This window comes from Peromyscus eremicus, chromosome 1, assembly GCF_949786415.1.
Source record: "Peromyscus eremicus chromosome 1, PerEre_H2_v1, whole genome shotgun sequence".
NCBI classification, from domain to species: domain Eukaryota; kingdom Metazoa; phylum Chordata; class Mammalia; order Rodentia; family Cricetidae; genus Peromyscus; species Peromyscus eremicus.
The window spans coordinates 189,690,044-189,750,991 of record NC_081416.1 but is presented as its reverse complement, the minus strand read 5'-3'; the positions used below and the strand labels follow the sequence as shown (position 1 = coordinate 189,750,991).

The 60,948-nt window shown below is 37.3% G+C and overlaps 1 pseudogene; it reads left to right on the top strand.

The window, feature by feature from the left end:
- The first annotated feature begins 694 nt into the window (after nt 1-694).
- LOC131903725 (vomeronasal type-2 receptor 116-like) lies at nt 695-39,944 on the top strand (annotated as a pseudogene).
- The last annotated feature ends 21,004 nt before the right edge of the window (nt 39,945-60,948 follow it).

The window sequence follows — 60,948 nt, the reverse complement described above, 5'->3', positions numbered from 1 at the left end:
GCTTGTCTATCTTGTTGATTTTCTCAAAGAACCAACTCTTTGTTTCATTAATTCTTTGCATTGTTCTCTTTGTTTCTATTTTATTGATTTCAGCTCTCAATTTGATTATTTCCTGGAGTCTATTCCTCCTGGGTGACTTTGCTTCTTCTTGTTCTTCTGTCAAGCCTCTGTTAAACCAGGTTGGTTACGTGAATTTGATCCTCAGAACTCATTAAAATGTGAAAGTAGGGAAAGTTCTCCATAAAGATGTCCTTACTCTTCCACATGTGTGCAGTGATAAGCATTTCATTGACACAAATATTTTTATGTGCATACATACATATTATGCACACACTAAAATCAATAAATAACCTTGAATTTCATCTTCTACATCCTGCTCTGTTCACCTTTCCCTGTAGAACACTAAAGCAGAGAAACTAAAAACTTTATTTGTGTCTTGTTAGCCTGGGCATCCTCAATGTCTTGTCCTTTGTATCCCATGGGCTCTCCAACTGCCTGAGTATCCAGAGTAATAAGTTGAAAACTAACAACTTCTCATATTAAATCCTTTTGACCAAGGAGTCCTTAGAGCCACAGATGTAACTTCTGGTGGACAAATTTATTAAAGTACAAGGCAGAAAACATCAGGACAAGCAGCTGATGACCATGAAACTGCCAGTAGAATAAAGGGAATGTCAGATATTTTAAGTTAGGAATGGATGTTAAAGAACTATTGAGGAGATTCAGAATTTCAGAACATGAACTGTTGGATTTTGGACAGTACCCTAAAGCCAATCTGTAAGAAATGAATACTGGTACTTAGTGTCATGGTGACATCTAGGCCATAGCTCCAGTTGAGGGCCATGTCTGTATCTATAGCCCTATTGCAACCAGGGTTTGTGTTGATGTCTGTGACTCCTGTTTCCATCAGAGGCCATGTAGTTTCTTGGTGTCTGGATCACCACTTGGGGCAATGTCAGTTTCCAATGGTCATATTGATGCTGGGGCAAAGCCAATCTGAATAATCTGCACTGCCACCTGAGGCCATGATGACTTCTAAGTCCAGGATGCTGCTGAGGAACATGTCTGTGTCCATGGTCCTACCACAACTAGGATCTGTGTTGATGTCTGTGGCATACGCTGCCACCAAAGCCCAAATGGAAGTCTGGAGTCCACAGGCTTAGGTCTGTGTTAAAGTCCAAGGCACATGTTGTAACAAGGGTAACACAGAAATCCAGGGTCTGGGTGAACACATGTGAAATTGTTAGTGGCCAAGAGCATGTCACCTTCAGAGTCATTTTGATCTGAGTGGTCTGTACTGTCACCCAGATCAATGATGTCTTCTGGTCCTGATCTGTGGCTGAGGGTCATGTGTAGCATGAATCATTATAGTTCTTATTAATAAAATCAAACCTGAGGCCAGTTATTGGGGTGAATGCTGGTAGATCAGATGCAGAACAAGCCACAGCCACCTCACCTCACCAATTCTTCAGCTAGTCCTGTTTCCTCAGACTGGAGGTCTCTGAGTCCTCATCCAGATGGATCTCAGCTGAACTGCTGCTCAAAAGCCTGAATGCTTAACCAGCTCAAAGCTTCTAGTTCCTGGTCTTCGTGCCTTATATACCTTTCTGCTTTCTACCACCACTCCCTGGGATTAAAGGCTCACTTTCTGGGATTAAAGGCATGAGTTACTGTGCTTGGCTGTATCCTTGAACAGATGGATTTCTGCCTCTGGAATGCTAGGATTACAGGCGTGTGCTACCACTGCCTATCCTAACTATCTAGTGGCATTTCTGTTCTCTGACCCCAGGTAAGTTTATTAGGCTACACAATATTTTGGGGAACACAATACCACTACAGTCATGTCTGGGTCTGTGGTACTGCTACACCTGAGTTCTTTTGATTTCTATGGCCCAGGTAACCAGAGGGGGCCATAGTAACCATGCATGATGACATCAGAGAGCCATGATGAGCTGGTCCTGCCATTTGCTGGAATTAGGAAAGCTGTTCTGGCACCTCACTGTGCACTTAGGAAGAGATATTGCCCCAACCATTATGGGAGAGCTGGCCACCGCATTTTCGAGAGGTGGTCCAACCATTCACCATGGGTGAGGGAGAGCTGGCCTGATGGATGGGAATAAGAGAGGTAGCTATGCCTCTCACTTGAGGGGGAAAGCCTCAGTGACTCTGACTAATTAATCAACTCAGCTTCCACTCAGGCCCACAGCCATTCCCTGGGTTGGCCCACTCTAACATCCACCCCATCTAAGTCCTGCTAAAGCTCATGAAGGGACTGGTCCTGTAGAAGAGATTCTCAAGATCTCTGTGACTCTCATTGGCTTTGGCATATCTGAGCAGTTTTAGTGATGATCCAGTGATGATGGAGTGCCAAAAGAGGTGTTAGAGATGTGGTAATAATTGAGGAACAAAAATGGGTTCTTTTGTTCTTCTCTTGTTTTATTGGTTTTTTTTTTATTTTATTTTTGCTTGTTTTGTTTTGGTTTGAATTTTTCATTGATTATTTTTTTATTTTTTTTAAAAAGCGGGTCAGATAATGCAGGAAGAGAGGCAGATACTGAGAGACTGGAAGGTGGGTGTAATGGGGGTGCATGATGTGGAATTCACAAAGATTCAACAAATAAATTATGTTAATGCAAAATAACTCAAAAAGAATTATCTTGGTTGTCGGAAGATTGAAGATCTGAGTTCAGAGCTCCCATGTTTCCAGATGATGCTTTTTTTCATGATACAAATAAATATACTAGAAATAAGAGGAGGAAAACAAAATGAAGAGCTTTAAGAAAGGATAAACACCCTTGAGTGTGGAAGTGATCTCAGGATCTAAGTGATAAAATCCAGAGTGTCGTGTCATATGTAGCACATTCCTTGCAGGTTATTTATACAGTGTCCACCTTTCTTGTATGATTATCTCAGTTTCTCTTGCTTTCTCTATCCTTGATTAGAAGCACAAGTCATGGAGGGCTTTCCTAATTTCACTGACAACTGGATTATTTCAGATGTATCAGTCTTCCTTCTACTGCACATGAGTCAGAAAGAAGTGATAATGCTTATCAATCCTCAGAGAAGGATCTATGAGTTATCATTCAACCCACTCTTTCATCCTTTCCTAATGGATTTTATTTATGGGTTGGAGCATGCATTCATTGATACAATACAAGACAAAATACTTTTATTGCCTAAACTTGTCCTGTGAAATGGGAAATAGAGCCCTGCTCAGCACAGCTTCATTCCTTGTATTAGGTGAAAGATACATTTAGAAACATTATTATGCTTTATACAGAAAAAGGATTTCCCATAACCCTAGTGTTCCCAAAACAGTGTAAATCCACTAGGTGTGGATTAGAACAATACATCTACTCAATGGTTTACTGAGGATTAACTAGGACAGCACAAGTGCAGTAGCTCAAGAATCTAAACTGGAAACTTCATTTCTCAATTAGATGGCACATTTAGACCTGAATAGTTTCACAGGGCCATTAATTTTTTTAAAGAGAGAAATAAATGGATTGCATTGAGTGTGGACATTATAATGATATGCACATGTGGATGTATCATAGAATGAAGGAAACTTTAAGATACAGATACTAACCAGGTAGAATCCACTGGTTTCCTTTGGTTTGGGAAATCATGATGTCTCAATCATTTTGTGGGATTTGTCTAGCATGGGATTTTGGGCTTTTCTCTTTCCCACCACATTTAGAATGCCATACTCTAACATGAATTGTTTACACAAACCTCGATTGTTTTTACATGAAAAGTATCTTGCTTCATTCTTGTGGCCAAGTTTGCCAAAGGGGACTTCATCTCTGAGCTCTTACTGTCTGTTGTTTTAGCTGAAATCATGGTGCCTAAGGGTACAGAAGAAAATCTACAAACATATTTTCCAGTTTGTTTTTCACCTGAATACAGGGCCTCAGATGCATAGCCCAAGGATAGAAAGAGTTCCAGAATTCTCAGTGGCAGTGGAGGAGGTATAAGAAAGTACTCTGAGTGATCATGGTGACAGGCTCAATCATCAACAAAGTTAGACACACATGTGGTCGCAGACACTTGAGCTAAGTATAAACCTCCGGATATTGTGAGATCTGAATCCATCAGACTTATGTCTGAACAGACATCTATGTTAATGGGATGTTTTCTTTTAGTCATTATTATTATCAGGATCTTGTCTAATCACAGTCATGTATATGCCTATGCCTATAGCTCCTCTGAGTGTTATTTCAGAATCAAAGAAGATTTTCATCATGAAGGAGATGTGGTCATTGGTGTATTTTTCCCAGTTCATTCTTTCTACACAAGGAGCAAAGTTCCACATCCTTATCTGCCGTACTTTTTCACTGACATTCACATGCAGTAAGTGTTGTTACTCATTTATCCTGTTTCAGATTTCATATTATATATGATGCAGGTGTTATATGTATTCAAACTTCTATACTTCTTATTTTATCATGAAAATCCCTCCTCCAATCCAAAATTCCTTATTTAATTGTATGCTACTCTTCATTTATTTTCTTTTCTCAAAGATGATAAAATAAGTTTGCTTGTTTGGTTATTGGTTATTGTTTCCAAATATGATCATTACAAACTTGTGATCTTAATTGCCATGCCTTTACTGCAATGTGTTTCTCATGTTAGGTCTTCAGACAAAGGATGGTTTTATCAAAGTTTGACCTGGCTCTTCAGGGCAGTCTAGAAATCTATATGTACTGCTGAGAAAAGAGGTGATGTTCCTGAAAGCTGTTACTATGGAGGGATATCATGGTAGAGTTAGAAGTGTTACATGCCACTGATTTAGGAGTACAAGTATCAGAGTTAGAAGTTGGAAATACTTCTTTATGGTTAAAATATTTGTGCCTATCTTCAAGGTTTTTTTAATTAAATTATTTTACTTTCAGACACATTTTCCCTTTTACATGATTGTTCCATGCATTTCTAGTAAGTTTTTATCTCATTTTCATGGGTGTGTTCATAAGACACATTGACATGATTTTGACCACATAGGGCTGTTTCATATTAAGTCAGAAATAAAATCAAACTGAGTTTGTGCTAGGGAAATATTTTTGTTACTACAAAAGATTAATATGTGTCTTTGCCTCTTTTCTTTCCTCCCTTAAAATCTACCATTGTGCAGCACCTGTCCTAAATTTTTTTCACACAACTTCAGCTATAAGAAGTGTATATATCTCAAGGCTAAAAGCATTTTGTAGGGCTTCTGATTACACCTTTTTTTTTTAACAGTGTAAAAGCGTTTTCAAAGAGGGAATGTGTCAACTCTCTAAGGCTCTTCCTCTTTGTCTTTCTTCAATTGTTTCTGCATTTTTACATGCCTAGAAATAATCATATTAATTATCAAGATGACAAAATTTATAAGTGGGACACAGAAATTTTGCTCCATTACATTTGTTTTTTGTGTTCTAAATTACTAACTGGATTTTACTTTAAGGCTATCATAACTGTTCAGATAATATTGTATATGAACATTAAAAAACATATCAATTTCCAGATTAATGTAAGTTAGCTTTTAGGGTCAACATGACTTGGTCTATTGGAATACACATGGTACAGACTTTCCAAAGCATTTTTACCACAATTTTTGTGTATGTCCATGCACACTCATACCTCAGGTCTCACGTGCAGGTGAGATATCATCTGTGGAAGGACAACTTCACCTCTCCCACTATGTGTGTGTTGAGATCAAACTCAGACCATACTCAGTGCTAGGATTTTGCCCTGGGTGAACCATATTTTCTCCCATATGGCAAATCCTGTTATATATGATGACTGTTGTCCTTTCAAATTTAAATTGATATTATCTCTAGAAATGTATGAGATGAAGAACATGTCCCTCCAATTTACTTAAAAATGTGGTTGACTTAATACGTCAAAGTTGATTTCCCTAAATCTACAAATATTTCTTATGTTTATGATGATATAAATTCATGTATCTTATGAATTTTATTTTGCACAATTTGGATGTTAAGAGTTTTTTCTCTTCTAATATAAATAAATGCCTTTTGTGTAAAGTTTCACACATCATAATCTGAAAGTATTTTCTTGAAGCTTATTCTAAAATATTTTGCAGTGGGATGCTTACTTAAAATTTTTTACCACTTCATTTATTTTTGAAATTGTAATATAATTGGAGCATTTCTCTTTTCCTTCATTACCTCCAAATCTTCCCACATAACTCTGCTTCCTCCCTTTCAAATTCATGGGCTATTTAAAAATGTTGTTACACAGGCATATGTTTGTACACACACACACACACACACACACACACACACACACACATATATATATATATATCACTAAATACAAGCAGGTCAGAATATATAAAGCTACCCTATTTTATATTTTTTAGGGTGATCATTTGATATTTGGTATTCAATTGTTTTGCTTTTTCCTGTAGAATACTCTTTCTCTGATTCTTCACATTCCTTAGCTGCCTATAATTCTTTCTTTAGGATTAAGACCTTATTGTTTTACTCCCAGCCACTTTGGTATGTATAATACTCTCCTCCTCATTCATATCATGCTTAGGCAGTTGTGTTCACAAAACTTTCAGGATGAGACATTAATTAAAACATGTTAAAATTTTTGAGCAAATTTTCTAACTTGGGCTGATAAAGATTTAACAACATTGCTTTTTAATAATAGAAATAAGTGGATTTATTATCTTTTGGGACAAATAATTAAGAACAACACTACATACATATAAATATATGAACATTTTATTTTTCCAGAATTGAAAAACAAGCAATAAAGAGATATAACTATCAATTTTCTGAAACATAACTCCTATAGATAAAGTCACATTGCATGTTTTCCCCATTCCTCCTCCTGTGTATTATCAATTTATGACAATGTCTCTAGCCCTAACTCTGTCATAATTCTGAGCTCTTCCCTCCATTGTCAACTGTGGCCTCATAATCATTCTTCCTCTTTCCATGAATTGAAGCTTTGTGGCCTTTTCTTTTCATATCAGCGGGGTGACCATTGAATGCTCTCTACATCCTTTTATGAAGGTCTATGAGGACTGCATTTGTTTATTTTAAAAGCCCTTTTTTGGTGTTTGTTCTGGTGTGGCCACTGTGCTTTGTTCATCCTTAGTATGCACTTTCCATTAGCACTGAGATCTTACTTGCTAGCCTCCTTTCTCTTAGGGTGTTTCACAAAGAATGTGTATTCTGTCCTGATATATTAAAACACAGCCAGAAACACACATACAGGCAGCTAATCAGATACACACAAACACACCTAGTGTAAGGATTTTTTTCATGCTATCATAGTATTGAGTGCTGATGGCTGTCAAATTTAGCACTGTGGTGATTCTTTTAATATTTATCTCAATGTATCACTTCCAGAAATACATGTGTCTAACTAACACTGCAACATTCAGTAATAATTCAGATGATTTTAGATTGATTTTGTCGATAAGATTAAAAAATATTAAGTTATCCAATGTCACTCTTGTAATTATTGTAATTGAATAAATAAATAATGACATCTCTGATGTCCAATTGAAGTTACATGATTCAGGGACAGTAATTCCTATACCACATTCTAAGATTTCTAAGACGTCCAGCATGTCTGTCCATCATCTATTATTGGTGAAATTATTAAGGCCACTCCACATAGTTAAAAGGAGATTTATTTAATGGCGTAACTTACAAATTAAGGGATAGGTAGGTCGCGGGGTCTGGGGAAGGTGTATCACAGTCCAGTGGTGTTCTCTGGAGCTCTGCTTTGTCCACCTCCACCATCCAGGGTCCTCGAACCGAGAGAGTGTCCGCTGATCCCAATCTCGAGTCCTCAGGCAACTCCCTTGGCCCCGCCTTGTAGGTGTGACAGTTGCCGAAGTCTCAATGGGGGTTGGTACTTCCAGAACAAAGCTGGAATGGCTACCCACTACATCTCCCCTTTTTGTCTAAATAAGAAAGTTCTAACCTAATACAAGACTATATACAAAGGAATGGTTATCAAATATTGTCCAGGAATAATGAGGGATAATGACCTAGATAAGATGGAATTACAACCAATGCAAACAATATCAAGCAAGAAACACATATTAAAATCCAGAGAAGTATATAGCATAGGTAAATGGCATGTTACAAAGATCATTCCAAAAGTGTCCTATCCTTAAGAACCTGAATCTAATACTTAATATGTTCTATCTACTAAGTTGTAACTATAACTGCTAGTCTTCAATCCCATCAAAGACCTGAGAAGGAATATAATGGTACCTGAGGAATGGTAGATGGATGCAAGCAACTTTTGGGAATCTTGCGAGAGTAGACCGAGACAGCTGGCAGCCTGGACAGTCACCTAATGTTTTTCAGCATTGTTGATGCATTCAAATTGGCTACAGGCCTAAAGTATCTGACAGACCATTTTCAGAAGCAGGAATTCTGAAAGACCATCTTACCCTGTCTTGGCAGAGTACAGTGGTCGCTTTCCTTGTGTCCCGCTTGTCCAGAAAGGATAGCATTGCATTTGTACTGTCAGCCGTCGAGGCAAGGGCAGTTCTTTGCCCAGTAGGCCATTTTGTGCCAAGAAGACAAACTTCCAAATGGAAATGTCTAGAAGCCCAACATTCTCTCGGGATCAAATTGGTGCAGCCAGGAGCAATTGTGTCTCACATCGACAGAATTCTAAGTTATTTAAATGCCATATTCTCTAGGTCTATGAAGTGTTTGAAGATTACCTGTCCATCTGACCTATGTATCTGTAAATCTGTATAACCTGACTAACGTAACTATAGAGATGACAAGCATAGGTGACTATAAATCTACAAGTCTTCTCTACCGAAATAACCTAAGGACTAAGGCTTCACGTAAACAAGGTAGACAGTCTATAAGCAAGTGTATGGTAAAGAACGATGACTTCAAAATTGTGACAATACACAAGATGTTATAACAGAGGTAGGAGTGTATAGTGTGATATACAATATGACAGTAATCTTAAATATATATCAACATTTATAACAGAGGTAGGAGTATGTAGTGTGATATACAATATGACAATAATCTTAAATATATATCAATATTTATAACAGAGGTAGGAGTATGTAGTGTGATATGCAATATGACAATAATTTTAAATATATATCAATATACCAAATATCCTAAACAGAAGTAGAACATACATAAAGTATGACAAATATAAATTTACATTTGTATCAATATACAAATATTTCAAATAAGAGTAGAAATATATGTACATTATAACAAGTATAATTCTGTATTTGTATCAATATACAAATTATCTTAAACAGGAATATAAAAATAGTTTACATTTGTATCAACATATAAGTATCCATAACAGTGCAAATTACAGTGCAAATTATTTAAGGCTGCTATTTTACTAAATTTGTTTACTAGTATACACAATAATCTACCATAATGTCTTATACCTACCCATTCCATTTCTTCTTTTCCTTTTTTTTTTTAGAATACTGAGTTTAATATTTTTTTCCACCCCAACCCTATAACCATCATCCATAACACTGAGAATTATGAAACCTAAGGGAGAAGGGGCATCTTTTTCTTAGAATTGCTTCCTGCTGTTTAGGGGGTGATGTTATCTCTGTTGGGTACTGTGAGAAAGCACAGAGAGTTAAATTTCAGTTAGACTAACTGTAGGTTCTGCAACAAGTCTTAGAGTAATGGGTAAGATTGTCTGAAATTCTGGTAAGAAGTGTAGTATGATGATGATTACCATGGCATCATTCTGGATTGGGTAGAGTTGTTGTTGGGACCCCATCTTCCTTCTGGAGACTTCTGAGATTGCTATTAGAAAAACTGATTTGTTATCAAAATGGAAGATTTGGATTTAAAGAGGACATAGCATGTAAGAAAGGATTCTGAGAAATCAAGAGTAAGCATGGAGAGAATTAGAATCTAGAAGACAATGGTCCCTTTTAAATGGTTTCCTTCTGTCCCACACCAGAGGGCTCTTCTGATATGGGACTAAAGAATCTCTCAAACTTTTCTTTTAGTAATATGCTTGGGTTTAGAGAAGGAGTGAGCCAATTCCATCTCCAAAGCCAGCTTGGCTTATAATTGAATTGGAACCACAACTTTTCTAGATTGATAGAGAGATAGATGTTAGTCAGTGAGATTTTACCGTGTGTAGATTGGTACCAATAGATTCTTTCTTTCTGCTGTAAATATCCGGATATCCAAGGCCTTATGATTTTTGGAAGATGGGTATTTCCATTATCCTGGAAAGACAAAAACAGAACCCTACCCCAACTTTGATTGTTAAATTTTTCTTACAACTTGTAGAGATGTCACATTGGTGGATGATCTTTTACTTCACCTCATCAAGGGTTTTTTCCTGTTCAAATCGAATTTTTATTAATTTTGTTGGTATCCATAGCTTTTCTTCTCCTGCAGAAACAAAGGCAAAACCCCTTCCCCAACGTAGAACATATCCAGGTTTCCATTCTGAGGTCAGCACATCCTTGAAATAAATCGGTTGGTTTAGCTCGGGAGTTTTGTCTGTCGTCCAATGTCTCTCTGCAGCTGTTGTTCCTTTCTCATCAGCATTGAGAAAATTCAAGGTTAATAAAGCACTATGCAATCTATTTCTAGGAGTCATTGTTACCTGTTGCTGTTTATTTAGCATATCCTTTAAAGTTCGATTGGATCTTTCTATGACTGCTTGGCCTGTGTGATTGTGTGGTATACCTGTAACATGCTTTATATTGTAATAAGCAAAGAATTGTCTCATTTTATTGGAGACATATGCTGGGGCATTGTCTCTCTTAATTTGTACAGGTATCCCCATGATGGCCATAACTTCTAATAAGTGTGTAATCACAGAATCAGCCTTTTCAGAACTCATAGGAGTTGCCCATTGAAAACCTGAATAGGTGTCAGTGGTATGATGTACATATTTAATCTTCCAAATTCTGCAAAATGAAACACATCCATCTGCCAAATTTCATTTCTTTGTATACCTTTTGGATTGCTCCTTGCAGGTAATGGAAGTTGGTTATACATGGAACAAGTAGGACATTTTTTCAAAATATCCTTAGCCTGTTGCCAAGTGATGGAGAAATCCTTCTTCAAACCTTTGCTATTTACATGGTATTTCTTATGAAATTCTGAAGCTATTAGTAACTGATCAATCTCATCATTACCTTGTGCTAGAGGTCCTGGCAGATCTGTATGGGATCTGATATTTGTTATATATATAGGATGTTCCCTTTTTCTGATGATTTCCTGCAATTGTATGAATAATGAAGTTAATTCTGTATTATCAGGAATAAATTCAGCAGTTTCAATATGGAAAACAACTCTCTCTGCATATTGAGAGTCAGTGACTATATTGAGGGGTTCTGTGAAGTCCATCAGTACCATAAGAATGGCATACAGTTCTGCGTTTTGTACAGAGCTGTATGGACTTTGTACCACTTTACTTAAGTCTCCTGATTTATATCCTGCTTTCCCTGATTTATTTGCATCAGTATAGAATGTGATGAATCCAGAAATTGGCTTTTGTCATACAATGTGAGGAAGGACCCATTCAGTCTTCTTTATGAATTCTATTCTCTTGCTTTTGGGATAGTGGTTGTTAATCTCTCCCAAAAAGTTACTGCAGGCTCTCTGCCAGTATTCATTATCTTTCCATAGTGATGAAATTTCTTCATTAGTTAAAGGTACGACAATTTCTGCTGGGTCCTTTCCTGTCAACTGGCGAAGTCTTAGTTTAACTTTTGGAATCAAATCAGAGATCTTTTCTATATAAGTCTTTAATTTCTTATTTGTTTTACATGGTAGCAATATCCATTCCAATATAATATCTTCCCTCTGCATCAAAATACCTGTTGGTGAATGTCTGGAGGGGAATATGACAAGAGTGCTTCTCAAATTGTCTTTTCTACTAGAGCCAATTCCTTCTCAGCTTCGGCTGATAATTCTCTTGGACTATTTAATTCTTTGTCCCCTTCTAGAGTATTAGCCAAATTTTGTAGTCCATCTTTGGGTATTCCCATGATACCCAGTAAGTTGGAAATGCTTCCTAATAACTTTTGAAAATCATTAAGAGTCTTCAATCGATCTCTCCTTAGCTGTACCTTTTGGGGTCTAATTTTTTGTAGCTCTATCTTATATCCTAAATAGTTAATAGAATCTCCTCTTTGTATTTTTTCAGGAGCAATTTGCAGTCCCCAGTGAGGCAAAACTTTTTTTACTTCTTCAAACATGCTTTCTAATGTATCTAACTTCGGATCAGCTAATAGGATATCATCCATATAGTGATAAATTATGGATTGTGGAAACTTTACACGAATTATCTCCAATGGTTTCTGCACAAAGTATTGGCACAAAGTAGGGCTGTTTAACATTCCCTGTGGGAGGACCTTCCATTGATATCTCTTGACTGGCTGAGAATTGTTATAATTAGGTACTGTGAAGGCAAATTTTTCTCTATCATTTTCTTGTAAGGGTATGGTAAAGAAACAGTCTTTTAAGTCAATAACTATTATAGGCCATTCTTTAGGTAGCAGAGAGGGCAAGGGCATCCCAGTCTGTAGGGAGCCCATTGGCTGAATTACTTTATTACTAGCTCTCAGATCTGTCAGCATTCTCCAATTACCAGACTTTTTTTTAATAACGAATACAGGAGAATTCCAAGGGCTGGTAGATTCTTCAATGTGTTGAGCATTTAACTGCTCTTGAACCAGCTGTTCTAAAGCTTGTAGCTTCTCTTTTGTCAAAGGCCATTGTCCAACCCAGACAGGTTTATTAGTTAGCCATTTCAAAGGCAAGGCAGTTGGTACTTCTGAGAGTTCAACAGCAGTTGTGCTCTGTTTGTGAACAGCCTGAATGGTTGGTGTCTGATTTTTATAACATGCGATGATATTATTCCTAGAAACATGCATTGGTCTGTATTCTTTTTCTGAAAGTGTAGGAATTTTAATCTGGGTATTCCACTGTTGTAACAGATCTCGGCCCCAAAGATTTACTGCTACATTTGCTACATCTGGCTTCAGTCTTCCTCTCTGTCCTTCTGGCCCTATGCATTCAACCCATCTAGAACTCTGTTTTATCTGAGATAGGGTGCCAATCCCTAAAAGTTGGACATCTACCTCTTGAAGAGGCCAATTCGGATGCCATGATTTTGGTGTAATTATAGTCACATCTGCACCTGTGTCTACCAGGCCCTCCAGAACCAGGCCATTAATTCGAATTCTAAGCTTTGGTCTTTGATCATTTATGGAAGTCTGCCAAAATATTTGTTTTATAGTGTTCTTTGTAAACTGTGATCCATCCATCAGAGCTGTTTTATCATCCATTGCAGTATCGGTTTTTACATTAGGCAGTGGTTTATTCAGTTGTCCTGGAGAGGAATTTCTTCCACAGTGGCTGGGAATGTTTGTACTACATTTGATTTGGGGGCCTGCAAGAGGCCCCCTGAGGCATTTCCCGCCAGTAAAGGGTTGCCTCGTATATCTATTTTTGATCTGCACTCACTGGTCCAATGTCAGCCTTTGCCACACCTTCTACATAATCAGGGAGGTGGTTGGGGTCTCCTGTTTAGGCTATTCCTAAAAGGAGTATTACTCCTAGGAGTACCCCACATACAGTTTTTACTTATATGACCTGGTGTACCACATTTAAAACATTTGGTAACACGGGGCCTTCTTTCACCTCTGGGATTTGTCTCTCCTATCCAAGCCTCATTACTGTAGTTACGAGACTCAACACCATTAGTATACTGAATCCATCCTTCCAAAGAAGCTGATCTGATCTTTAATGGTGTAAGTATTCTTCTGCATTCTGCATTAGCATTGTCGAACGCCAAGGACTCAGTTAATACTTTTCTTAATTCTTTATCTGATACAGCTCTTGTTATAGCTGTGTTCAGTCTTTGTAAAAAACCAGTGAAGGGTTCATGCGGTCCCTGAAATATCTTTGTGTATACCTCAGTTGGTTTTCCAGGTTCTGGACTTTTTTCCCAAGCATTTAGAGCTGCTGTACGGCATAGGGATATTGTATGTTCATCATAAATGGCTTGTACATTCCTGTCAGCAAAACATCCCTCACCAAGTATTTGATCTTGGGAGATCACAAAACCTCTGAGTTTACCTTGTTGTTCTAAATTTTTTGCCTCTTCTCTCAACCAGCTTTTCCACTGTAGCTGCTGACTATATTGTAGAACAGCTGAAATTAACTGATGTCAGTCATCTGGGATGATTCTATGTGAGGTAGACCACGAATTTAACAATTGTTTTACGTATGTGGAGTGTATCCCATACGTAACTACTGCTTCCTTTATATTTTTAAAGTCCCTTGTTGAAATTGGTTGTAATGTATATGTATTATATGGCTCAGAGTGTGTGTCATCCGCTGGCTTCTCATGGATGATAACAGGATAAGCCATTGTATGAGAGCCATTTGGAGATGTTACAACCTCTATGGTCTTGCCCTTCTGCTTATTAGGTCCCTTGTCATGTTTACTGAGAGTTTCTTCTAAGGCCTGCAAACGAGCACCTAGGGTCTGTTCTAGGGAGTGAACCTCCTCTCTGGCAAGGGACTCCAGATTTCTCATGGAATCATAGAAGTTTTTATGTTCCTCAGAAACACATGATTCCATGAACCTTATCTTATCAATTAATGATAATCTTTCTTCCTTATATAGTGTCTGGAGAGTTAGTGTTCTGTCCATTAAATATTCACATTTATTATCAATAAGATCAATTTTTGGTACAAGCCTGTTTTGTAAATCCTGATCAGCAGATTCCAGAGAAAGAATCTTTTTCTCTAAGGTCTCATTGCTATCCATTAAAGCAGATTCCAGAGATAGAATCTTTTTCTGTAAGCCTTCATTTTTAGTTTTGAAAGCCTGTAAATCCTGGTTAGCAGATTCCAGAGAAAGAATTTTTTTCTCTAAGGTCTCATTGCTATCCATTAAAGCAGATTCCAGAGAAAGAATCTTTTTCTGTAAGCCTTCATTGTTAGTTTTGAAAGCCTGTAAATCCTGGTTAGCAGATTCCAGAGAAAGAATCTTTTTCTGTAAGCCTTCATTGTTAGTTTTGAAAGCCTGTAAATCCGGTTAGCAGATTCCAGAGAGAGAATCTTTTTCTCTAAGGTCTCATTGCTATCCATTAAAGCAGATTCCAGAGATAGAATCTTTTTCTGTAAGCCTTCATTGTTAGTTTTGAAAGCCTGTAAATCCTGGTTAGCAGATTCCAGAGAAAGAATCTTTTTCTCTAAGGTCTCATTGCTATCCATTAAAGCAGATTCCAGAGATAGAATCTTTTTCTGTAAGCTTTCATTGTTAGTTTTGAAAGCCTGTAAATCCTGGTTAGCAGATTCCAGAGAGAGAATCTTTTTCTCTAAGGTCTCATTGCTATCCATTAAAGCAGATTCCAGAGATAGAATCTTTTTCTGTAAGCCTTCATTGTTAGTTTTGAAAGCCTGTAAATCCTGGTTAGCAGATTCCAGAGAAAGAATCTTTTTCTGTAAGCCTTCATTGTTAGTTTTGAAAGCCTGTAAATCCTGGTTAGCAGATTCCAGAGAAAGAATCTTTTTCTGTAAGCCTTCATTGTTATTTTTGAAAGCCTGTAAATCCTGGTTAGCAGATTCCAGAGAAAGAATCTTTTTCTCTAAGGTCTCATTGCTATCCATTAAAGCAGATTCCAGAGATAGAATCTTTTTCTGTAAGCCTTCATTTTTAGTTTTGAAAGCCTGTAAATCCTGGTTAGCAGATTCCAGAGAAAGAATCTTGTTCTGTAAGCCTTCATTGCTCTCGCTTAAAGCCTGTATCAGTCCCAATAATGACTCATCTTTGTTCTTGTTTTTAAACCAGTGTTTGAACACTGTGTGGATTATTACAATGAATGCCAAAATGGTACAGGCCAGATATGCCTTAGGAAGGTCTATATTTCCAGGAAGATGTCATTCATCATACAGGCAAAAAGGTTTTCAAATTCTTGTGAGGTAATGTTGTCAGCCATATTACAAGAATTACTCAAAATTTGTTAGTCAATTTTAAGGTGTAAAATTATCAGGTACTTTTACTTACCTTTCATGGTTTTGGGGGGTGTAGTAGTACTTTTCAGCCATCAGGTGGCGATGGTACAGCTCCAAAGCAGGGCCTGCTGGTGATCTTGGCTGACTGCAGCTCTCTGGAGTCAAGATGGCAGAGCCGAGCCGCAGCTGGCAAGTGCACTCAGGAAGCTGGGGAGTGCCTCTTTCGCTGGTCTCGGGGCTAAGCTAGGGAACTGAGACCGGACTAGCTGCTCCCTTTTTCGGGAATGGAACCGAGTAGGTGTTCCCTGGTTATATGGAACTTTGCAGGCAGGTTTAGGTACTCGCTAGCCGGGGAGGAGGCTGAGGGCAGGAGCCACCCAGGCCTTTGGAATTTGCCCCACGTGAGCGCCAGATATTGGTGAAATTATTAAGGCCACTCCACATAGTTAAAAGGAGATTTATTTAATGGCGTAACTTACAAATTAAGGGATAGGTAGGTCGCGGGGTCTGGGGAAGGTGTATCACAGTCCAGCGGTGTTCTCTGGAGCTCTGCTTTGTCCACCTCCACCATCCAGGAACCGAGAGAGTGTCCGCTGATCCCGATCTCAGGTCCTCAGGCGCCTCCCTTGGCCCCGCCTTGTAGGCGTGACAGTTGCCGAAGTCTCAATGGGGGTTGGTACTTCCAGAACAAAGCTGGAATGGCTACCCACTACAATCTATAGTTATCACCCATTGACAATACTGTATATCATGATTTACTAAAATATATTTCTGTAGAGTCAGAATCTTGTATTCTTATTTCTCACCATTTTTACCAATTTCTTAGGGATTACATATCAGTGAAAAGTCTTAAAATAAATATGCTTGAAATATATTCAAATCCAAAATCATTTTTTTGAAGATTTGAACAATTTTATTTAGTTGTTTTAATCAAAGGAGTATTTAACCATGCAACTTACTACTATGCTATGGCAAAACAGCTCACAGCAAAAAAAAAAAAAAAGACCAGAAGGTCCCTTAAATCAAACCCCAATTGTCTTAGTCAGGGCTACTCTTGCTCTGATGAAACACCATGATCAAAGCAACTTGAAAAGGAAAATGCTTATTTGCTTGACATGTCCACAACACTGTTCATCACTGAAAGAAGTCAGGACAGGAACTCAAGCAGGGCAGGATGCTGGAAGCAGGACTTGACGCAGAGGGGTGCTCTAAACTGGCTTGCTCAACCTGCTTTGTTACAGAACCCAATTCCAGTCCAGGGATGGCTCCATCACAATGGGTTGAGACCTTCCCCATCAGTCACTGATTAAGAAAATGCTCTACAAGCTGGCCTACAGCCAATCTTATAAGCCATTTTCTCAATTGAGGTTCCTCCTCTCTGAAGACTAACTTGTGTCAAGTTAGTATAAAACTAGGCGGTACAGCCATCATTCCATATTCTATATCAAGTGTTGTATTTGCCAGATTTTCCAAGTATTAGCTGGGTAAAATATAGCAAAACAGACCTAGAGCTCATTTCAGCTACTCCCTAACACACAGAGCCTTGGGTGGTGGACCAAAGAAGTCAATCCTTGCACTTTCTTTTTGTTCCTAGTTTCTTAAACAGATTTCATTTCTTCCAGATTTCTTTCTCTGAACTGTTTTTTTTTTCATTTCAGTTCCCCATATGTCTTTGCTAGATTGCCTCAGTTGTCAAGAATATCCCACCAGCCCAAATACAATTCTCTTAAATTTGAGTAATAACAAGGCCTAAGTTTTTGCACATCTACATATTAAATCAAGCACATGACCAAAAAAAAAAAAATAAGGGGAGACCAAACTTGAAGCCTCCCCACCTGAAATATGAATATCATATTTCACTTGCCTGAAATATGAATATCTTCTTTGAGGACAGATGCAGAGATTCCCTGAAAAAAGTAGCCAATACTCTCAATCTATTAAGACTATTTCAGAATTTTCAAGTTGACTTAAAACTATGTGTAGAAATCTGAGCCTTTTTAAATCTTTTTATAAATTCAAAAGTTCAATACTGAAGATAACAGAAGAAAATCTTTTTGTAGTAAGACACAAAGTTTTTGTTGTTGTTGTTTTATTTTGTTTTTGTTTGTTTGTTTGTTTTCGAGATAGGGTTTCTCTGTGTAGCTTTTTGGGGCCGGTCCTGGCTCACTCTGTAGACCAGGCTGGCCTCAAACTCACAGAGATCCGCCTGCCTCTGCCTCCCCAGTGTTGGGATTAAAGGCATGTGCCACCACCGCCTGGCCCAAGGATACTTTTAAATCTTAAGCTTTTCTGAAGATATATTTTTTTTGGATTCTTCAAACCCATGGAAGTATAAAAACAAACTGAGTTTTCAAAACCTGAGCAGAGGTAGAGTGGGTAAATTGTGACCTAGTTGTTTTACCTTATGAACATACAGTAACCATTTTGTAGACTGCTCTTTCTTTATACCTAATTATACTCTACTGACAATATACATAAAAGGAAAATCTGCTTTGTGGCGATTAAATTGTCATAGTTCTTAAGAACTGTGGGCTGAAACTAAACAGTTGACAAAATCAATTTTTATATACTATATAGGAGATAGGATTAAACTTTCTTGTATATAAAGAATGTGAAATATTCAGATCACAACGTTTATGTAATTGACTGTGTCATACGTTTTCTTGATCTTGAACACAACTCAGCAATGATTCAGAAAATCCTAATTTGTTTTTTTTCCTTCCTGTTTCTTTCTTTTGGATTGTGGCCTGACCCTAATTACCTTTCTGTGATATATTGGTCTCCCTTCCTCTTTCTCTGAAGGCATCTTCCCTACCGTGTGGCTTGTTCTCCATCTATGTCTGACCTCCATGTTTGCTTAACTCAAGAAGTTAAGCAAAGAAGAGCTTAAGTGTTGCTTTCTTACTTCTCTCCCCATTGTCTTCTTCCAAGCAACTGGTATGGTTTAATCCATGTCTATCTTGGTGGGGTTTTTTCACTTTGTACACTTTAACAATAAAGCATTCATGTTGCAAAAAACATTTTAAATATCATATAGGAATTGCACAGAATTTTAATATACTATATATTGTGAAAAACAGATACAACATATGTTCTTCACATTTGCTGATTAATGTTTCCATCCCCTTATCATTGCTTAGTGTTGAGATGTTTGGAGCACCTCTGCTCTTTTTCCATGGAAAGTGTAACAGGGATTATGACTATAATGTGCAAATGAGAAAATACACATATATGAAATTCTCAGAAAGTATGCATTATATGTGTGTATGTACATATAATTATGTACATATATACTTATACACATTTAAATGTGCATTCTCGTAGGAGAGAAAACTTGGTTTCTACTCTTAAGAAATTTTGTAGCCAATTCCTTTCCAGTATATGCAATTCTTTTATTTATTGTTTTGGGATGTCTGGCTGCTTTCTTCTTGGTTTTTAAATGCATTTATGAATTAATTGAGAAATTAAGTACAGTGTGTTTTGATTATATTCACTCCTCCCCTAACTCCATACATATGTGCTTTCCCACACTAACCCTTCTATTCACCCAACCTTGAAATTTCTTCTTTTTCCCCAAACAGTCCTATTTTATTAGATATTAGAATAACTACACACCAGCATGCTTCTTAAGTCCATTTGATTGGACAATCTTTTCCTAGCCTTTTACTCTGAGGTAAATTCTGTCTTTAAATTTGAGGTGTGTTTCTTGTATGCAGTAGGAGGATGGATCCTGTTTTTATATTCATTCTGTAAGCCTGTGTCTTCTTATAGGTGAATTGAGACCATTGATATTAATGGATATTAATGACCATTGATTGTTAATTCCTGTTATTGTTTGTTGGTAGTGTTGTGTGTTTCTCTTCTTTGGTATTTGTTGGTATGGGATTATCCATTGCCTATATTTTATGGTGTATCTAACTTCCTTAGGTTGTATTTTCCCTTCTAGTGCTTTCTGTAGGGCTGGATTTGAGGATAGGTATTGTTTAAATCTGGTTTCATGGGATATTTTGTCTACTCCACCCATGGCAATTGAGAGTTTGCTAGCTACAATAGTCTGGGTTGGCATCCATGGTCTCTTAGTGTATGTATAACATCTGTCCAGGACCTTCTGGCTTTCAGAGTCTACATTGAGATGTCAGATGTTATTCTGTTGGGTCTGCCTTTATATGTAACTTGGCCTTTTTCCTTTGCAGTTTGCTGTGGGATGGTCAAGTGTGTTGCTGATTGGTCAATAAATAAATCAGTGATTGGCCAGTGGCCAGGCAGGAAGTATAGGCGGGACAAGGAGGAGAATAAACCTGGGAAGTGGAAGGCTGAGAGAGAGACACTGCCAGCCACCATGATGACAAACTGCATGTGAAGATGCCAGTAAGCCACGAGCCACATGGCAAGGTATAGATTAATAGAAATGAATTAATTTAAGCTGTAAGAACAGTTAGCAAGAAGCCTGCCACAGCCATACAGTGTGTAACCAATGTAAGTCTCTGTGTTTACTTGGTTGGGTCTGAGTGGCTGTGGGACTGGCAGGAGAGAGAGATTTGTCCTGACTGTGGGCCAGGCAGGAAAACTCTAGCTACAAATGGTGTCCAAGGTGTTGGCAAGAGTTTCCACCTAAAACCTGAGAAATGATTCTAAAACAGAGCTAAAAACAGCTTCCTAATTGTCTCTCTGAAGTGAGCAGCAGCTGCCAATTTGAGCTAATGGCGGGTTCCTGGTGTGTGTGCTCGACCTGCCGTATGGCGGGAATGAGGCCTCTGCAAGTGGCACATTAAGGTGCATGGTGGATTTAGCCTTTGCTAGTACAAAACAAAAAAATAGGTTTCAGGGCTACACGCTGCTTGGATGAAAGCATAGACCCACAATAGCTCCCAGAGCTGGCGGTAAATGTACCAGTACCACCACCATGTTGGGAAGCTGAGGTGGGCAGAGCCAGTAGACACAGCTGCTGCAGTTTAAAGCAATAGATTCACAATAAGACAGATTCAGATATAATAGTTCACAATGTGTGTAAAATATACATAGGCTTGAAAGAGACAAAAAAGGTGACTTATACTGTTATATAAACAAATACATAGTTTAAAAAAAAAGTCTTTAAAGAGACAGTAAAATTAATATAAAAAATAAGCCATGCAAAGATGATATTACACAGAATCTGGATTGTGTTGTCTTTGGGATTTTTAACTGCAGAAAAACATTTGATTGAAAAAGCTGTTGAGTAATGCCAAAATGTATATTTTAAAGTTACCTTGACTTCAAAATTTGGATATAAAGATATGTTGCTTTGGGAAGGAGACTCTGCTTTTGTTCCCACAGAAAGCTAGAGGCTATGGATTTGTTCTGGATTAAGATACATCAGGTTTGACCAGCCAAGACCCCCTGAAAGGTCTCTGATGACACCATGGCCCAGATGATCCAACATCCAGAATGGTTTGAAGGCAACTGGCTCAGACAATACAGCCTCATGGACTCTTCCATAATTCTAAAATTTTCTTTGTGTCCCCATAAGATACAGCGCCCCCCTCCATCAGGAAGTAGTAAGAGAAGCTACGCCCAAATTCCCAAATTATATGTAATTTTACTTTGTTAAGGTTAAAACCTTCCTTTTTGAAAAAAAAAAAAAAAAAGAAAAGGGAAAGTGTTGTGGGATGGTCTATACGTCGACTGTGTTGCTGATTTGTCAAAAAAATAAATCACTGATTGGTCAGTTGCCAGGCAGGAAGTATAGGTGGGACAAGGAGAAGAATAAAGATGGGAAGTGGAAGGCTGAGAGAGAGACACTGCCAGCCGCCACAATGACAAACAGCATGTGAAGATGCCGGTAAGCCACGAGCCATGTGGCAAGGTATAGATTAATAGATATGGATTAATTTAAGCTGTAAGAACAGTTAGCAAGAAGCCTGCCACAGCCATACAGTTTGTAACCAATGTAAGTCTCTGTGTTTACTTGGTTGGGTCTGAGTGGCTGTGGGACTGGCAGGAGAGAGAGATTTGTCCTGACTGTGGGCCAGGCAGGAAAATTCTAGCTACAGCAGTTTTTAATTTTTTTCATTATTCTGTATGTTTATTGTTTTGATTATTATGTAGTGAGGGGTCTTTTTTTGGATCCAGTCTGTTTGGTGTTCTGTAAGCTTCTTGTCCCTTCATAAGCATTTCCTCTTTGTGTTCCAAGTAACCATGCTATCAATGAGTTTCTTCTCATGGAACATGCCCTAGATTAAAACAGAAAATTACTTGAATACTCATGTTGTATTTGTTTTGCTCTTGCACCAGAAGCATGTCTTATTAGGTCAGTTGTTTTTGCATCTTGCAGGGCTCATAGGTTGGTGATATTAAATTTATTTCTGGTTTTATATGCAGTATTTAATGTTCTAGAGTATTCACCAGAGACGAATGCTGGAATATGGTTTAAGTCATTAGGAAAATTTTCTTAACCAGCCTGCAACTATACTGGGTGATCAGGATCCCAGGGTAGCATGGAACTTTCTCAAGATGAGCTTTTAAATATAAGTAACATGTTCTTGGTCAACATATATCAGTTAACAGTTAGCTAGAAGTGGAACTATAGAAGCCAAAAACAAGTTTATTTCATTTAGTGTCTTTCTGAAATCTATGTGTTCTTTTTTTTCCATTTTTTGTCAGGTGTACTGTCTATTTGCTGAGCTTTACAAACTGAAAGGCATAGCTACCATGCAGTCAGTTGTGCTAAGGTGTGGAGGTCTACTAAGGACTGGGGAACTTAACATTCACCACTGATCTTAGTGAATGAGCTAAACGGGACTATTTTAGTTTATGATGCAGGCCCCATTCTTAATCCAAGCAGAGTAAGAGTTAGATGCCCAGCCAGTGCTGATAGCTGAGTAGACAGCCAGGCAGACCCACCATTTTCCCAACCATGCCAAGAGCTTTTCTAATTACTCCTTATCAATTAGCAAAGAGAACCTATGTTTCTCCCAAATCCATACATATTTTCCTTTGTTACATGAGATCTCTAAGCCTCCCAGTTTTGTAGGTTCATTTCTGCAAAGGAATCTAACTGTATTTTTACTCAGAAATGAGAACTTTTAGTGCCTCTAAGTCCTGATCAACCTATCTACTTAGTTTGGATAGCATTAGAAGAGCCATTTAGTCAAACCATTAGCACAAGTCTACCAAGTAGTCTCAGAGGACCTGTAATATTGCTTTTATGCATATAAATTATGTATAAAATTTTGCTAAATATTAGCTATCAGAATAAGGGAAAGTATGTAGGATAAAAGTTAAGGATGTTAGATTTATTTATCCTTATAACTCCCTTAATGTTAATTAAGGCTACCCAAAGTCACTGTAAGTATTGTCAGCAAGTGGGCTGACTGTCTGTTTAAAGTATATCCCTATGTAGTATGGGGGCCAGGTGTCTAAGGATAACAAGCAATCCTGGCTGATTTTTGGCTGTGAATGATTAACTCTATCCCTAGAGTCCCTTTCTGCAGGATAAAGTCTGATTCCTTAGGTTATTTCTATTTCCGAAAGACCAGAATCTTTTTAAATCAATCTTTTTAGGAATCTCCAGTTTTACAATGGAAACTCACTTGCTTCTGGCAACTAGGGGACCAGAACACAAGACATGCATGGAATTGTAAACTCTGTATTCTATCTAAAAAATAAACTCCCAAATCCTTCATTTTTCAAATAAAACCAAACACTTAAAGTAGGCATCAGCAAGTAAAGGTCAAGATGGGATAAAGTCTGCTGGTCTGCAGCAACACTAGCTAATACCTTCCATGTATCTGTCTTCCTCAATTTCAAGTCTGGCCTTGAGTGGAGTGGAGTTTGGACCATAAGCCTGTGTTCATATCTGTAGTGAAAACACAAGATTCAGTAAGAAGTATAAGGGCAGGGAATGGAAGAGCCTGGGGACCTGTGAAACCTTACTATTAATGGGGCAATAGTCCTGACACAGTCCATTTGATAGCAGTATCTGTGGCTTCCAGTTTCTTTATCTGTTTGTGGTGGCTCTATGGTGTAAGATAACCTACCCTCACCACTAGAAGCATGTAGAGAATCACCTTGTAGAGTCACTGCAAATTAGTTCCAGTGTCCCTTTGCCTGCTCACTTGAGACAGAGGATATTACTCTAATGAAGCAAGATGAAATTGGTAGTAGACTCAGAGGTTGGCCTGTTCTGTCAGATAATTCAATGAATAGCCTGTATGGAGAACTGGAGGACCATTAGTGACTTGATAAGGGAATGATTATAGAGTTTAGTCAACTGCTTGTCTCAGAGCCATGGAAGCAGGTGAGGAATTCTTCCAAATATAATCTCAAAGGTTGTTAGTCCCTCCCAATATGGGGTTCAGTAAACTGAGGCAAAGTAAAGGAAGAGGCCTTTTCATCTTTCCCTAGCCTCTAATGAAAATTTTGTTAGAGTTTTCTTCAATGTCCTGTTCATTCTTTCTACCAGCTCAGAACTCTGAGGTCTAGATGTGAAGTTTTCACTCTATGTTGATATTCATAGCTATAAACTAAGAGGGTTTGGGGTATGAATATCAGACAATTGTTGGACCCTATTGCTAGACGGAAGCCAAATCAAAGCACCTCTTCATGGTTTTGTTTTTTAGCTACAGTTGGAGCAGTTTCAGCCTAGGTGGGGAACACTTCTAACCACTCAATAACGGTATCTTTAAGAAAGTTGCAGGTATTTTTATCCTCACCCAGCAAGCCATATCTTGTATAAGTCAATTTTTCCAAAGTTTGACATGATGCTGTTCTCTTATTTGGACCCCTTACTGGGTAAGTGCTCTCTGTTTTCATTTTATTTCAGCACAAACATGGTAGATGGCTGAGATATCCCATGTTAGTGTGTCCAGTAGAGTTACAACATACCTTGGTCTGAACAAGACAGAAAGTTTTGTGGTGCCCAGATGAGTAGCCTGGTGAAGGTTAGTTACCAGTGTCCAGACAATTATTTCTTAAAGAATGACTTTTACCTGTGGTATCCTCAATGAACATATAATTTTGTACTGACCACTATTTTTTTAGCATGCAATATCAGGTAGTACTGTGTTTTGGTATGTGTCATCAGACCATCAATAAGCCCCACATATTTTAGTGTCATCAGTCAGATAGTGAGTTTGACTGTGTGCCCATGAAGGACAGCAATTACTAGGGGATGTCACATACCCCCCCAGGAGGGCCAAAATTTTTTAATGTCATTTTTTTCCAGCACTGAGAAGCCATCTTTTTCTATAAATCTCTATACAGTTGACATTCCCAGTTGTAAAAGCTGAAGAATACATCATTCAGGACCAAGAGATTGTACACCTTTTTCTCTGGAGAAATCAGACTCATGAGAATCAGAGGTCCCAGGTTTCTTTACAGGCAGGAGAGGTATATTCCAGGATGATTGGCAGGCACCAGAGTACCTGTCTCTTCTCGTGAGGCAATGTGGGCTTTGACTTTCCCTTTTAATTCCACAGTCATTGGGTATTGTTTAGTCTTGACAGAGATATGTGAACATGCTAGTTGGTCAATTATAGGAACTTGGTGCTGGGCCAGTCCTGTGGTGTAGGTTTCTTCTGACAGAGGGCAAGACACCAAAATTCTTCTGTATCTAAACATGACAGAAAATGATGGTGGCTTTCAGTTATGGAAAATGGCTTATCCCCACTCAGTTACTTGTTGTTAATCATATTTTAAGATACTGCCAGCAGCTAATACCTAAATTATACAACTTAGATTCTTTGAAGTTCATTAACGTTTTGTAATATCTGTTTCCAGCTGGGTGATGACGGGAATCATTTAGGAGCTGTATTTAATCAGTAAAAGTTACATGAAGTTCTTTGGTCAGTGTTGAACAGAAAGGAAAATCTCTTCTGACCGAGGTGTGTTATCTGGCAGAAATACCCCTGGCAAGATCCGCAGGGAATTTTCTACTCTTATTTCATTTCTTAAAGAGAGAATTGTGGGTTTTGAGTTTTCAAATAATATGGTTCACTGAATAATAAGAAGACTTAAATCATGAAAGATAAATGAGTAGGAATTTCTCTTTTCCTTCATGCTCAGCTGAGGAGAAATTCCCCCTTCTGCAGGGATGCTTAGAGCAAGCTGAAAGTGTAGAAAATGCTCTCCTGGGGGAACTATTTGAACATTCCTGCTTGTATTCTCCTTAGATGTAGGAGGCCTTGGATGAGAGGCCTGAAACATCAGCATCTCCACATAGGGACAAGCGTGGACTCTGAGCAGAGTCGATCAACAAAGCAAGAAAGAGAAAGTGCTTCTGCTCCTAGTGTGGGACAGGTGGAACTGTTTCTTTGTTTGTTTGTTTCCCTGGGGGACCTAGGAGAGCCAAAAGGGCTTTTGTCTACAACAGGAGATGGTACAGGTATTAAGACAAGTTGCAGGAGGGTGTCATACCAGAGAAAGACACAGGTGAATACAGGGGAAAAAGCTGCCAGAAACACATAGGACACACACACACACACACACACACACACACACACACACACACACACACCACACCTACCGTACATGCACACAAGAACAATGCAAACAACATAGATTGGCCAACACACGTTTATACACCTGACCAGACAGAAGGAATCCAGTGTCATCTCACATGATTCCTGGACACTTGGCCAGCAGTCATCTCTGACCTCTTCCCTTTGTGTCCAAACAGAAGACACCTTAATCAGAATTACTTGCAGAAGTGAAAGACCAAGACACTTTTTAATTTGTTTCATTTTGGGATGAAGGTGTCAGATTCCTCAGATTCCTAAGGCAGAAATTGATCAAAGAACATCTTAGGTACATGGACCTCTGGCTGAAAACCCCCTATGAGTTTGTAGACCCCTGCACTCTTCCTTGCTCTGAGGAGCTTTGAGACACTTTATGTCTCAAGGTCTTGCTCTGATATCTTGATGTACCCTCTAGAATCTTGTTGGTATTGACCATAGAACATTGTTTGGATATGAGTTCAAGGCAAGAGAAAGTTGTTAGCTAACTTACAACTATGCTATGTGCTCACGATCTCAGTTGAACACTGAAATGTTATGAGGATGAGCTATTAAGTACAAAAGTCATCTTCTGGGTTGATATATTTCAGTTAACAAGACCAGTTAGACAGAGGCAGGACTACCCAAGCCAAAAGTAAATTAGTATATTTAGAGACATTCTCAGAACTATGAACTTTGATAAATTACATCCTTGTTTTCATTTGGGGGAGGTGGTGCTTTCTACATGCTGAGTTTTACAGGCCTAATGTCACCTCCATCAACTGAATAGCCATGCTAAGGACTAAGGGCCTACTAAGGTGTGGGCTTTTGTTACAGTAGTTGAACTGTGAAAGTTATCCAGTGGAAATGAAGATTGTAGTAAAGTAGCAGCCTAATAATTCCCTTTTCTGTGATTCAGCTAATGTCTTCATTATAAATACCACCTTTCCATCAGGTGTTGGAAGAACAAATACCATATTTTAAATAAAAATATTTTATTAATACTTGGACATTTTCAAATAATATATCTCAGCTATATTAATCCCTGACTCTTCCAACCAAATCCTTCAAATTCACTTTCTCAACCCATCTTCATTTTCTCTCTCTTAATTTGAAACTAATATTTTGCAACATTTGTCCTGGCCTCTGTCTCATAACAGTTTTTGACCTATTTTCTACGAAGTTTCCTGGTCTTTAAGTTTAGGCATTGCATTTTGAATGTAGTAAATGGGGGTAGATACCCTGCAGTTGGTTAAACAGTATATTATTACAAGTTATTGCATCCTGTAATGATCTGTGTCTACCATATAAGGAAGCATCTTTATACGTGAGGGAGAGCTATACTTATTTGTGGATATAAGGATAAGTTTAGATCATAGTATGGATTAGACTAGTTAAGAAAACTGACAGTAGTGAGTTCTTCTCTACAGTCCATGCCTTCTGGTATAGGTGGTTGTCTATATGTACAAGTACAGTTACAGGCATAGCTTCCTTCCTATCCCATCATGCCTTAAGTCCAATTTGGTAACTGTGAGTTATCTAAGAATGTAAATGTCATGATTACACCTATCAGAATATCTGACTCTGCTTACTATAATTATCATTCACTGTCCTTACAGATGGATAGGATTACTGGTAGCTTTTATTCATTGTGAGTTTGTTTGACTCCTTCTGTGATATTGGGAGCCAGTCCTGAGGAGGTAGGCTGGTAAATACAGATTAATCATTTCACCTACTGTCTGAAGTATGTGATGTGTTCAGCAATAAGATCTTATCTTCTTTTTCTAAAAGGCATGAAGGGCATGGGCAGCAGCCTATAGTTTTGGAGGAAGTCTGTTGGACTCGCCTAAAAACAACAATTCAAAAAGAGGTTTCCATTGTCTGGCAATGGGGTTATTTAAATCTTATTCTGTGGTATTCTAATGATTTTTAGGCAATGACAAAAAATAAGGAAAACCTCATGTAGCTAGAGGTTTCCTACCTTGCCCACAGTCAGGACAAATCTTCGTTACCTGCCAGTCCCACAGCCGCTCAGACCCAAACAAGTAAGCACAGAGACTTATATTGGGTACAAACTGTATGGCCATGGCAAGCTTCTTGCTAACTGTTCTTACAGCTTAAATTAATCCATTTCCATACATCTATACCTTGCCACATCACTCGTGGCTTACCGGGATCTTCACATGCGGCTTGTCATGGTGGTGGCTGGCAGTGTCTCCCTCACCCAGCTTCCTGTTCTCTCAATTCTCCTCTCTGTTAGTCCTGCCTATACTTCCTGCCTGGCCACTGGCCAATCAGTATTTATTTATTGATCAATCAGCAACACATTTGACATACAGACCATCCCACAGCACTTCCCCTTTTCTTTTCTTAAGAAGGAAGGTTTTAACCTTTACACATCTCCAAAGTCAGCTTGGTATATTTGGGAATTTGGGCGTAGCTTCTCTTACTACTTCCTGCTGGAGGTGGGTGCTGTATCTTATGGGGACATAAAGAATATTTTAGGATTATGGAGTAGTCCATGAGGGTGTATTGTCTGAGCCAGTTGCTTTGAAATGGTTCTGGATGTTGGATCATCTGGGCCATGGTGTCATCGGAGACCTTTCAGGGGGTCTTGGCTGGTCAAACCTGATGTATCTTAATCTGGAACAAATCCATAGCCTCTGGCTTTCTGTGGAAATAAAAGCAGAGCCTCCTTTCCAAAGCAACATATCCTTACATCCAAATTTTGAAGTCAAGGTACCTTTAAAATATACATTTTGGCATAACTCAACAGCTTTTGTAATCAAATGTTTTCTTCAGTTACAAATATCAAAGAGAACATAATCCAGATTCTCTGTTGTGGTAGGCATCTTTATGTGGCTTTTTTTTTATATTAGCTTGAGCCTATTGCTTTAAACTGCAGCCTTCTAAGCCTGAAACAGCGCTGATGCTATAGCTGCTGGCTCCACCCACTTCAGCTTCCCAGCATGGTGGTGGTACATTTTACACCAGCTCTGGGCGCCATTAACTCTCAGAAATAGTGGGTCTATGCTTCTATCAAAGCAGCGTGTAGCCCAGAAACCTCTTTTTTTTGTACTAGCAAAGGCTAAATCCACCACACAGCTTAATGTGCCACTTGCAGAGGCCTCATTCCCACCATACTGCAGGTGGAGCTCACATGCCAGAAACTCGCCATAGTAGCTCAAACACGCAGGCTGCCACTAACTTGAGAGAAACAACTAGGAACTGTTTTTAGCTCCATTTTAGAATCTTTTTCCTCAGGTTTTAGGTGGAAACTCTTGCCAACACTTTGGGTGCCATTTGTAGCTAGAGTTTTCCTGCCTTGCCTACAGTCAAGACAAATCTTCGTTACCAGCCAGTCCCACAGCTGCTCAGACCCAACCAAGTAAACACAGAGACTTATATTGCTTACAAACTGTATGGCCGTGGCAAGCTTCTTGCTAACTGTTCTTACAGCTTAAATTAATCCATTTCCATAAATCTATACCTCGCCACATCGCTCGTGGCTTACCGGGATCTTCACATGCAGCTTGTCATGGTGGTGGCTGGCAGTGTCTCCCTCACCCAGCTTCCTGTTCTCTCAATTCTCCTCTTTGTTATATACTTCCTGCCTGGTGACTGGCCAATCAGGATTTATTTATTGACCAATCAGCAACACATTTGACATACAGACCATCCCACAGCAACCTCAGAAGGTAAAAATGCTTCAGGTGAAAGTGAGATTCCCTGAGTTCAGATCCACAAAGAATTCATAAGCAAACATGTTTAATCTAGGGATCATGAGGAGGAGAGGAGACTTTAACACAAGAAGCCCAAGAAGTATGCAATAAGGAAATCCAGACATATGCAATGAGAAGAGTAGAGCCACTGTTAAAAGGAAAAATAAAGCCGGAACTACTTGTGGAGATTGTCCTCTGCTTTGCTATCATAACATTTAAAATTAAACATTTTCACAAAAAGTGGCACACACGTAAATGGTACAAAAGTAATATAAACTCACACAAAATATTATTGTCAAAGTATCACAAATATTTATAAAGGTAAAGCACACTAATTCAGTGGTATTCTTTGATTAAATATTGTCCTAGGAAGCTGAGTGTCTTAATGGAGAATTATTTGTTTTCCTCTAACCATAGAAAGTAAACAACAAAGAACAATGCAGCAAGAGATATGGTATTTTGTAAGGGACTTTCTTTTTACATTTATGGGAAAAAATTTAATTGTACCAAAAACAATAGAAAGTACAATGAGCAGTCATGAGACTACCAATTATAAGGGTCATACCTACAGGATCTTATATCATCCTAGCAAGGTAATATAATGAGTTGAATTCCAGGCATTTAGTGGGAAATTTTAAATGTGGATTTTATATAAACACTAATATTTGCACTAAAAAACCATTGCACTAAATCTGCAGCTCTGTGTTGTCTGTAATTTCCTCAGGTACATTTTTATTCAATTTCTGCAGGTATAATTTTAAAATATACGAGTTGGTTCTGTCCCTGGTATTTGCCATTGAGGAGATCAACAGGAACCCTCATCTTTTACCCAATATATCTCTGGGATTTGATTTCTATAATGTCCCATACAGTGAGAAAAACATTCATATGAATCCCCTTATTTGGCTCACAGGCCGGAGTAATCCTTACTGTAATTATAACTGTGTAAAGGTGAGAAACTCAGCTGCTGCACTCACAGGACTATCATGGGCAAAATCTGCCCATATTGGGACACTGCTTCACCTCTACAAATTTCCACAGGTGAGAAGTTGTATGAAATAAAGATGCAGATCTCCTTTGCTGACATTTCAAGGTATGCAAAGGTCAAAGTGGGATATTTGGATTAGTTAGCTATTGACGACAAGTGTCCAGATAACTGGAGATGGACCTCTATTTCAGTCACTTGGAAAGGAAAGAGAGGGGAGGATGGAATAGACAAGGAGGATTCATAAAAATAGAAGACAGTCCAGTAATTTTATGAAAAATTCTGTCAGATAAAATTGCCTTTAAAATCAGGATGAATCCAACATTATGCTGACCATTTCCATCTGTTTCTTCAGAATAAGGATAGTTCATAATGCCATTGTTCTTCCTCTTGTTTCCAATAGTTTTCTCTTCAGCTCATTGTTGGTCCTTTTGAGCCTATCTTCAGTGACCGAGGTCAGTTTACTTCTCTCTACCAGATGGCCCCCAAAGGCAAGTCTCTGTCTCTTGCCATGGTCTCTTTGTTGCTTCATTTTGGCTGGAACTGGGTTGGTTTGCTTATCCCAGATGACCACAGAGGGACTCAGTTTCTATCAGATATAAGAGAAAAGATGGAGAATAATCAAGTCTGCATAGCTTTTGTTGAAATGATCCAAAGCACTTGGAATTCATTTCCATACAAATATTGGAAAAGTCTTGGCATCATCCAGAAATCATTGGCCAATATCATCATCATTTATGGTGACAATGATTCACTACAAGGTTTAATGAGAAATCTAGAGTAACAGATTTTGATGACAAAAGTCTGGGTCATGACTTCTCAGTGGGATGTTACTAATATAATTGATTTTTCCTGTTAGATTCATTCCATGGAAGTCTCATTTTTTCACAGCATCATGAGCAAATGGTTGAATTTAAAAATTTTATCCAAACAGTTAATCCTTATAAATACCCAGAAGACAATTACCTCCCTAAATTGTGGTTTTTGTATTTCAAGTGCTCATTTTCAGAGCTTGATTGTCAATTTTTGGAGAACTACCAACCCAATGCTTCCTTGGAATTCCTGCCTAGACACATTTTTTATATGGCAATGAATGAAGACAGCTACAATACATACAAGGCTGTATATACTGTGGCTCACAGTCTCCACGAGATGAGTCTTCAGCAAATACAAATGCAACCATTTGGAAATGGGGAAAGAATGGTGTTCTTCCCCTGGCAGGTAATATTTCTTTTGTTGTATTAGAGCATCAACAATGTGATATTTTGAGAGTTTTCAGAGGCACCAAACTAGGTATTACATAGTTCAACATTTTACATATACATACATACATACATACGTACATACATACATACATACATAAACACATTATGCATATACACACACACACATCCACAGGAAAATCTTCATTTGTTATCTTACAGGTCAGTGCAGATTTCTGAGTTCAATGTATGCTGCTGAGAAAAGGGGTACTAGTGGCAAGGAGGAAATGATTTTGGAGACTATAAATGTTAGTCACAAATATCTTCACAATCTCATGGTAATAGATTACATTAGAAAAGGAAGAACTCTCTCAGTAAATGAAACAATGACGTCTCCTTACCACAAGGTATCAGTATATAAATGATTTTGTTTAACTAACATTTAGTCATTAGTACCCACATTTTATAGACTGAATTTTGGGCTACACCATGAATGTAAATGAGTATAGTTTATTTAAAAAAATAGAAATTTGCTTCAATCAGTACTCACTGATCCATTCCTGAGTTTGTTTATAAGATTTTCTTTTGGCTGACTCTCCTTCACAAGTTGAATAGCATTCCATTAACTTAAGTAGCGATTGCTCAACCTCAGTGATACTTACAATAATATTGTATCCTTTACCAAAGATTATGACCAATGATAGTCACTCTATAATTCATTTCTGGTCAACATCTCACAAATACTTTAAAATATGTTCTTACATCACTTTCAGCTTCATCCTTTCTTGAGAAATATCTGTGTGGGAGCCAAAATGGCTTCAGAATGGAAACAGAAGTTACATGATGATGAGTATGATATTCTCAACTTTTGGAATTTTCCAAAGGGTCTTGGACTAAAAGTAAAAGTAGGAACCTTTTCACCTAATGCTCTCCAGGGTCAACAATTGGCTTTATCTGATCGGATGGTACAATGGCCAAAAAGCTATTCAGAGGTGGGTTATGTATTATCTCAGTGCATTCAAGTTATCATAATAACACAAATACATAACCCAGTACTACAAATCTTGGTTTTGAAGTTAAATACCATTACCATAAAACCTTGAGTAGAAAAAGATAAAACATAACTAATAGAAGATAGTGTTTTATCATTCCCTGATTTTTAAAAAATAGAAGTTCTTAGCTTTAAATGTCTGTTAATACTCATTGATGCATGGGTTAGTTTTTGTCAAGTTGACACAAATTAAGAACACTTGAGAAATGGTACATGCAATGCTCATAATGTCTCACAGTACATTCTGATGTAGAAAAATCTCTACTTTCACCACACAAAACTGAATAAGTTATATTTTCTTGCTATGATCAATCGCCACCAATAAAAGTGACTTTTGGAAAAAAAAGAGTTTATCTGACTTATGGTTCAGGAGGTACAAGGTTCTTTTATGGTCAGGAGGCATGCCAGTATATAACATTGATGGAGAAATAGACAGGAACCTGAAACAAAATGTCTCAGTCTACATACTGGAAGCAGAGAGTGAATACTGGAATTGGGTGAGGCTCATACAGGTTCAAAACTTCCACCACTAAAATAAGTCTGTAAATAAGTCTACAACTCTTTTTTTTTCTTTTCTTTTTTTTTTTTTTTTTTTTGGTTTTTCGAAACAGGGTTTCTCTGTGTAGCTTTGCGTCTCTCCTGGAACTCACTTGGTAGCCCAGGCTGGCCTCAAACTCACAGAGATCCGCCTGGCTCTGCCTACCGAGTGCTGGGATTAAAGGCATGCGCCACCACTGCCCGGCAAGTCTACAACTCTTAAAGTATAAAAACTCTCAAGATAGCACCACACTTGAGGAAATACATCGTCGCATATATGTGCTTATAATTGCCACTTTTCATTCAAGCCAGTACACAATGTCTCTACTACAATTCCTTCACTGTATCAAAAATTGGAGTAGTTCATTTTGACTCCATGCTTAAAAATTACAGACCATAAACAGAGTTTATACACCACTTAAATGGGAAAATATAGTGAGCATGTGTGTATGTTTCTCTCCTGTTCTGCTGCTGCAAATACATACATACCAATACAACTTAAGAAAGTGTTCTTTTGGCTGACAGTATGAGAATGCAGCCCTTATGTTTAGAAATTTAATGCTCTAGGAGCATGAGGTTCCTGATGACATCATATCCTTAGTCAGTAGAAAAAAGTAAATACCACAGATCACCTTTTTCTCCTGGTCATTCATTCTGAGACAACAACCCATGGAATGGTGATGCTCACTCTTAGAGTGAACCTTTTAAACCTCTCTTTAAGAATACTCACAGAAATGCCCAACAGTTTGTTTACATAGTGATTATAAGTCCTGTCAAGTTGACAAGCAACATTCACAATCATGGTAAAAATTAATGTTTCTCAGCACATTAGAAAATAAGTACAGACACAGACATCTGAAGGAACATTTGACCTAGAAAGGTGACCTAGAAAGGTCATGGCTTCTGTGATCTACCAGTCTCATAATTTTCCCTACCTCATTATGCACCAGTCTAACAGTGTGATAATCCTCAGATGAATCTTGGGTGGATCACAGATGCTCAAAATTTTTTTCTACATTTATAGAAATAAAACATGCAAATTAATTATGTGATATTAAAATGCAATATTATTGAGTTTTTCAGTAAAACATGAGCACTTATTAATGTTGCTTCCATTTTTGTCAGATTCCTAAGTCTGTGTGCAGTGAGAGCTGTGGGCCTGGATTCAGGAAAATTTCCCTAGAGGGCAAGGCTGTTTGCTGCTATGATTGCACTCCTTGTGCAGACAATGAGATTTCCAATGAGACAGGTAAGAATAAATCTTACAAGAATAATTCCACATTTCTACAGGATTCTGTATTATCTTAAAAACTGAAAAATATCCAGAGGGAAGTCAGACAAATTTATTCCTTCTGTTATTTAGGATATGAAATATACATCACCATATCTTGAAATAGTGCAGAGTAGGCACTGATATTTATAATTGATTTAATTTATAATCAAATGCATATATTTTTGCTGCAGAAAACCCCTTTCCTCTGTACTAATCGATATGCTTTTTCCCACACATATTGTAACACATAGGAAAAAGAAGTACCAAAATTGGATGTTGCTCTAACTGTATTTCAATAATGGTTTTAACTCACCTTACTCTAGGATAGGTTACTCCAGTAATGATTCTTCTCAGCAAGGTTTTTCATACAGAACAGATAACTAGAAATGTGTGTTTTATACCCCCAATATATACCTTCTGACTGTAAAGCATAACTAACAATTTCAAATTTCCTTAATAAATAGAATGATGTCCATTTTTTTCTGCTTCAACTTTGAGAAACAGTATATTAAACAATATCCCCAAGGCAGTTTCAGCAGTCTGTTTTGGAGAGCTGTATCAAGACCTAAGAGCTGCAATGGAATATAGAATCTCTGTTTTGAATAAGAGGTCATGAACCTGTTCACAGCATATTACACTGGGAAGAAAAATCTTTAAAAGCTAGTATTTTCACACCTGATATTAAATTTATGACTGAGGTGATACTAATTTTGAGTTTTTTTATTATTAAGAAATGTTCAATTAATTTTACATACCAACCCCAGATCTCTCCTCCTTCCTCTTCCCACACCCCAACCTTCTCCCTAGCCCACCTCCTCCAAGTCAAGGTCTCGCATGGGGAGTCAGCAGAGCCTTGTACATTCAGTTGAAATTTTTAAGTAATTCTTTTTCTTTGAGAATTTCATACTATGTATTTGGATCATATTCATACCCTCCCAAATCTTCCACTTATCTACCTATCTAACTTTTCTCTCTCTTTTAAATAATTAAAAAATACTCATTCAATTCAATTTCTGCTACCCAAGTACTCTTTAGTGTAGCCCTCCTAGTAGAGTCTGAACTAATTACCAATGGCCACATTCTTAAAAATTAATGATTAATAGCAGCTATGAGGTCAAATACCTTCTCAGTTAAGGGTAGTACTTTATGCCAACCTTACAAGCCCGATGATATTTGGTTTTCCCTGAGTTTTAACATGTTATATGCATAATATCATAGCTAAAATTTATATATTCTACTGCCCTGTTATGCCTGTTTCTATTACATTGCAGTATTTCATGACCTCTGAGTTTGTTTTAGAATCTTTCTGCAACTTCTTCCATGAATTTCTCACCTTGAAATATTATAGACTGCACCCACACATTTTTATTAAAAAATACTTCTTTAGTGAATATTTATGCACATATTGTATACATTTATATATAGTGATGATTTATTTGTGCTCTAATAAATAAAGCTTGCCTGGAGATCAGAGTAAAAAGCCAGGCACTATATTAAACATAGAGTCCAGGCAGTGGTAGCACGTGCCTTTAATCCTAGGATTTGCAAGGCAGAGATTCATCTGAATCTCTGTGAGTTCAAGGCCACCCTGGGAACAGATCCAGGGTCGGTGGCACATGTTTTTAATCCCAGCACTAGTTAACAATAAAGATCTGGAGGTCTGTACAGATAGACAGGAAATGATAGAGCTGGGTGGAAGGAGGAAAGTGATGTAGCTGAGCAGAGAGAAGAAATAAGATGCCAGGACACAGAGAAGTATATAGGTGTGAGTACACAGGAGGTTTCTCTCTCTTTGGCTGAGGATTTCCCAGAGGTAAGATATGGCTGACTTGCTCTCTGATATTTCAGTTTTCACCTCAATATCTGGCTCAGGGTTTTTTATTAATAAGACCATTTAGCAATTTGTTTTACACATTTATTAGGAATTAATAGTCCTTTGTACATCCTAAGTAATAAGTACACTTCCTAAAATTATGTAGCTCAATTATGTCAAATATTTGAGGTGAGAGTACTGATTCAATGTATCCAAAAGAGATGATAGTGTCTTGAAATAGATACAATTATTCTGTATATAGTGCTTTTTACTATATGTATCATGTTCCTTTAGTAAGGAATGGGGTTATACATGTTAGTCATCCATTAAAAGGTAAAAAATAAAAAAAAATACCAATGCATAAAAGAGAAGGAAATAACAGACTCTGAGGCAATATTTTGAAATTAGGTACTGACAACAGATATATCAATGTGCCACAACAGCTGAAGGAAGCAATATTTATAATATATATATATATATATATATATATATATATATATATAATTCTACTGAAGTTTATTCGATAATACATGAATAAAATTTATCAACAAAATAGAATTAAAAGTTTGGTGATGAGTTTCTTTTTAAAACAGAGGAAAAATGACAGTGGAAATCTGTCATGCAAAAATCAATGTTAATATATTTCAAATACAACATGAATTTCACAAGTTTTCAAGAGCAGAATGTCTTAGGACTGTTTTATTTCATACTCTAAAACTGTTTCAATAGTTTTAACCTTTCTCCATCTGGAATGACAAGTGTTTACTAATGCACTAGTTAAGCCTGTAACAACATAGTAGTACATATTTACTAAAGCTTCAGCAAAGAAAAGTCAAAATTAGAAAACAGAAAGTATTTTATGATAAGATATTTGAGAACCAATGTGTAAGAACAGAATTTTATGAATATAATTTTAAAGGGCATTCTCCCTCTTTGGTACTATTCAAATTCATAATGTGGATATAATATGCTGTCACATCAGATATAAAGTAGATTTATGCATGTAACTCAGTATTCTAAAGACTTCCAAATGAGATAAACCAATTGCACAAGAGGCACTGAAAGTGTATAAGAGAGAAAAATGTGTATTTATTTATATCTCTATAAAGAAGATGGGTTGAATGAGAAGCTACTGGTAATTGATTACTATGAAAAAAGGGGAATATCATGTTTCTGTAGCTAGAGTTTTCCTGCCTGGCCCACAGTCAGGACAAATCTCTCTCACCTGCCAGTCCCACAGCCACTCAGACCCAACCAAGTAAACACAGAGACTTATATTGGTTACAAACTGTATGGCTGTGGCAGGCTTCTTGCTAACTGTTCCTACAGCTCAAATTAATCCATCTCTATAAATCTATGCCTTGCCACATGGCTTGTGGCTTACCGACATCTTCACACGCTGTTTCTCATCATGGAGGCTGGCAGTGACTCTCTGACTCACCCTTCCACTTCCCAGCTTTATTCTCCTCCTTGTACTGCCTACACTTCCTGCCTAGCCAATGGCCAATCAGTGTTTTATTTCTTGACTAATCAGCAACACATTTGCCATACAGAACATCCCACAGCACTTCTTTAAAATTGTGGATTCTGAAATATTACCCATATTCCAGTAGATTCCCCCATAACTTATAGATACTAGGATCACTGAATAGACCCACTGTGTATTAAAATGTAAAAAGAAGAGATAGAGAGCACATGAACTTGGGAAGTAAGAGATGGAGAAAGGAAGGGAGCATGAAAAAAGAGGGCTGAGTTAGAGCCACACAGTTTATATGTGCGTATAAATAATAATTGAAATATTTAATAAGGAAGATACATGGTATAAATATGAAAGCGTTCACAACAGAGTTCATACTTCTTTGTGCCTAAAAAAAAGGAAAGTGATGTACATAACAGTCCTGTCAACAGGTACAGAAAAATGGGTTAGAATTACAGGGATAACTTCAGCTTGGACTAAATATCACCTTCATTTCTGACCAGATATGGAAAAGTGCATCAAGTGTCCAGAGAGTCATTATGCAGAGACAGAGAAGAAACACTGCCTCCAGAAAGCTGTGAGTTTTCTTGACCATAAGGACTCCCTGGGGATGTCTCTCACAACCATAGCTCTGTTCTTCTCTGTCCTCACATCTGTGGTTCTTGGACTTTTTGTGAAGCACAGAGACACTCCAACTGTCAAAGCTAATAATAGGACCCTTAGTTACACATTGCTCATCACACTCAATGTCTGTTTCCTATGTTCTTTGTTCTTCATTGGCCGTCCAAACACCACAACCTGTATCCTGCAGCAGATCACATTTTGAGGTGCTTTCACTGTGGCTCTTGCCACTGTGTTGGCCAAAGCTATCACTGTGCTTATTGCCTTCAGGGTCACTTTCCCAAAGAGAGTGGTGAGGTGGTTAATAACATCAAAGGCCCCAAACTTTATAATCCCCATATGTACTCTGATCCACCTTGTTCTCTGTGGAATCTGGCTAGGAACCTCTCCTCCATTCCTTGACAAAGATGCTCAGGCTGAACATGGACATTTCATCCTTGTGTGCAACAAAGGCTCAGATGTTGCCTTTCATGGTATAATGGGGTATCTCTGCTCCTAGGCACTTGGAAGTTACACTGTGGCTTTCTTGTCCCGAAATCTGCCAGACACATTCAATGAAGCCAAATTCCTGTCATTTAGCATGCTGGTGTTCTTCTGTGTCTGGGTCACATTCCTCCCTGTCTACCATAGCACCAAGGGGAAAGTCATGGTGGCTATGGAAGTCTTCTCTATCTTGGCTTCTAGTGCAGCCCTCCTTGGCTTCATTTTTGCCCCTAAGTGTTATATTATCTTAATAAGGCCAGATGAGAACTCAGTTCATCATATCAGGAATAGGCCTCATTCTAGAAGTAATAACCCTCTCAAAACCTAGTTCAAAACTAAACATAGTTCTCATGTTAAGTGATGCATTTCAAAGATGAATTTCAGTTGTTATCCATTGCAAATGTGTGTTATACCATTATAGTATGGGTTTAATTCATTGAGCTATTATTTGTTCAATCAATTGTATAATACCCTCTTTATACTGGAGCCAATGAAGTTATCCACATTTGAAATCCAGGCTGTATTTTCATAAGAGCAGGACTTCCTTATACATCTGGGCTCATCTGAAACTTTCGGTGAATATTATGATATTTTGGACACATAGAGATCTGCCTACATCTTCCTCTGCTCTTCTGAGATTAAAAATGGCCAGTCACAGCACTGCACCATATTCTTCTCTAATATAGACTGTTAATATTCATGTTACTGATTTAAGTTTCTCAAGAGCTTCATGCATATTCTCTTATCCAATTATGTTATGCACATGTTTTAAATTTTTACAGTGGATCCTAGTAAATTTTTATCTTGTCTTCAAATTGCTGTGGTAAAATATGTAGATCATAATTGATTTTATATTTAACTTTCAATTCATCAGATTTGTGAAAGAACATCAATCCATTTCTTAAGACCTCAAGGTCTTTTAGTAAATTATTAACATTCCATTTGTGTTTGCGTAATTATACTGAAGAATATAAGATTTTCAAAATGTAAATGTAATCTTTTGTAAACATAGTACTTCATCAGTCATTGCATAATATATGGCATGCTAGGCTTTAATGTAGACTTAATAAATTATATTGCTCAATTTCAAGTGACAGTCACTCAGAACAAGTAATTAGGTCTAATTACATGGACCCCTTCCTTCTTTACACTCTGATGACATATGTCACATTTCCAACTGTTTTAAGTCTAGGATAACCAGTCCTACTTCTGTTTAAATCTAGACATTTACACATCATTTATATGAATGCTTCTTCCCATTGACTGCTTTCTCTTGAACTGGTATGTATTCTTCATCTAAAATCATGACTAGGTTTCAACATGCACTTTTATTATTACACATTTCTTCAGAATTCATCACCATTTCACAAAATGCATACAATTCATTAAGTAAAATATTTTCAATTTCCAGAAATAAAAGTAAAATTCTATAAAATTGTTAGAACTTTCCTACTGTGAGTTTTATTCTAGTTGTGGGGACTTCTTTGCTCTTATGTGTATATACTAGGCTAGGAGGTTTCACAAATGCTATTGTTGGGTGTATTTGAACAAAATTCCTTCTAGTCAAGAGTGAAATCATGCCTAGTTATGGAAACCAAATCAACTACTAAGAGCCAGTGAAGTCTTGGATCTCAGAGGAGAAACTGTTACTGCCAATTTACTAAAACAGCATAGCTCCTAAAAATTCTAAATACTTGTTCCCATACATACAGTTAAGTCTATTCCTCACAGCTCTTTAAGAACGTGTCATATTGAAACAGATGCATATAATGATACAAAGCCACAACCAACCAAACTGAAGAATTGTGGATCCCAGTTCCACCTGATACATTTATAATAAATACAATTGCCACTCCTAAGGTTCAGGTTTCACTGATGGAGATGGAATAGAAAAAAATGTAAGAACCTGAGGACCAGGGAGTTTGCTTTGAGATTATGTCTTCTAGGACTGTCATACATTGCCAATAAAAACACATAAAGTCTGGTAAACATGATGTCCTAAATAGGACCTGAACTAGGACCACAGATTTTGGCATCCTGATGTGAATGGGAAAATCTCAAAGAATCTCAACCATAAAGAACTGCAGTGAACAATACAATGCTGACAGAGGAAGAAAATGTCTACCATGGGACAAACAAAACTAAATAATTTATAAGACAAAATGATACCCATATATCATTTAGGATTATATATGTATATATGTACATATATGAATCATGTTATCTCAATTAAATGCATAGGTTATTTGCACATACAATATTCTATTATATGTATAGTAACTATATACACATCTATATTCCTAAAATCCATTCAAACATACATTTATATGTATGTATAAAATAACAATTATAAAAAATAATTTATGAGTTTGAAAGAGAGAAAGAATGGGTATATAGGAGCATTTAATGAGAGAATGAGAATGGAAAATGATGTAATTTCATTATAATCTAAAAAATAAAAGTGCTTTACTAGTCATTGGCATTTCAAGTTGATATATATCATCTATATTTTTAAGGTTGTTCTTCAGATTTCCTTACTGAGTAATTAGATGCATTCTGAAATTTACATCAATCTTATCTTTAAAGAGTTTTCCTCTAATAAACATTAAGAAATAAATTAAGGCCACACAGTGGTAGAAGTGCATTTAATTCCAGCACTCAGGAGGCAGAGACAGGCAGATCTCTGTGAGTTCATAGCCAGCCTGGTCTACAGAGAGAGATCTGGGACAGGCATCAAAACTACACAGAGAAACCCTGTTTCAAAAAACAAAAAAAAGAAAATAAATTAATTCATACATCAAGGACACTCAATGCATAGAGATATTTCTTCTTACTCTTGTATTTAATCTAATAGTAAAAACTAAGGCAAAATTTTCTCAAAGTATAGACCTGTTATATTTTAGAAACATGGTGAGAATAATATTCTACTGACTATTATAAATAAAAAACCCAGAGCCAGATATTAGGTTGAAAGCTGAAAGCTCAGAGAAGCAGAACAAGTCAAAGCCAACATTTACTCACCAATTCTTCAGCCAATTCTGTTTCCACAAATCCTCAGACTAAAAGCCTTTGAGTCCTCACCCCTGATTGTCTCAGTTGAACTGCTGCTTAGTTCCTGTCTTCTCATGCTTTATATATGATTCTCCACCCAGCCATGTCACTTCCTAGGAGTAAAGGATTGTGTGCTTCCCAAGCAAAGGCATGAGATCTCAAATGCTCGGATTAAGAGTGTGTGCCATGATAGCTGGCTTTGTTCCCAGTGTGGCCTTGAAATCACAGAAATCCAGACTGCTTCCCAAGTGATAAGATTAAAGGGTAGTGCCACCAGTGTTTGACCTGTATGTCAAATCTAGTGGCTTGCTCTGTCCTCTGATCCCCAGATAAGTTTAATAGGGTACACATTATATTGAGGTACACAATATATCACCACAGGACAGATCAGCCTAACATTCTACTAACATCCTATTGTTTTTCCACAATGAGCTTCTATAAAAGAAGTACTTTGCTTCAAGTCAAAAGTAACTTAAAATAACAAAATCCTTGTTCTCAAAAGGGAAAATACCGTGGAGTATTAAAATGGATTTGTTGTTAAAAGTCATTCCCAAGGGAATCCATAAGCTACATCTACCCCTTCTTCTAAGGTACTCGATCTGGGATTGGTATGTAAAATGATTTTAAAAGTTCTTAATTTAAAAAAAAAGAACATGAGAGAACCTGCAAAAAAAAAAAAGAACCACAGGCTCAGTTCTTCTAAAATACATGCTGTGGACTCAATGCATCTACTGGGCTTCATTACAGAATACAGATAAGGAGTTCTTTTTTTTCATAAAATTGAAAATATTTTTAATAAAATCATGAAATGAATAACATTTCAAATAAATTAAGAACTTCATATTTAAATGCAAGCATCATAATATTGTGTAGAAACTATGGTAATAGAATTAGGTGTTGTGGCTATCACTTGTTGAATATCTGTATTAGCTGTTTTCTATAGGTATAACAAAATGTCTAAGTCTCAGTACTCTGCAAAGGGTGAGATCAGTGTATACAGTCAACACTTTTTGAAGAATGGATGTTCAAGGTTCAGTGTTACCACCTGTTAAGCCTCTGGTTAGGAACTCATGATGGAAGGCAGGATAGTGGCAAAATTATTTGTGGAAGAAGTCATGGTGAGAAAAGAAGCCAGAGACATAGCCTGCTTTTTTTATTATAAGAAGCTGCTCTAATAGGAACTTACTAGCTATGTATGAGAACCATATTAATATCTCCCACATGTGATGGTCCATGTCACTTAGGCACTTCCCACAGGACTCCACCTCTTAAAGATCCCACTGCCTCTCAGCATCCCCACACCAAAGAACAGTCTTTCACACGTGGGGCTCTGGTACTCACTCAAGTCATAGTCAAACTCAAATCACATTTTCCTTAGAAGCTCCCAGTGTCTACTAACAGCTTTTTTGAATGGTGATTCTAAAGTTCTTTTTGAATGTCTAATAGCTTTACAGATTGTTTTTTAAATGCCATCTTTGTGAGGAAAAAGCTGTATTTCAGACAAACATGAAGCAATTTGTCTGAAGATTCTCAGCAAATGTGTACTGTAATATTAAAGCCAAGAGGTGAATGTTAGATATGTTTGGGAAGAATTTGCAGATGTAGCTTGTTCTTATTTGAAGTGGTTAGTGTTATGTTCCTGTTTTCTTTTTTTATTTTATTTTATAAATGTAATTTAATTTAATTTTATATATCAGCCACGGATTCCCCTGTCCTCCCTCCTCCCGCTGCTCCTTCCGCCCTCCCCTCAGCCCACCACCCATTCCCATCTCCTCCATGGCAAGGAATCACCTGGAGATTCAGCTCAACCTGGTAGATTCAGTTGAGGCAGGTCCAGTCCCCTCCTCCCAGGCTGAGCAAAGTGTCCCTGCATAGGCCCCAGGTTCCAAACAGCCAGCTCATGCACTAAGGACAGGTCCTAGTCCCACTGCCTGGATGCCTCAAAAACCATTCAAGTTAATCAACTGTCTCTCTTATCCAGAGGGCCTGATCAAGTTGGGGGCTCATCAGCTATTGGTTCATAGTTCATGTGTTTACACTAGTTTGGCTATTTGTTCCTGTGATTTTTTTTCCAATCATGGTCTCAACAATTCTCGCTCACATAATCCCTCCTCTTTCTCGGTGATTAGAACCTGGGGCTCTACCAGGGATCTGGCTGTGGATCTCTGCATCTGCTTCCATCTGTCATTGGATGAAAGTTCTGTCACAACAGTTAGGGTGTTTGGCAATCTGATCACCAGAGTAGGTCAGTTCGGGCTTTCTCTTGACCATTGCTAGTAGTCTATTGTGGAGCTATCTTTATGGATTTCTGGGGCCCTCTCTAGCACTTTGCTCCTTCCTATTCCCATTTGGTCTTCATTTATCATGGTCTCTTTTTCCTTGTTCTCCCTCTCTTTTCTTGATCAAGCTGGGATCTCCCGATCCCCTAAGTTCTCTTTCCCCTGACCCTTGCCCTTCATTACTCCCCCTCATATCAAGTTTGCTAATGTAGATCTCACCCATTTCTTTGTTGTTGGGTGATCCCTATGTCTTTCTTAGGGTCTTGTTTTTTAGGTAGCCTCCCTGGAGTTGTGAGTAGCAGTCTACAGATTCAATGCAATCCTCATCAAAATCTCAACACAATTCTTCACAGACCTGGAAAGAACAATACTCAACTTCATATGGAAAAACAAAAAACCCAGGATAGCCAAAAGAATTCTGTTCAATAAAACAACCTCTGGAGGCATCATTATCTTTGATCTCAAGCCCTACTATAGAGCCCCAGTAATAAAACAGCTTGATACTGGCAGAAAAACTGACATGTGGACCAATGGAATTGAATTGAAGACCCTGACATTAATCCACACACCTATGAACATAGAATTTTTGACAAAGAAGCCAAAACTGTACAATGGAAAAAAGAAAGCATCTTCAACAAATGGTGCTGGCATAACTGGATATCAACATGTAGAAGGCTGCAAATAGATCCATATCTGTCACCCTGTACAAAACTTACATCCAAGTGGATCAAAGACCTCAACATAAATCCATTTACTCTGAACCTGATAGAAGAGAAAGTAGGAAGTAGTCTTGAACACATTGGCATAGGAGATCACTTCCTAAATATAACACCAGTAGCACAGACCCTGAGAGAAACAATCAATCAATGGGACCTCTTGAAACTGAGAAGCTTTTGTAGAGCAAAGGATACGGTCAACAAGGTGAAGGGACAGCCTACAGAATGGGAAAAGATCTTCACCAACCCCACATCTGACAGAGGGCTGATATCCAGAATATGTAAAGAACTCAAGAAATTACACATCAAAGTGCTCAACAGTCCAATTAAGAAATTGGCTATAGAGCTAAATAGAGAATTCTCAACAAAGGAAGCTCAAATGGCTGAAAGACATTTAAAGAATTGCTCAACATCCCTAATCATCAGGGAAGTGCAAATCAAGACGACACTGAGATACCACCTTATACCCATCAGAATGGTTAAGATCAAAAATACTGCACAGCTTATGCTGGAGAGGATATGGAGCAAGGGGAACTCTCCTCCACTGTTGGTGGGAACACAAGCTTGTACAGCCATTTTGGAAATCAATATGGCATTTTCTTAGAAAATTGGGAATCAGTCTCCCCCAAGATCCAGCTATACCACTCTTGGGCATATACCCAAGGAATGCTCAATCATACCACAAGGGCACATACTCAGCTATATTCATAGCAGCATTGTTTGTAATAGCCAGAACCTGGAAACAACCTAGATGCCCTTCAACTGAAGAATGGATAAATAAAATGTGGTACATATACACAATGGAGTAGTACTTAGCAGAGAAAAACAATGACATCATGAGGTTTGCAGGCAAATGGATGGATCTAGAAAAACCATCCTGAGTGAGGTAACCCAGACTCAGAAAGACAAACATGGTATGTACTCACTCATATGAGGATACTGGATGTAAAGCAAAAGATGAGGAGTTCTTAATACTGGTTTGTGGACTCCAACCCAACTGCCTGTACTTGGAAAGCTATTTCAGGAGGGATTGGGGCTCTTAGATACATATCCTCCTGTCTAATTTTCCTCCATATTCTTTCTCTACCTCTCTTTCTTCCTCTTCTCTATCTCTCTGTGTGTCTCTGTCTCTCTCTCTCTTTATCTACTTCTTTCTCTGTCTCTCTCTCTCTCTCTTTGTGTGTGTGTGTGTGTGTGTGTGTGTGTGTGTGTGTGTGTGTGTGTGTATGTGTCTCCTTTGCAAGGACACATACAAACTTGTTAGTTTATAATGGTAAACAAACTTACCTTCAATGATCTTTTGCAGGGGAACTCAGATAAAATTCCCAAAAGGACAGTTTGTTGACATGGTATTCCTTTTGTTTGAGATGGTTTTGTGCCTAATTAGAGATATGTTGGTAACCACAAAGGTATTACTGTCACTCTAGCACTAATTCGGTCACTATGCCATGCAGGTCATTGATGAGATCCTCAACCTTACACAAATAACTATAGACAGATGAGGAAAAATGTGATGATGGGAGGTAGCACTCTCCAGGGAAGTGTATATAGTGTCTTTGTTAACCACCAAATGCTTAGTCCTTCAAATATGCATACATGTAACATTACATGCCCTAAGTATGCTACATTTAGAAATATATATATGCAAAACAAATACATAAACGCATGTAATAACAATAAAAAGACACCTTGAATTTGAAGAATATCAGGGGATGATATAAAGGACAATTTAAAGAAAGACAGAGGAGGGAGAAATATTCATTTTCATTCTTTATTTCTTTGATTCTGTCTTTTTTTTTTCGAGGACTTTTTTTTAATTTTTATTTTGCAATACAATTCAGTTCTACATATCAGCCACAGATTCCATTGTTCTCCCCCCTCGCAACCCCCTCACTTTTCCCCCAGCCCGCCCCCCATTCCCATCTCCTCCAGGGCAAAGCCTTCCCCACAGACTGAGATCAACCTGGTAGACTCAGTCCAGGTAGGTCCAGTACCCTCCTCCCAGGCCGAGCCAAGGGACCCTGCATAGGCCCCAGGTTTCAAATAGCCGACTCATGCAATGAACACAGGACCCGGTCCCACTGCCTGGATGCCTCCCAAACAGATCAGGCCAATCAACTGTCTCACCCACACAGAGGGCCTGATCCAGTTGGTGACCCCTCAGCCATTGGTTCATATTTCATGTGTTTCCATTCGTTTGGCTATTTGTCTCTGTGCTTTATCCAACCTTGGTCTCAACAATTCTCACTCATATAAACCCTTCTCATTCTCGCTAATTGGACTCCCAGAGATTCACCCGGGGCCTAGTCATGGATCTCTGCATCCAGATCCCTCAGTAGTTGGATGAGGTTTCTAGCATGACAATTAGGGTGTTTGGCCATCCCATCATCAGAATAGGTCAGTTCGGACTGTCTCTCGACCATTGCCAGCAGTCTGTTGTGGAGGTATCTTTGTGGCTGTCTTCTTTATTTATATCCAAGTTGCAGTTTCCCCTTCCTCCTTCCTTGCAATCCCTCCCCTCCGGTCCCTCCTCTCTTCCTCTCTTTTCCAAAATCCAAATCAACTCTGCCTCCTTTTCTATTCAGGAAAAGGCAGGTCACCTACGGATGTGAACAGCACATGGTATATAAATTACAATAAACGTAAGCACCTCCTCATGTATTAATGCTTGTAAAAGCAACTCAACATGAGGAGGAAGGTCCTTAAATTCAGTAAAAAAAAAAAAAAAAAAAAAAAAAAACTTTTATTAGAGAAATAGTTTAATTAGCATATTAGCATACCATCTCAAAAATAAATGACAACAAAAGGATCAGAGGTTAGTTATTTCAGACAACTGTATGAGTGGAATGCTGTATTATCCTTTACTGGTAAGCCGAAAATTACACAAAGAGGTTGTCTTCCCAAGCAATAGTCTAGCAGGTTACCATTCCCAGTTGTGTTCTGAAGGAAGTAGCACAAAGGAGCATGGCAGTAATGTGTATCTACTTGTTTCACATTCTTTTCTTTCTTTAGTTCTAACTTCACACTTTTCTATGAGGAGAAATAGAACATTTCACAGTGTGGAACTAACACAGATGATGAAGGCTATCTAATATTTGTTCAGAAAATTATAGCTTAGAATCATAAGTGAGTGAGTGAATTACAAGGAAGAGCTAATATTAATACTCTTCAAATTGTTTTACACAATAGAAACAGAAGGAACATTACCAAACTCTTTTCATGAGTCTACAGTTATCCTGATACTCAAACCACACAAAAATGAAACAAAGAAAGAGCATTATAGACCAATCTCCCTCTTGAACATTGAAGCAAAAATACTCAACAAAATCTTGGCAAACTGAATCCAGGAACACATCAAAAAAATTATCCACCATGACCAAGTAGGCTTCATCCTAGGGATGCAAACGGTTCAACATACAAAAATCTGTCAAAGTAATATACCATATAAAAAAACTGAAAGAAATATCTACATGATCATCCCATTAGATGCTGAAAAAGCTGTCGACAAAATCCAACACCCCTTCATGATAAAGGTTCTAGAGAGATCACGAACACAAGAAACATACCTAAACATAATAAAGACAATTTATAGCAAGCTGACAGCCAACATCAAATTAAATGGAGAGAAACTGAAAGCAATTCCACTAAAATCAGGAACAAGACAAGGCTTTCCACTCTACTCGTATTTATTCAATATAGTACTTGAAGTTTTAACTAGGGAAATAAGACAACAACAGGAGATCAAGGGGATACAAATTGGAAAGGAAGAAGTCAAGCATTCACTGTTTGCAGACAATATGATAGTATATAAGTGACCCCCAAAATTCTACCAGGGAACTCCTCCGTCTGATAAACTCCTTCAGTAATGTGGCAGGATACAAGGTTACCTCAAAGAAATCAGTAGACCTCCTATGTACAAATGAGGAATGGACTGAGAAAGAAATCAGAGAAACATTGCCTTTTACAATAGCCACAAAGAGTATAAAATACTTTGGAGTAACTCTAACTACGCAAGTGAAAGACATGTATGATAAGAACTTTAAGTCTCTGAATTAGGAAATCAAAGAAGAGATCAGAAAATGGAAGGATTTTGCATGGTCATGTATAGGTAGGATTAAGATAGTAAAAATGTCATTCTTACCAAAAGCAATCTACAGATTCTATGCAATCCCCATCAAATTCACAACACAATTCTTCATAGACTTGGAAAGAACAAAAGTCAACTTCATATGGTAAAACAGAAAATCCAGGATAGGTAAAACATTTCTGTACAACAAAGCAATTCTTGGTACTGATATATAGAATTATTTCCCTTGTTAGGTATTTCCTAGCATGTAACTCTCTGATCATCATTTAGTCCTGTCCCACCCATCTCAAAGGACATTGCATTTTCATATTCTTGAAACTTCTATGTGTGGTGGCCCTCCATCAAGAGATGTTTGTGCTTAATCCTAAACAGAACATAAATATTTTATTTACTGGTGTTAATTTCTGTCACAATTACAAATGATGTGGCAGAAACTTTGTTTTCAACATTAAAATTTCTCACTTCCTTTTTTAGCATCTCCTATTTTCACATAATTTATTTTAATTTATTTCTTTTTCTGTTGTCCTGAATCAGGAGAGTGATCAGCTAGCATTACATGTCTACTCTTTTATAATTACATATTCCCATTTCTTTTTAATTCAGTGTTAGTAAGTTTCTAACAACAAGGACAGAATGTAGTAAAAATTCTTTTAAAATGTAACATGATGGCCACAGGAATGTCCCTCCCTTGAGGTCTTGGCTGTGAATGTTTAGAAAGCCGTGTTCCTCTCATAGATCTTTCATAAGTTTGTAAAAAGATATCTTTTTCCTAGAAAAAACAATGCATTTCTTGTAAGAAAACTCATTATTCTATTCACAATGCTAAATACAGTTGGAAGAGTAGTCACATCTTTTCCTAGGAAAGAAAATGCATTTCTTCTACCAGTGCAGATTCACTAAGCTTTCCCTCTCTCCGGCTTTTCTTGAAGTTTGGATATCTGTACTCAGAGGAAATTGCTGATATACAACACAAATCAAGACCAAGGTTAAAACCTGGTCACTCTATTCCTTAAATGTTTGCTCCTCTAGTAGCTACCCAAAACACACACTGATTATATCAACCCTGCTCCATTTCTCCCAACATGTCTCCTCCTTATATTCTGAAAACATGGCTAAAGTCCTGCCATTGACGAAGCACATTTTCTTTTGTAATCTGTTTGGTATTCTAAAAACCACAACTGCTTTCTTACTGTGATCCTCTAGATGACCTATGTGGACCAGAGTCCCTAATAAAATAGTCACTTTTTTCTTTACCACCACCATCAGGACTTCCCAAATCCCATACTCTTTGGTCCTCTCTTATTCTGCTTAACTTAGCTCACTCTTCTGATTTGTTCACAAACAGATCTCACTGCACTTCTGAGAACCATGTACTCTTCTCTAATCAATTTCTAGTCAATACTTTTTATAGTTCAATGTCTTGTCCACATGGGCATGTCCTCCAGGGACTCAAGGCTCAGTGAGAGAACCTGATTCAAATCTAATCTGATCAGCTTTGGGCCACTGTTTTTCATGAGGGTATCAAGAGAAAATGCCCTAATGTTCAATATGCATTTTTGAAAAGACTTGACATTTACTTTCAAACTTAAATGGATCCACATCTCCTACCCTGTACAGACATCAATTCAAAATAGCTGGAGATTTTACTCAAAACATGAAACATTGAAACATGGGAAGAAAATATAGAGAATACACTTAAATTTACAGATAAAGGAAGAACTCTATGAAAAGAAATTCAACAGCATAGAAAATTTTCTCAAGAACCAACAAATGAAAGTCTATGAAATTATTTTCTTTACATCAAACAAAAATGTATTTCAGAGACAAGGCAACCTACACAATGGGCAAAAATCATTGCAAACTGTACACCATATAAGGTTTAATACATGAAATATATAATAAAATATGAAGAGAAAAAATCATAAATACAAAATTGCCAGTATCTAAATAGTCTAACGAAATGAACTTACAGTTCTGAAAAGAAGAAATCCAAAAGTCAATAAACATCTCTTTTTAATTTTTAACATCCTAAGCTATCAGAAAAATCAGAATTAAGACCACATGGAGATTTCATATTACCCAGACACAAATGGGTATATCAAGAAAGTAAATGAGAACAAATGATGTGGCTGAGGGATATTAGATATGATCATGTGGGTAATAACAGGTACAGTCACTATATGAATCTGGGTAAAGCATTTTATTTCATTAAGAATAAAAGTACTGAATCACCAGCTATAGGAATTATAAGCAAATACCCAAAAAAACACTGTAGAGAGAGCTTCAGAAATACTTGTCCATCTACATTCATTGTCAGTATATTTGCAATATCCAGGAACTAGAACCAGTCTAGATATCCACAAAAATAAGAGTACATAATGAAAATGTAGTGTATAGAAAAAAAAGGAATTTTTGTTAAAGTGTGAAAAATTAATTTATGAAATTTACAAAAAGATAAATGGAACTGGAAAGATGTATTTCTTTAACTTGAAAAGATGTGTTGCATTTGTTTAGCTATGTAAACATATTTTGCTGTTTTATGTTACATTACTAAGGTACTTGATTGATTCAATAAGAGGCTGAACAGCTAATAGTGAGACAGGAGGTATAGTCAGGCCTTCTGGGGAGGGAGAGTATGTAGGAGGAGGAATTTATCCTTGGGGATGAAAGAAGAGAGATGCCAGGGAGATGGACAGACAGACATGGAGGAAACAGGAAAATAAGACATGCACAATGAAAAAAAAAGTTAAAAGCACTAAAACAAAATATAAATGGTATAAACTGGTTAAATTTAGTTATAAGTGCTGATGGTATAAGCCAAAGCTAAGGTCAAGCATTTATAATTAATTACAAGTCTCTGTGTCTTCATTTGGAGGCTGATGGACAGCCCAAATAAAATTTCAACTACAAATGGCATCCAATGTGGCCTCAATTTCCACATAGTGATTTCTTCTATGATGGCAAGAAAGGACTGAACAGATTTTTCCATGGGGGCCTGCAAATGGCCTCTCATGGTGTTTCCCAACAGCAAAGACAAAGGATTACATTGTCTATCCCTTGTTGATCTACCTTTGTTAGTTCAATGTTTGCCTTATCACACCTTTTGCATAATCCAGAAGGGAGGACATCCTGTTGGGATTATTCCTTTAAAAAAACACTGTTTCTCAGAATTCCCTGTTTACAGTCTCTTTTTAGGTGACTTTGTTTACCACAATTGAAACACCAGACATTATTATTTTTCTTCAAACTCTGGAAATCATCTATTCTACCCAAGCATTATCATAATATTGAAATTCAATATTAATTGTATCTTGGATGCATTTCTCCATGGGTGCTGATCTTGCCTTTAATGGCCTAATTATCCTTTTGCATTGTAGATTAGCATTTTCAAAAGCCAGAGATTCAATTATTATCTGTCTGGCTTCTGAATTTTGTATCACTCTATTTACTGCTGAAGACAGCCTTTGTAAGATATCCATGAAGGTTTCTTTTGGGACATGTAACACTTTAGTAAATGACCCAATTTTCTTTACTACTTCCTCAATTATGTCCCAAACATTCAAGGTGCCATTCAGTATAGAATTAGGGTGTGATCATTATATAAAGATTGTCTTTGTATATCAGCATAATCACCTTCTCGAAGACATTGATCTTGGGAAATTTCCATACCTCTAGCACTTCAAGGTTGTTCAATTTTCTTAGCCTCGTCTTTCAACCAGGACCTCCATTGTAACTGTGGACAATCTTCTAGGACAGCTGTGAACAAATATTTCCAGTCATGAGGGATAATTCTTACAATTTTATCATTAGTTTTACATCTGCTTAATGAAGGGAGGATGCATACCATATGACACTATAGCTTCTTTGAATCTCCTCAAATCCAACATTTCCACAGGAGTGCAATCAGCTTGTACACAGCATTTGGCAGTTCCTATATGGTTATTGTATAGATGAGGGTTGGCTGTTTAAAAGCCTTAGGCTGTTTATCTGTAACATATACTGCAATGCTGAGATTGGTTCACCTTTAAACTCTGTCTGGGTCTGAATTTCTCTATGATTTGATTTAACAAGTTTCTTTAAAGCTTTTATCTTAACACTCATATTAACTAACATTTTTATTGATAAAACAAAAATCAAACAAGTAATATTTATAGTTGACATTACATCTATCCCATCAACATTAACTATCCTCTCATTTAATTGTTCCATTTTCAGACTACCTGATGTGTTATCAAACAGAAAACAGATTCCCAACATTGTGAAAATATTTTCTGTTCTTCAATGTGGGAAAAAATTCCTTTTATCTAATTTCTCCCTTTAAGATATCTTAATTGACTCACCAACTCGGCTGACTGCATAGAACAGTAGAAGCCCAAGCAGGTATCAAGGCATACACCTAGTATGGTAGCAGCCCAAGGAGGAGGCCCAGAGAAAGTCACAACCCTCCACAAAAGGAGAGAAGCCAAAGAGCCAGCAGTCTGCACAGGGTAATGTGCAAAAGCAGCTAATTCTGCAGTGTTAGGTGCTTGAGCCTGGGGAGGTTGATGCAGAGAGGCTGCAACAAAAACTATGCCAGTGGTTCAGGGACTCCAGCCTACATGGGGTGGAGACTCTGGCTGTGTGCAGCTCTGGCCAGAGCCACAGGCAAACAGCTTTTTTGTGAATTTGTGCCACAAACATTGTGGCACCAGATATAACATGAATCTTAAAAGGTCTTATTAATAAAAAAAAAGATCCAGATATTGGGGTGAAAGTTGAAAGGTCAGAGAAACAGAACAAGCCACAGTCAATCTCATCTTGCCAACACCTCAGCTGAGCTTGTTTCCTCAAACTGGTAACCTCACACAAATGGATCTCAGCAGAACTGCTGCTTAGTTTCTGTCCCCTCATGCCTTATATACTGCTCTCAACCCAGCCATGTGACTTTCTGGTAATAAATGCATGTTTGCTTCCCAAGAAAAGACATGAGATCTCAAGAACTAGGATTAAAGATGTGTGTCACCACTGTTGAGCTTCTATGTCTAATCTAGTAGATGGCTTTGTACTCTGATCCCCAGGTAAGTTTTATTTATGAAAGCACAAATAAAATATCACCACAGAGGTGCATAAAATGGTACAAGAAGTAGGTAAGCACAATACCAAGTAGACTTGACCGAAAGGAAGATTTCCCTTGGTACATAATAATCAAAATACTGAATGTATAAAACAAAGAAAAAATATTAAATCTGAAATTGAAAATGATCAATTAACCAATTAGCACATAAAGGCAGAGCCTAACACCTGACTTCTTTGTGAAGTCTTTAAAAGTCAGAAAGTCATGGGTACATGTTATACAGACTATAAGAGACCTTTGATACCAACCCAGGCTACTATGCTCAGCAAAATTTTCAGTTACCGTAGATGGACAAAATAAGACATTTGATAATAAAGCTAAATTTTAGCAATAACTGGCTACAAATATTGCCTTACAGAAGGCACTATAGAAATAATTTAACTGAAAGAGGTTAACCATGCCCTAGAAAAAACAGGGAATAAATGATTCCAGACAAACAAATCAAAAGAATAAAAACATTCACACAAACACATACACATACACATGACCAGCAGTACTAATACAAATACCACCATAACAAGCAAAAACTAAGAGGAATCAACAATCATTTGCCATTAGTATCTCTCAATCTCAACTATTGTAATTCCACAATAAAAATACACACACTGATAGAATGGATATGAAAACAGAATTCATTCCACTTCTGCATAAAAGAGACATGCCTTTACATCAAGGATAGATATCACTTCATATAAAAAGACCAGAACTATATATTTCAAGCAAATGTACTTAAGAATCATGCTATTGTAGCAATTTTAATATCTGGCAAAATATACTTCAAAGCAAAATAAAATGAGAAGAAATAGGAAAGGATAGTACACAGCCATCAAAGAAATACTCTACATAGATGACATTGCAATTCTTAATATCTACACACTAAAATTAAGGACACACAAGTACATAAATAAATATCTACATCTTAAATGACATATTGAACCTCAAACGTTGATAGCAGGAGACTCAATGTCCCCCTCTCAATAGTGGACCTGCAACAGAGACAAAAATTAAGCAAAAAAGTGCAGGCTTGCTGATATTAAAAACCTAATGGGCTTAAGAGGTACTTTCAGAACATTTCATTCAAACATGCATAAAAAATACCCTTTTTTCAGCAGGTCATCTAAATTTCTCCAAAATTGACCACATACTCAGAAACAAAGCAAGTTTCAATAGATACAAGAAAAAATGAAATAGCACCATGCATCCACTCTGGAAACCATGCTTATATCTGGAATCAACAACAACAGAAATAGGGGAAACTTTAACAACCCATGGAAAATAAAGGACTCACTACTGAATGAAAAATGGCTTAAGACGTAAATTTAAAGACATAAATTAAAGACTTTCTAAAATTGAATGACAATGAACACAACGCTTACCAATATTGAGCACAGGAAACAGTGAAGACAGTTCTGAGAGGAGAGTTCATAGCACTAAATGTCTACATGAAAAAAAAAAAAGAAGAGATATCTCATACTACTAACATAACAGCACACATGAAATCTGGAGAAAAAAAAAGAAATCACACCCAAAATTAGACAGCAAGAAATAACTGAACTCAGGGCTTAAATCCATAAATAGAAACAAAAAAATATAAATCCCAGAATCAATGAAACGAGATGTTTCCTTTATAAAATTGATAAGGTTGAAATACCCTTGTCCAAACTAATTAAATTTGGTGAGAAAAAACCCAAATTAGCAAAATTAAAAATGAAAAAGATGACATAAAAACAGACACCAAGGATATCCAGAGAACCATAAGTACATATTTTAAATACCTTGACTCCACTTACCTTGGGCATTAAAAGACATAGATAATTTTGTCAATGTATACCACTTACCAAAGTTAAATCAAGATCATATAAACAATTTAAACAGATTGTAACTCCTTGTGTAATAGAAGCAGTCATTTGAGCTCTTAAAAACAAAACAAAAAAAATTAAAAAAAACTCAGAACCAAATGGTTTTAATACAGAATTTCACAGAAGACCTAACACAAATACTCCTCAAAATATTTCGCAAAATATATAGAAGAACATTGTCCAACTCATTGTCCAAACCAAATAAGCACCCAACAAATAAGAGATGTACAGACCAATTTCCCTCATGAACATAGAGGCAAATTTTATCAATATATTAATAGTAAAGAATCCAAGTACACATCAAAATGATCATTGACCATAATCAACTATTTTTCATGTTAGAGGTTTAGGGATGCTTTAACAGATGAAAATCAGTAAATGTAACCCACCATCTAAAGAAATTGAAAATAAAAGCACAAGATCTCCTCATTGAATACAGAAAAGGCCTTTGACAAAATTCAATACCCCTTTATGATAGAAGTATTGGAGAAATTAGAGATACAAGGGATATACTGGAAGATACTAATGGGAGTTTACATCAAGCCCATGTCAATATGAACTTAAATGAAGAGAAAATAATAGCAACTTCATGAAAATCAATAAGAAACAAGGCAACTCTATGTCAAATTGGACATGATATTTTTGCTTCATCTCACTATATTTTAAGTTGTCATGTTTAGTTGTTTTCTCTTAGAAGCCTGTTCATTTCTAATAAGAGACAGAAAGGGAGTAGTTCCAGAGAGGAGGAGAGGTTGGAAGGAACTAGGAGGATTAGAGGGAGGGGAAATTGTAATATGGATATATTGTAAGAGAAATAATCTTAGTTATCAAGATTACAAAACTAATAAGCTGTGGCTGAATTTTCACTCCACTACATTGGTTTCTGTGTGTTAAAAATTACTAAATGGATTTCACTTTAAGGCTATAACTGTTCAGATAATATGATCTATGAACATTAAAATTTTATACCAATTTTCAGATTAGTGTAATGATCTTTTAGGGCCAACAGGACTTAGTCTATTGGAATGCACAATGGTACAGACTTTCCAAAGCATTTTTTCCACAATTTTTGTGTGTGTCCACACACACTCATGCCTCAGGTCTCACATTCAGAAGAGAGATCATCTGTGGAAGGATAACTTCACCTTCTAGCATGTGTGTGTTGAGATCAAACTCAGATCATACTCAGTGCTAGAATTTTGTGCTGGGTGAGCCATATTTTCTCCCATATGTCAAATCCTGTCATATATAGTGGCTGTTATTCTCCCAAATTAAAATTGGCATTATCTCTAGGTATGTATGTGATGAAGAACAAGTCCCTCCCATTTACTTAAAAATGTGTTTGACTTGATATGTCAAAGTAGATTTCCATCAAAATACAAATATTTCTTACATTAATAATGTGATATAAATCCATGTATCATATGAACATTATGTCTCTTCTACTATAAATATATGCCTTTTTGTGTGAAGTTTCACACATCTTATCCAAAAGTGGCAGCTTATTCTAAAATATCTTGCACTGGGATTCTTGTTTTAATTTTTTATTACTTCATCTATTTTTGAAATTATAATATAATTGGAGCATTTCTCTTTTCCTTCATTACCTCCAAACCTTCCCACATAACTCTGCTTCCTTTCTTTCAAATTCATGGGCTGTTTAAAAAATGTTGTTAACAGGCTGTGTTGATTTCCCCAGGGAGGCCTTACTGTCTATGAAAAGGTGAAGGGGTTAAGATGGAGGTAGGTGGAGGGAAACAGAAGAGGAGGGAGGGAAAACAAGGGTTGATGTGTAAAAGAAAAAAAGATTTTTAATAAAAATTATATATTAAATTATATAGAAAACAATAAAAATATAAATTTCAAGAGTAATCAAAAAAGTAAAAAATAAAATGTTGTTATATGCATATATGTTTGTATATACTGTTCCTAAATACAGACAGGTCAGAATATATAAAGCTACTGCATTGTATATTTTTGAGGGTGACCATTTGATAATTGATGTTTGATTAACTTGCTCTTCCCTGTAGAATACGGTTTCTCTGACTCTTCACATTCTTTAACAGCTTATAGCTCTTTGTTTAGGATTAAGACCTTGTTATGTTTCTCCCAGACACTTTGGTATATCTACTATTGTTTTCCTCATTCATATCACATTTAGGCAGTTGTGTTCATGAAACTTTCAGAGAGGACATTAATTATAAAATGTCAATTTTTAAAAATTTTATTTTATAATTTAATTTGATTTTACATATCAGCCATGAATTCCCTTGTTCTCCCCCCTCCTGCCTCCCCCTGCCTTTCCCCCAGCCCACCCCCCATTTCCATCTCCTCCATGGCAAAGACTCCCCTGAGGATTGAGTTCAAATTGGTAGATTCAGTCCAGGCAGGTCCAGTCCCCTCCTCCCAAGCTGAGCCAAGTGTCCCTGTATAAGCCCCAGGTTCCAAACAGCCAGCTCATGCACTGAGCATAGGGCCCATTCCCACTGCCTGGATGCCTCCCAAACAGTTCAAGCTAATCAACTTGTCACTTATCCAGAGGGCCTGATCATTTGATATTTGATGTTTGATTGGTTTGCTCTTCCTTGTAGAAGATTATTTCTCTGACCCTTGGCATTCCTTAGTTGTCTATAGTTCTTTGTTTAGGATTAAGACCTTATTATGTTTCTCTCAGCCCCTTTGGTGTGTCTATTATTTTTTCCTCATTCATATAATATTTAGGCAGTTGTGTTCATGAAACTTTCAGGAGAGGACATTAATTATAAAATGTCAAATATTTTAAACAAATTCCCTAACTTGGACTGACAAAGATTTATCAACATTGTTTTTTAATAATGAGAATAAATGATTTTACTATCTTTCAGAGGAGAAATAGTTAAGGAAAATACTAAAAATACATATAAATAATGTACACTGTTTTTTTTCCAGAACTGAAAAAGAGCAATAAAGAGATATAGCTTTCAGTTTTCTAGAGCATAACTCACATAGAAAAAGTCACCTTGCATGTTTTCCCCATGTGTCCTCCTTCTGTGTATTAGCAGTGAAAGTGGCTCTACACCTAACTCCATCGTGATTCTGAGCTCTTCCCTCCATTGTCACTTATTTCTGGTAACTAGGGGACCAAGACACAAGGCATGCATGGAACTGTAAACTCTGTATTCCAATCTGAAAAATAAACTCCAACATCCTTCATTTCTCCAATACAACCAAACACTTAAAGTAGGTATCAGCAAGTAATGGTTAAGATAGGATAAAGTCTGCTGGTCTGCAGCAACACTAGTCAGTACCTTCCATGTTACTATCTTCCTCAATTTCAAGCCCAGCCTTGGAGGAGTGGGGTTTGGACCATGATCCTGTGTTCATACCCACAGTGAAAGCACAAGATTCAGGAAGAGGTATAAGGGCAGGAAATGAAAGAGCCTGGGGACCTGTGAAACCTTATTATTAATGAGGCCATATTCCAGACACAGTCCATTTGAGAGCAGCATCTGTGGCTTCCATTTTCTTTATCTGGGTGCCATGGCTCCATGGTGTTAGAGCACCTACCCTCACCACAAGAGGAATGGAGAGAATCACCTTGTAGGGCCCTTTCCAGATTAGTTTCTGTGTCCCTTTTGCCGTTCACTTGAGACAGAAGATATTCTTGTTAAGCTAGGTGAATTTGGTGGTGAACTCAGAGGTTGGCTGGGTATCTCAGATAATTCAGTATGGAGAACTGGAGGGCCCTTTGTGACTTGATAGAAGAATGGTTAAAGAGTTTTATCAAATGCTTATCTCTGAGCCTGAGAAGCAGGTGGTGAATTATTCCAAATCTAATCTCAAAGCTGGTTAACCCCTTCCTCTACTGGGTACAGTATACTGAGACAAAGTAAAGAAAGGATGCATAATACCATTGTTCTTTCTCTTGATTCCAATTTTTTTTTTCTCTTCACCTCACTGTTGGTCCTTTTGAGCCTATCTTCAGTGACCGAGGTCAGTTTACTTCTCTCTACCAGATGGCCCCCAAAGGCAAATCTCTGTCTCTTGCCATGGTCTCTTTGTTGCTTCATTTTGGCTGGAACTGGGTTGGTCTGCTTGTTCCAGATGACCACAGAGGGACCCAGTTTCTATCAGATATCAGAGAAAAGATGGAGAATAATCGAGTCTGCATAGCTTTTGTCGAAATGATCCAAAGAACCTGGAATTAATTTAAATAAAAATTCTGGAAAAGTCTTGGCATGGTCAAGG